The sequence below is a fragment of the Myotis yumanensis genome, unplaced genomic scaffold, assembly GCF_028538775.1.
Source record: "Myotis yumanensis isolate MYYU_CA2020_CCGP unplaced genomic scaffold, mMyoYum1.0.hap1 SCAF_6, whole genome shotgun sequence".
Taxonomy (NCBI): domain Eukaryota; kingdom Metazoa; phylum Chordata; class Mammalia; order Chiroptera; family Vespertilionidae; genus Myotis; species Myotis yumanensis.
In genome coordinates, this window is record NW_027223757.1 from 93,983,321 (window position 1) to 94,050,771 (window position 67,451).

General features: G+C 54.7%; 3 protein-coding genes across 3 annotated transcripts in view; 2 read left to right on the forward strand and 1 right to left on the reverse strand.

Moving 5' to 3' along the window:
* Positions 1-23,037, forward strand: part of COL11A2 (collagen type XI alpha 2 chain) — a 28,950-nt gene extending 5,913 nt beyond the window's left edge. Inside the window, 62 exon segments of the mRNA XM_070418796.1 lie at positions 370-447; positions 1,049-1,111; positions 1,790-1,969; positions 4,337-4,396; positions 4,487-4,528; positions 4,702-4,764; positions 5,099-5,173; positions 6,345-6,431; positions 6,691-6,747; positions 6,912-6,965; positions 7,052-7,105; positions 7,203-7,256; positions 7,413-7,466; positions 7,596-7,649; positions 7,728-7,772; positions 7,921-7,974; positions 8,383-8,427; positions 8,609-8,662; positions 8,852-8,896; positions 9,029-9,082; positions 9,318-9,362; positions 9,562-9,615; positions 9,736-9,780; positions 9,980-10,033; positions 10,351-10,458; positions 11,375-11,428; positions 11,645-11,698; positions 11,785-11,829; positions 11,907-11,960; positions 12,046-12,090; positions 12,205-12,258; positions 12,359-12,412; positions 12,604-12,657; positions 13,483-13,590; positions 13,951-14,040; positions 14,224-14,277; positions 14,520-14,627; positions 14,704-14,811; positions 15,164-15,217; positions 15,314-15,367; positions 15,534-15,614; positions 15,616-15,642; positions 15,794-15,847; positions 16,070-16,123; positions 16,344-16,397; positions 16,526-16,579; positions 16,894-17,001; positions 17,311-17,364; positions 17,513-17,566; positions 17,692-17,745; positions 18,232-18,285; positions 18,532-18,639; positions 18,723-18,776; positions 18,944-18,997; positions 19,215-19,322; positions 19,425-19,478; positions 19,735-19,770; positions 19,931-19,984; positions 20,081-20,348; positions 20,955-21,067; positions 21,435-21,641; positions 21,973-23,037. Of these exon segments, the coding sequence (XP_070274897.1) occupies positions 370-447; positions 1,049-1,111; positions 1,790-1,969; positions 4,337-4,396; positions 4,487-4,528; positions 4,702-4,764; positions 5,099-5,173; positions 6,345-6,431; positions 6,691-6,747; positions 6,912-6,965; positions 7,052-7,105; positions 7,203-7,256; positions 7,413-7,466; positions 7,596-7,649; positions 7,728-7,772; positions 7,921-7,974; positions 8,383-8,427; positions 8,609-8,662; positions 8,852-8,896; positions 9,029-9,082; positions 9,318-9,362; positions 9,562-9,615; positions 9,736-9,780; positions 9,980-10,033; positions 10,351-10,458; positions 11,375-11,428; positions 11,645-11,698; positions 11,785-11,829; positions 11,907-11,960; positions 12,046-12,090; positions 12,205-12,258; positions 12,359-12,412; positions 12,604-12,657; positions 13,483-13,590; positions 13,951-14,040; positions 14,224-14,277; positions 14,520-14,627; positions 14,704-14,811; positions 15,164-15,217; positions 15,314-15,367; positions 15,534-15,614; positions 15,616-15,642; positions 15,794-15,847; positions 16,070-16,123; positions 16,344-16,397; positions 16,526-16,579; positions 16,894-17,001; positions 17,311-17,364; positions 17,513-17,566; positions 17,692-17,745; positions 18,232-18,285; positions 18,532-18,639; positions 18,723-18,776; positions 18,944-18,997; positions 19,215-19,322; positions 19,425-19,478; positions 19,735-19,770; positions 19,931-19,984; positions 20,081-20,348; positions 20,955-21,067; positions 21,435-21,641; positions 21,973-22,113 (4,413 nt within the window). The 3' untranslated portion in view covers positions 22,114-23,037.
* A 6,340-nt stretch (positions 23,038-29,377) lies between these two features.
* Positions 29,378-36,160, reverse strand: LOC139013270 (HLA class II histocompatibility antigen, DP beta 1 chain-like). Its single transcript, XM_070419448.1, has 5 exons — positions 36,061-36,160; positions 31,842-32,105; positions 30,834-31,115; positions 30,223-30,333; positions 29,378-29,455 (listed from the first exon to the last, which is right to left on the reverse strand). Exons 1-5 carry the CDS (start codon positions 36,158-36,160, stop codon positions 29,442-29,444), a joined length of 771 nt encoding a protein of 256 aa, XP_070275549.1. The 3' UTR covers positions 29,378-29,441.
* Positions 36,161-41,090: 4,930 nt separating this feature from the next.
* Positions 41,091-54,573, forward strand: LOC139013271 (RLA class II histocompatibility antigen, DP alpha-1 chain-like). The gene is made up of 5 exons (XM_070419449.1): positions 41,091-41,177; positions 51,678-51,923; positions 52,228-52,509; positions 52,989-53,135; positions 54,384-54,573. The coding sequence occupies exons 1-5, from the start codon at positions 41,114-41,116 to the stop codon at positions 54,443-54,445; spliced, it is 801 nt and encodes a 266-aa protein (XP_070275550.1). The 5' UTR covers positions 41,091-41,113; the 3' UTR covers positions 54,446-54,573.
* The last annotated feature ends 12,878 nt before the right edge of the window (positions 54,574-67,451 follow it).

Consider the following 67,451-nt stretch of genomic DNA (forward strand, 5'->3'; position numbering starts at 1 on the left):
TGGAAGGTGGGGTGGGGCCATCTCTGGCCCCTGCACATGGAGGTGTAGGATAAGGGCTGCCGGGGAGAAGGACAAGAAGACTCTGGTTTGGGTGGAGCTCTGACGGTTCGGGTGACAGGTAGGATCTGGGGTCTGTAGTCTAAAGTTGAAGCATCAATCTCTTAATTATGTCTGCTTCTGTCTCACACGCGGGACCCATCCCCCCTTCCTGCCTCTGCCCATCTCTCTCCTGTCCCCCAACCTCTCTTTTCATCCCCAACTCTGTTTTCCAATTCCTCCCCTACCTCATTTCCCAATCCCATACCATCTCACCTCCCTCGCCCCCCCCACCCCTTCCTGCCTATCCCACTGCCCCTTCCCTAACCCTAGCCCACTGAGTCTCTCCACTATGACTACGAGCCCCTCTATTACGATGAGATGACTGCGGGGACAACCCCTGACTACCAGGTAAACTTGAGGGACCCCTTCCTTTCTCCTGTTCCGCCCACCACATCTATGACACCCAGTTCAAGGGAGAAACCGTGTAGTTAGATTATGGGAGTTTCCTCACTGTCGCCTCCCATGTCTCTGCTGCAGCGGCCTCGGAGCCCCAGCCACAGGGCTCCCTCTTCCCCTAGGGGGCGTCGCACCCCACCCCGAAAGCCTGCCCCACCTGCCAAGAGGTCCGCCGCCCCCTCATCAGGCTGGAGATCCTCTCGAATTGGAGGTTCTGGGCCAGCGCGGGGCCAGCCTTCCCCCTCCCGGCGCCCAGCCCGACGGGCAGCTCCCCCCACTGCCCGGGGCCCCCCCAGGACCAGAGGCAGCAGTTACCGGCAGGTAGAGCCGGGGCATCCAGATCTCTGCCCCCAAATCTTTAGGACCTGGGAGAATCATTCTCCCTCAGCTGTCCTCCCTCCAAAGGGGCTGCAAGATCTGCGATTTCCCCCACCCCCCACACAGACACTGCCCTCAGCCAGGGACACGGCGCTGCTTTGCCTTCCTTCTTGCTAACCGCTCTTCTTCCTTCCACCCCACCCCACGATCCTCTCCCCCCTCCCCTTGGGATTAGTACCCCACCCCAGGAGAAGAGGAAGGAATCCTGGAGTCCAGCCCCTTGCCACCCCCTGAGGAGGTAACTCCATCCCTCCCACCCAGCGGGGGGCAGTGGGTGGCTGTGACCCACCCCTCAGGCCCCCTGTCATCTGGATGAGTCAGCCCCCCTCTGGCCGGAGGGCTCTTTATCATATCCACTTACGCCTTCTGTCTCCTGGTCCTCCCAGACCAGTGGGTCTGCTCGTCTCTCTCAGTACAGCCATTTCCCTTTAGTGTCCTTGTCTCCTTTCATTATTCCTTGATTCTGGAGTAGCCTCCTCTCCTTGTTGGTGTCAAATGTTTTACTTCCTGTGTCATGTTCTGTTCCTAGGAGCCACTTTCTGTCCAGTGCTATCATTTCTTCTCTTCTACCCTTCTTCCCATCCATTTCTTTGGTCATTTCCTGGACTCTATTGTCTATCATTATGTCCATGGACTGTCCACTCTGTGTCCAGCCCTCCGGCCATCCTTCTTGTTGTGCACCACGTCTTCTACCAAGCCCATATTCTGGACATCTCTCCAGATTTCGGGTCTTTGATGGCCACCACCTATCTACACAACTGCTCCCCTTGCTCTTCTTGGGAGAGAAACTCCAGTCCCAATTACCCTCAGCATCCTTTGGGCTAGGAGTTGTCACACCTGGGCTCCAGGGAAAAACTCCTTTCAGCCCTAATGCCCCCGTCTACCCCTCTCCCTCCCCATCCCCATCCCCGGGAAGGAGCAGACAGATCTCCAGGTCCCCTCCACAGCTGACAGGTTCCTGACAGAGGAATATGGGGAGGGTGGCACAGGCCCCCCAGCAGGGCCCTACGATTACACCTATGGCTATGGGGACGATTACCGTGAGGAGACGGAACTTGGCCCTGCCCTCTCTGCGGAGACAGCCCACTCAGGAGCCGTAAGTGCAAGGGGCTCCTCTTCTCTTGACCTCCAGTGGGAGCTACAGAATTGCTTCTTGTTGTTTTTGATTCTTGTCTGTTGGCTCTGAACTGCTTCCCACTGGTGGTTTGCCATTTTCTGTCCACATAAGATGTATATGTTGCTTGAACATACTCCTTCCTTCCTTCCCTTGTGATATATCTTACCCTGTGACTCCTTATGAATCCTTCTGCCCAGGGCAATGGGATTTAAAATATATATTATGGCCACTTCCTGTCTTTTCGGCCACTTCCTGTCTCAATCAAGCTGGATTTCATAAAGCTTTTGGTCAATAAACCCCTACCTTGTGTCCATTTTCAGTCTGTCTCCATCATTTCTTCTTGATCAAAACAATTTTTTTATCCATGTTTCTGCCAAATGATCTAATTTCTTATGTCTCACTTTCTAACCTGTCTGTCCCTTCCTCTCTTCTCTAGCCATGCCATCTGTCTTGGTGACTGTGCCATATTGGACAGAAAGGGACTTATTATTTGTGTTTCGACTCTAGTTGTCATGCTTTCCGTGACAGTTTCCTTTGACAATGAACTACTTCCAGTGTGTCTCAGGTCATCCAAATCATAAAGTGTCCATTGTGGGCCTAGATATTTGTCATGATCACTTCCTGTGTGTACTCACTTTGATGCTTGTGTTTTCTGGAAGAATTCTCTTGCATTGTCATCAGCTCCTATCCAGGAATCACTTTCTGTCTGTTTTGTGAATTTCTTCCACTGGTCATGGTAGCCAGGGTGTCGTTGAAGGTCCACTTCCTGAAGTCTCTTTTCTTGGCTGCTTCCTGTCTATCCAACCACTTCCTGTTTGTTCAGTCCACTTTCTAGCCATTTTGGCCATGTTTAATTTTTCTTGGCCCTGGCATCATTCTTGCTTCCAAGTGTTTGTCCCTTCGTTCTGTCTCCCTTAATTGTTCCCCATGGCTTCAACCACTCCCTCTTAGATGGGATATTTCCTGTCCACTCCACTTCATCTTTTGCCTGTCTTGCAGTTACAGCTGCCTTCTCTACCTTGCTGCATCGTCCCATACCTTTTTTCTCTAACATTGCCACCCTTTAGCCTCTGCTGTCTTTCTTTTATGCTGCTTTCTGGAAATTTGAGGTTGATCTGTAATATGGGAGAGTTTGGAAATTTATCATTACTGTTCGGTCAGGATGGAGGTGGGGGGCATTCTGATGGTCTTTGTTGGGAGAGTTGCGGGTGGTGGTGAATGTCCTCTATTCTCCCTGTCCTTGTCTTGGTTCTGGCCCTAGAGTTGGGGGCGGGGGGCCAGAACCAACTGCTATGCTTGGAGTACAAATGAGCACCAGAGTGAGAGTGTAGTGTCCTTGCTGAGAGAGGAACTGTGAGGACTTGAGGGGGATCTGCTCTGAGGCTTGAGTAACTTGGCCCAAGAGCTGTATTTTTTGTTGTTAATCCTCACCTGAGGATATTTTCCCACTGATTTTTAGGGAGAGTGGAAGAGAGAGGGAAAGACAAAGAGAAACATCGATGTGAGAGAAACACATCGATTGGTTGCCTCCTGCATGAGCCTGACCAGGGCCCGGGCTGGGGAGGAGCCTGCAACCGAGGTATATGCTCTTGACCAGAATCGAGCCTGGTACCCTTTGGTCCACAGGCTGACACTCTATCCACTGAACCAAGCCAGCGAGGACAAGAGCTGTATTTTTTTTAAGAAACCTATTATGGGGTGGAAGTTTTGGATATCAGTGGGGATTGCCCTCCAAATCTACTTGGAGTATGTATGTTTTACCTCCAAGGAGTTTTTAGCTTATGAACTCCTTGAAATTCTAGGGAAAATTCTGTGCATAAGGGCATACATTTTTTTCTGAAGACTATAGATTACATCAGATTCTCATATGGATTCATACTCTCCCCTCAAACTCCAATAAAAATCTATCCATAATCTTGGAGAGATTCTTATTTGGTGGATTGGAGTAAGGGTGAGGAAGTTGATGGTTTCTTAAAGTTTTCAGGATTCCTGGGGTCAGAGAAAGTTTGGGGGATAGGGTGGGGTCCTCCAGAAGAGGCTTTGGGAAGGTTGGGGGGTTTGGATACCCAGGAAACATGTGGGGACCTTCCTGAAAGAAGTTCTCAGGGAGGTGAGGAGGTTGCCTTGCTGAGGTGGGGCTGAGAATTGGGGGGTGGGGAGCCCTGAGGTCTCCTTAGCATGCCTGGAGGACTGTGAAGAGAGTCTTAGGGGAGGGATGGGGTGGGAGGTAGGCTCAAGGAGGCCTCCAGAAGACTTGAGAATAAAGGTGAGAGTTGGGATGGGAGGAGTCCCTGTGTCCTGGCTGCTCACAGGCCCCACTGGGGGTTACATGTGTGTCTCCCTCAGGCTGCCCATGGACCCCGGGGGCTGAAGGGAGAGAAGGGGGAGCCTGCAGTTCTGGAACCTGTAAGTCACTCTGGTCATGGAGCTGAGGGCAGTGGGAAGAAGGGAAGAAGGCAGTGTGTAGCCTCTGACTTTTAATGTTTGACTCTGCAGGGTATGCTAGTGGAGGGGCCGCCTGGCCCAGAAGGCCCTGCGGTGAGTCTGTATACTCTCATCCGTGTCTTCCCCATGTGTGCCCAGGCCTCCTTCTCAGAACCCCAGAGCATTCTTCCATCTGAGCTCCCTCTTCTGTAGAGACCACCCCTCAGCTACATACCCCTTTTCTCTCTGAATGCCCACACCTGACCTTTTACTCTTTTGTTCCTCAGGGATTGACTGGTCCCCCTGGCATCCAGGGCAACCCAGGCCCAGTTGGAGACCCTGGCGAGAGGGTAAGGGAGTGCCTTCTGAATGGGGGGTGGGGGGGCACTGCAGAGGAGCCACTAGATCCTAATGGGGCCACATGCTTAGTAATTTCTCATTAGCTGGCTGGTCAATGAACAAGGGACTGGTGTGCTCCCCAGCACTTGCTAAGTAGGGCAGACTGACTGGGGAGGAGGACAGTAGTCTGGTGTCTTACCCTGATTTTTCTCCAGGGGATTGGGGTGGGGCTCAGGAAAGATCTAGGGAAGTCTGCATTTGTCCTGTTGAGGGGGTTCCCAAAGGACTCTAGGCCTAATATTCCCCTATCTGTCACCTCTCCTTCTCCTTCTCTCCCAACTCCAGGGCCCTCCTGGCCGAGCAGGGCTCCCTGGATCAGATGGGGCCCCTGGCCCTCCCGGCACATCCCTCATGCTCCCAGTGAGTGTCTTCTGGGCTTTGGAATGGGCTGCTGGGGAGGGCAGGGGAATTGTGTTGTCACCAAGAACCAGAAGGCCAGGAAAGCTGAGGAGTCTCTAAAGACCATCAATGCAAAGGAATCGATCTCTTGGTGGAGGTGACTAGGGCCTCATTAGATGACCTAGAGCCAAATATGATCTAAAATCGAACTTGGATCTTCTAGAATGGAGCAGGAAATTCAGGGGGTCTAGAACCAAAGGAGAGTCTTTGGAGGAAGAGGCTAGACATCGGGGGAGGAGGACAGAAGTTGAGTTTCTGAAAACCTCTAAGTCAGTGGTTCTCAATCTTCCTAATGCCGAGACCCTTTAATACAGTTCCTCATGTTGTGGTGACCCCCAACCATAAAATTATTTTCGTTGCTACTTCATAACTGTAATTTTGCTACTGCTATGAATCATAATGTAAATATCTGATATGCAGGATGTATTTTCATTGTTACAAATTGAACATCATTAAAGCATAGTGATTAATCACAAAAACAATATGTAATTATATATGTTTTCCGATGGTCTTAGGCGACCCCTGTGAAAGGGTCGTTCAACCCCCAAAGGGGTCGCGACCCACAGGTTGAGAACAGCTGCTCTAAGTGATTATCTGAAAACCTCCACTGGAAGGTGCTGGAAGAGGGCACGGTGTGTGAGTGTGTGTGTGTGAGTGTGTGTGAGTGTGTGTGTGTGTGAGTGTGTGAGTGTGTGTGTGTGTGTGTGAGAGTGTGTGTGAGTGTGTGTGTGTGTGTGTGTGAGTGTGTGTGTGTGAGTGTGTGTGTGAGTGTGTGTGTGTGAGTGTGTGTGTGTGTGAGTGTGTGTGTGTGTGTGTGTGAGTGTGTGTGAGAGTGTGTGTGAGAGTGTGTGTGAGTGTGTGTGTGTGTGTGTGAGTGTGTGTGTGTGAGTGTGTGAGTGTGTGTGAGTGTGTGTGTGTGTGAGTGTGTGTGTGTGAGTGTGTGAGTGTGTGTGTGTGTGTGAGAGTGTGTGTGAGTGTGTGTGTGTGTGTGTGTGTGAGTGTGTGTGTGTGTGTGTGTGTGTGTGTCCCTGGGCCTGGGAAATGGAGCGGAAACGCTGGAGGACACCTCTGGCTGGGAAGGTCCCGGGGATTTCCTGGAAGAGAACCTGGACCTTCTCTCCTTGCCCATCAGTTCCGGTTTGGCAGTGGTGGGGGCGACAAGGGCCCTGTGGTGGCTGCCCAGGAGGCTCAGGCCCAGGCGATTCTGCAGCAGGCTCGGGTGAGTAGGGCTGGAGAGCGTCTTGGTGGAGGGAGGGGTGGGGTGGGAAAGGGAAGACTCGAGCAGGGGGTGGAAGGGTAGGCTGGAGGGATATAGGGAAGGGAAGGTCTGGGTTGGTTTGAGGCTGAGAGGGAGGTCGGGGAGCACATAAGGCAGTGATACAAGGATCAGAAGTGGAAGGGGGAATGTGGAGGGTGCCCTGGGGGTGGGAGTTTTCCAGCTGCCTCTTCTCAGCTCTGCTGTGTCCCCTGTCCCCTAGCTGGCGCTCCGTGGACCCCCTGGACCCATGGGATACACAGGTCGCCCTGGACCCTTGGTGAGCGAATGGGGTGTGGGGTAGGAGGTTCTTTATTTGTGTGTGGGGGTATGGATAGTTCTGGAAAGGGCCCAAACCCAAAAGTCATTTTGCTGCTTTTGGGGAGGTTTTGAGGTCACTGTTGGGTATGTCCTTCAATAGAGCCAACCTCTCTTCTCTCCCAGGGACAACCTGGGAGCCCTGGTCTGAAGGGAGAATCTGGAGACCTAGGACCTCAGGTGACATCCCCACCCATTTGATTCCCAACCCAGTGCCTCCTCCTCTGTCTATGCCCATAACCCTGACCTCAACTTTCCCTCATCAGGGCCCCAGAGGACCTCAGGGCCTCACAGGCCCTCCCGGCAAGGCTGGGCGAAGGGTGAGTGCCGGAGTGTGGGGGGGGTGTGGTGGGAGATGGGGCACACAGTGTGGAGGACGGTCCCCTGCCTGCTCTGACATTGCCCGTACCTCTGCAGGGCCGAGCGGGTGCTGATGGAGCCCGAGGGATGCCTGGAGAACCCGGAGTAAAGGTGACAGCTCCAGCCCCATCTGAGCTCATTCGTTTTCAGGGTGACTGAGTTCCCTGCGTTCCCTCATGAAGTGGCACCTCCCCCCTCAGGACACAGAGGGAGGGGTGGGGAGGGAAAGGGACTGGGGCTTCACACAGGGTGCCCTCTTTCCCCTAGGGCGACCGAGGCTTTGATGGGCTCCCAGGGCTTCCTGGGGAGAAGGGACACAGGGTGAGTATCAAGGCAAGGGGAGGGGGCCCAGGGTCTTCGCAGGAGCTCAATGGATGAAACTGGTTGGTTAGTTGAAGAGGGTCGGTATCTGTGTGGGGAGCTCTGAAGCCCCTCTTACCTATTTTCCAGGGCGATACTGGTGTCCACGGCCTTCCTGGCCCCCCTGGCGAGGATGGAGAGCGGGTGAGTGTGGCCAGGGCCGGGGCTGGTATGGGGGAGGCCTGGAAGGTGAGGCTACATCACCATGTCCTCCTTCTCCAGGGAGACGATGGGGAGATTGGGCCTCGGGGGCTGCCTGGAGAGTCGGTGAGTGTCCAGGGGGTCAGGTTGCAGGGGGTGGGGGGAAGGAGGGTGGGGGCAAGGAGGGCTCTGGGAATGCCAGAGGGACATAGATATGAAAGAGACACCTTTCCTCTGACTCATGCATCCTTATCCTCTCCTCACCTGAGTGTAGGGACCTCGAGGTCTCCTTGGCCCTAAAGGCCCACCTGGTATCCCTGGACCCCCGGTAAGTGACTGCCCTGACTTCTGACCCTGATCTGACCCCCTGACTTCTCCAAATCTCATCTTCCTAACTGCCCCACCTCCCCTCCAGTTCCCCCTTGCTGCACCCCCAGTCCCGCTTCAACCTCTGCCCCCATGGGCCCTTTTTAGGGCTTATGGTGTGGGGCACCAAAGGCTCTGAGAACAGCCAAAAAAAAAAAAAAAATCCTCAAGAAAAACAAAACAAAAACCCACAAACCCACAGGCCCACAGACCCACGCCCTGCGGGTCTGGGCCGGCTGTGTTTGCTTAGATCTGGGATGAACTGGAGGACTGACCCGTGTTCCTCTGTCCTGTCCCACCCTCACCCTCGGGAACCACAGGGCCTCCCCGTGTGGGCTGCCTTCCTGCTCACACCCCTCTCATGTTTCAGGGCGTCCGAGGCATGGATGGTCCCCATGGTCCCAAAGGGAGCTTGGTAAGTGATGGGCACGGAGACTCCACCCGACCCTTGGCCTGCCAACGTCCTGCTCCGTTTGCCTCACTCTGAGCCCTGCCCCCTCTGGTTCTCGCCCTCTGGATACTCCTGCTGGGACTCAGCTCTTCACCATATGTTTTGCCACCATCTCATCTGACCCTGCCTGGTTGCCTGTTTCTAGGGGCCCCAAGGGGAGCCAGGACCTCCCGGACAGCAGGGAACTCCTGGGACCCAGGTGAGTGGTCTGTCCACCCCGCTCCAACGTTAGCGACTTCCCCTGGGCTTCCCTGTGGGTCAGACCCAAACGGGGACAGGAAATTACGGGTCTCCAGCCTTCACTGCTCATGCTCTGAAGGGGGGTGCTGGCTGGAGGAGAGAGCGCCCCCGCTTCGGGCCCCTGTGACTTCTCTCTCCCTGCGTACAGGGCCTCCCCGGGCCTCAGGGTGCCATTGGCCCTCATGGAGAGAAGGTGAGAGACTAAATGATCTGGGAGCAGGGATGTGCCGGGGCGGGTGCCAGGATGGCCTAATGTCTGGCTGGGACTTGGCCGTGTTCAGACCTGACCCCTTTGGTGACCCTGAACCCCCTCGCCTTCCTGCAGGGCCCTCTGGGGAAACCAGGGCTCCCCGGCATGCCTGGCTCAGACGGACTCCCGGTGAGTGGACCCACTTCTTCTTCCAAATACCCCTGACCTTCCACCCCACCTGGTGGCCTCCAAGGGCCCTCAGTGACTCTCCGTCCGTGTGTCCCTTGCACTGGGAGGTCACGGTGGCACCTGCCCGTGGTCAGTGGCTTCATCGGGTCACAGGGGAGTTTGGGGTGAGGAAGTGTGGAGAGGGGGGCAGGAGGGTGGCAGGGGCCAGTGGTCACATTCTTCTTCCCTCGCCCAGGGTCACCCCGGGAAGGAAGGTCCCCCAGGAACCAAAGGAAACCAGGTGAGGCCTTCCACGCCTCCTCTCAGCTTCCGAGGGCTTCCCCCCAGGCCCTGGGCTTCGAAGTCCTTGGGATGTCCTTGTCTCGTCATTAACGAGGCTCTGACTGTTTTCTTCGAGGTCACTTCCCATTTCCCAACCCCCGAGGCCACCTCGACGACACCCCCGACCCCTTTGTAGACACCTCTCTTTCTTCTTCCAGGGTCCATCCGGACCTCAGGGCCCCCTCGGGTACCCCGGACCCCGAGGTGTCAAGGTAAAGACCCCAGGCCGGGAGATAAAGGGCTGCTTTCGGGGGAGCCAGTCGGGGTCTCGGGAGCTCGGTCCTTCCACCTCCAGCCCCACCCTGACCTCTGTCTCTGTGCCCTGACTTCAGGGTGTGGACGGAATTCGGGGTCTGAAGGGTCATAAGGGTGAAAAGGTGAGCAACGTGCCCCGACTTCCCAACACCCCCTTCTGCCTTCACCAGCCTCCCTGTTACCTTCCCCTCTCCCTCCCCTCCTGCTGCCCCTGCTGCCCTCCAGCTCCTGACACCCACCCTTCCACTCTGTTCTCCGGAACCCTCCATTTTAACCTCCTGACCCTCTGCCATCTGGGGTGTCCTCTCCCAATTTTTTTAGGGCGACGATGGCTTTCCTGGGTTCAAAGGTGACATGGGTGTGAAAGGTGACAGGGTGAGTAGAAACCCCCACACTGCTCCCCAAGTCTGCGTCCTAATGATCCTCCACTTTGGAGCCCCCAGCCGATTCCTTTGATACCCGGAGTCCTGTCTCCAGTGCTCTGCACCCTTTAGGCCTGATCCCAGCAGGTTAACAGCCCCACAGCCTGTGTCCCTCCAACCACAACAGTCTCTCTGCCCCTGTGGCCCCCTGTCCTGCAATAGCGTCTGGGACCCCCGCCAACCCTCGCAGCCTCACTGGGCGCTGCCTCTTCCCTGGGGCCTAGCCCCACCCCAGACCCTGACACTCACTTCTTCAACCCTCTCACTCAGGGCGAGGTCGGAGTCCCTGGTTCCAGAGGAGAGGATGGTCCCGAGGGGCCGAAGGGTCGCACTGGACCCACTGGAGACCCTGGGCCCACTGGGCTCATGGGCGAGAAGGTGACAGGGATGAGGGATCTGTGTCTGCTCTGCAGGGATATGGAGGGGTTGTGGGCTTGGGCCCAGGAATCAGGGTGGACATGGGTTGCCAACAGCTGGAGCAGTGAGTCAATCGAAGACGACCGTGCATTAATTATGCTCCTCCTGTATGTGGCACCTCCTGGACACTGGCGGGTTGAGGGGTGATGGATAAGAAGTCAAGGAAAAGTCCCCGTCCTGAGGAGTTTACAACAGATTGATGGGGACAAGGCATAGAGGCCGCCATAGGGTGGCGTAGGTGCAGGGCAGAGTGCAAATGTCCAGACTCAGCACACAGGAGTTCTGAGAGGAGAGGCAGGAGCTGGTGAGCGGGCTCGCGGGCTCGCGGGCTCGAGGACTCGTCAGAGAAGGGCCCGGGTGAAGGCTGCACTGTCTGGCCTCCCAGAGGCCCCAGGAGGTTAAGATGCTCCCTAGTTGTGCAGCCGGTGAGGCAGAGCAGGGTGTGAGCCCACGCAGCCAGGTTGCAGAGTCCCTGCTCCCAAGCGCAGCCCACAGCTGCCTCCTGACAGCCCTGCAGCATCGGGAGGCAGGGGTGCACTGGAGTGAGGTGGGGGTGCAGAGCAGGAGCCGAGGGCAGAGCTGTCCCCAGTCGTGTGGAGGCCAGCACCGGGCAGGGGCAGGCGAGTGTGCTGGGGAAGGTGGAGCCGAGGTTGACAGGCAGGGACTAGGTCACAGCCCCAGACACTGGCAGGCAAGACCCCAGCCCGCTGGGGAGGAGAGCTTACCAGGCCGCAGCCCTGGGCGGAGATGAGGGGCTGGGACCTGATGGGCGTGTTGCTGGGTGGGGCTGGCTCCCGCCTCTGAGGGTTGGAGTCTCCAGGGATGGAGGGGTGTCTGTGGCTCCTCCAGCTCCTGATTGCTCCCCGTCCCTCCGCAGGGCAAGCTGGGTGTTCCTGGTCTGCCTGGCTATCCCGGACGCCAGGGTCCCAAGGTGACGTGATGCCCCACTCGTTCCCCCTTCCTGTCCCTCCCAGGACACAGGCTGACAGAGCAGAGGGGTCCCACGGGGGAGGGAGCAGGCCCGAGAGCAGCAGGGGTTGCCGCAGAGCCAGGCCTCACTCCACGCCCCCACCACCTCTCCTGACCCTCGGCCCTTCCTGGGCTCCTTTTCCTGACTTTGATGTTTTTCCTTCTCCATCTTCACCAGGGGTCCCTAGGATTTCCTGGTTTTCCTGGAGCCGGCGGAGAGAAGGGAGCCCGGGTAGGCGGGGAAGAGGGAGCGGAGGGAAGGGCTGCTCTGTGGGGAGCCAGGCCCTGCGTGATGTGCTCTCTGCTTCCTTCTGCCAGGGCCTGTCCGGGAAGTCAGGGCCTCGGGGCGAGCGGGGCCCCACGGTGAGTGTCGGGGAGACGTGTGGCTCAGGATCCAGAGCGGTGCCTTGGTTTTCTGACAACGCCTCTCCCTCTTCTAGGGTCCACGGGGTCAGCGGGGGCCCCGAGGCGCCACTGGAAAGTCAGGAGCTAAGGTGAGTGGCCCGGCCCGGCAGGGCTCCGTCGGTGGCCTGCCCCTTGGCCCAGCCCCCGCAGCCCCTCTAACTCTGTTTCCCCCAGGGAACATCGGGTGGCGACGGCCCCCACGGCCCCCCCGGAGAAAGGGTGAGTGGCTGGCGTGCCCGGGCCCCGTACTCCCCGGGGAGCCTGAGCGGAGCAGCTCCCTGTCAGCCCAGCATCCCACCCCACCCTCCGGACTCAACCCAGCTCTGTCTCTAGGGTCTCCCTGGGCCTCAGGGCCCCAACGGATTTCCTGGCCCCAAAGGCCCTCCGGTAAGCTGACCTCTGACCTCTGGCCGACCTTGGTTCTCGGAATCCTTCTTCCCCATCCCCTTCCCTGCCGAGAATTCACCAGCATCTGCATCCCTTCCAGGGCCCCTCTGGGAAGGACGGGCTGCCGGGACACCCGGGCCAGAGAGGAGAAGTGGTAAGTGATGCCCTGGCCCTGCGGGCCCTTGAACTCCAGAGCCATGGGGAGGGCCCGCCCGGGGTTCTCCTGACAGCGGAGAGCATCTGGGTACTTGACTCCGACTGCCGGCAAGGACGACGGTGACCCTGCCTTCCTCTGGGGAGGGCCTGCCTGTGTTCTGACGGCTCTCTCGTCTCCTCTTCTCTCAGGGTTTCCAAGGGAAGACTGGCCCACCTGGTCCCCCAGGGGTGGTGGGGCCTCAGGTATGTCTGCCTCTGGAGAGGGACCCCGACCTGGAGCCAGTGCCCCGTCCTCCTCCCTTTCCTGGCCTGGGGGCTGGGCATGTGGGGGGCTGGGGGCTGCGCACGTGGGGGCCTGGGGCTGGGCACATGGGGGGCTGGGGGCTGGGCACCTGGGGGCCTGGGGGCTGGGCATGTGTGGGCTGGGGGCTGGCACGTGGGGGCCTGGGGGCCGGGCACGTGGGGGGCTGGGGGCCGGGCACGTGGGGGCCTGGGGCTGGGCACATGGGGGCCTGGGGACTGGGCACGTGGGGGGCTGGGGGCCGGGCATGTGGGGGCTGGGGACTGGGCACGTGGGGGCCTGGGGCTGGGCACATGGGGGCCTGGGGACTGGGCACGTGGGGGGCTGGGGCTGGGCACATGGGGGCCTGGGGACTGGGCACGTGGGGGGCTGGGGGCCGGGCATGTGGGGGGTTGGGGGCTGGGCACGTGGGGGGCTGGGGGCCGGGCATGTGGGGGGTTGGGGGCTGGGCACATGGGGGGTTGGGGCCGGGCACGTGGGGGCCTGGGGCTGGGCATGTGGGGGCTGGGGCTGGAGCTCTGGTGCTGAACTTCGTGTGTTTCCTGGGCCGGTTCTCATCTTCTTGGCTCAGAGGAGAGGCGGGTCCCCAATGGGACGCAAGGTGGTGCTGGTGCTCCTCACAGGGCCTGCACTGGGCAGGCCGGGAGACCCCGCAGCTTTGGGCAGGGGTGCAGGGGTCCGGGGGGTAGTTTAGGGTGGGCAGGGGGGCTGCTTTGGGCCCAGTGGAATGAAAGGCTGAGGTTGGAGTCTCTCGGCCCCTTTCCCAGGGAGCAGCAGGAGAAACCGGGCCCATGGGGGAGAGAGGTCACCCAGGCCCCCCAGGGCCCCCTGGAGAGCAGGGACTGACGGGAACAGCTGGAAAAGAAGGCACGAAGGTCAGTATGGGTGCTGGTTCCGGCAGCGCACCAGCTAGAGTGGGACCCACGGAGCCCCGCACGGCCCCTGCGCGAGGACGACATGCACATTCGTGAAGCTCCCTAACTGTGGGCAAAGCAGGGGAAATGGGGCGAGAGGCACACGATGCCGTGTGCAGACACTGTTTTATTGAGTTTACACTTAAAACCTGTATGGTTTTTCGAGCCAATGTCACCCCAATAAATTCAATTTAAAAAAGGTGTAGTAGAGGCTGGGCAGAGGGGAACTTGGGGACCAGGTTGGGGATGTGAGGGGGTCAGAGATCGCTCTGCATGATTTGGGGGCGTGGCTGTGGCTCACCACCTCTCCTTCCCTCCTAGGGAGACCCGGGCCCTCCTGGGGCCCCAGGGAAGGATGGTCCCGCTGGGCTGAGGGGCTTCCCAGGAGAGAGAGGCCTCCCCGGCACTGCTGTGAGTGACCCCAGCGACCGCCTGTAACGAGTCCCCGTGAGCCCTGGCGCCCAGAACCCCCACTCCCTTCCCTCGGAGCCCGTCCCACCCCTAACCCTGCCCCACCCCTAACCCTGCGTGGGCCCGCCCCGTGATGTCCCACTTCCTGTCTCTCATCTGTTGCTCCGAATCTCTGGTTCATAGGGCGGAGCCGGTTTGAAGGGAAATGAAGGTCCGGCCGGCCCCCCTGGTCCTGCGGTGAGTCTGGGGTCCCTGGGGGCAATGGAGGACCAGGAAGGGGTGGGTGAGGAAGAGTGAGGAGCGGCATCTGCACCTAGGTGGCCGGGGCAGGCACAGCACGAACGGCAGGGCCAGCCTAATGCATTCGATTCGATTCGGGGCTCTTTCCTGGGAACCATGGTGGGGGGGGGGGGGGGCGTGTCCTCTGGTGTGTAAGCTGTGGTCTCCTCCTTGGGGTCTGACTGCATTTCCTCTCTTAGGGCTCCCCTGGGGAACGTGGTGCAGCGGGATCCGGGGGACCCATTGGCCCCCCTGGGCGCCCAGGACCTCAGGGTCCCCCGGGAGCAGCAGGAGAGAAAGGTGTCCCGGTGAGTGTGGCTGGGGGTCTGTGCAGCGCTGTGCAAGGGGCCGTCCATGCCGTGACTCCTCTCTCCACTTCCACAGGGTGAGAAGGGCCCCATTGGCCCCACTGGCCGCGATGGGGTGCAGGGCCCCGTGGGGCTTCCCGGGCCTGCTGGGCCCCCAGGCGGGGCAGGAGAAGACGGGGACAAGGTGAGGGAACCACAGCCCCTGGACCCAGGCTCTTTCCAGATGACACTGCAGATCTGGACACATCCCCCACTGTCCCCCCTCCCCGCCTCCCACTGTCCCCCCTCCCCACCTCCCACTGTCCCCCCTCCCCGCCTCCCACTGTTCCCCCTCCCTGCCTCCCACTGTCCCCCCTCCCTGCCTCCCACTGTTCCCCCTCCCTGCCTCCCACTGTCCCCCCTCCCCGCCTCCCACTGTCCCCCCTCCCCACCTCCCACTGTCCCCCCTCCCTGCCTCCCACTGTCCCCCCTCCCCGCCTCCCACTCTCCACCCCCCCCCCCCCCCCCCCCTAACGTCTCACCTGCCTCTCCTCCAGGGTGAGGTGGGCGACCCTGGACAGAAGGGCACTAAAGGGAACAAAGGTGAACATGTGAGTGTCCGTGAGCTTTGAGTTCTGGCCTCTGGCCTTCAGCCTCATTCCCGCCGGGCCTGCCCTGTCTGGGTGTCTGACTCTCCTCTCTCCCAGGGCCCTCCTGGACCCCCTGGACCCATCGGGCCTGTGGGGCAGCCCGGAGCCGCGGTGAGTGATGCTGCCCGCCTGCTCCCGCCAGAGCCTGCAGCCCTGCCTTTGGGGTTGGGGTGGGAGGAGGGACTCCGGGCCTGCTGCCTCCTTGGGGTGCGTTTGTGGATGGAGAACACCTGACCGTGGTCATCGGTGTCCTTGTCCCTGCCTCCCCCCACTTCAGGGAGCAGATGGGGAGCCCGGGGCCCGGGGACCTCAGGGACACTTTGGAGCCAAAGGTGATGAAGGAACGAGAGGATTCAATGGGCCCCCCCGGACCCATTGGCCTGCAGGTGAGCTGGGGGGTGGAGACGGGCTGAGAGTTGGGGTCAGGAGCCCATTCTGGGAGGAAAGGGAGGTGGGGTGAGGACTGGGGCTCGGCCTGTGGGGTCTGAGGGAGGGAACTGGGCCTGGGGCGGGGTGCTCATCCCGGTCTGTGCTCAGGGCTTGCCAGGCCCCTCGGGGGAGAAGGGAGAAACCGGAGACGTGGGCCCCATGGTGAGTGTGACCCCACTGATGGTGTGTGACCCCAGCTGGCCCCAGCCCCACCTCTGGTCACCCCCCCATCCAGCCCACCCCGGCACCCTGATCCCTGGCCTGCCCCTCCTCCTCTTCTCTGCCCGGGGTCTCTGCCCTGCCCACCCCCCACATTCCTGGGCACCACCCCCACGCTGTGTCCCCCGCTCCCCTGCTACCTCTGGTGCATCTGTTTCTCCCCAGGGACCACCTGGCCCCCCAGGACCTCGAGGCCCCGCTGGACCCAATGGAGCTGATGTGAGTTCTCTCAGCCTCTGGTCCCTTCAGATCAGTGTAGCTGGGCCTCTGCCTCCCTTTCACGGATAAACTCTGGTCTCACCTCAGGCGCCACCTCCGGGAAGGCCTCCCACTGTCTCGCTGCTGAGACCTTGGGTGGGGGGAGGGCCCTCATCCTGGCCCCGCCCTGGAATGGCACCTCCTCCCATGAGCTCTGACCCCTATTTCTGTTCTCTTCCAGGGTCCTCAAGGTCCCCCAGGAGGTGTTGGGAACCTGGGTCCCCCTGGAGAGAAGGTAACTCGGAAGGGCGAATGGCCTGGGCCTGGAGTCGGCCAACTTTGGTTGGGGCTCAGAAGCGAGGGAGGTGTGGGGACTGTCGGGTTTTGGGGGGAAGGAGGATTTTGACCCCAGTCTCCTTGCAGGGGGAGCCAGGAGATTCAGGATCTCCCGGGGTCCAGGGAGAGCCAGGCGCCAAGGTGAGTGATGGTTTTGAGGTATCGCTCCGTCCCCTTTCACCCCCTCAGCCCACCCCACTTTTCCCATGACCTGCTCTGCTGCCCAGCAGTCCCTGCCCCAGCCTTCTCGATGGGGCCCTGTCCCTGTGTCTTTGCGAGCCCTGCCCCGCTTTCCTGGAAGGGCAGGGCGGGGGACCACCATGGGCTTGCCTTTCTGTGTGCATCCTTCCGTCACGGAGGGCCTGGGGGAGGCTGAAGGGGTCTTGGAAGCAGGGCTGCATCCTTGACCTTGAAGATCCCCTTGGGACCATCTGTACCTGCCCCTCATCCTCTAGGGCCCACGCGGGGAGCGTGGGGAGAAAGGAGAGTCCGGGCAGCCGGGAGAGGCGGGACCACCAGGGCCTAAAGGCCCCACCGGGGATGACGGCCCCAAAGGGAACCCTGTGAGTTGGGGGAGGGGCTGAGAGGAGGGTCCTGCGACTGGGAGGCCTGGGAATGTGTGTGAGGGTCGGAGTGTGGGGAGCCCAAGTGTGGGGGTACCTGGGAGGAAGACTCTGGGAATAAGGTCTCCTGGGGAGGTTGTGGGGTCTAGAGCGAGAGAACATGCGAACAGGCCTCCAGTTAATCCTGGGAAGCGGGAGGGAGGTGCGGTGGGCACTGCCTGCAGAGGGAGTGGCTGTGCCCCGGGGTCTGCTTTGGCTCTGGGTGGGCTAGGCGGTGCGAGCCTGCCTTTTGTCCTTCCTCTGCGTTAGGGCCCCGTTGGCTTTCCTGGCGACCCTGGCCCTCCTGGAGAAGGTGGCCCTCGCGTGAGTCTTGGCCAGTGCGGGGACGGGCAAAGGCCTCTGTGGCTGCTGGGCTGGGGGTGTGGCCGGGCGGCTGGAAGGAGGGAGGGTCAGCAGCGCTCAGGTGATCCCAGCCAGGCTGGGCCCCTCTGACCTTGCTCCATCCCTGCAGGGCCAGGATGGTGCGAAGGGTGACCGTGGAGAGGACGGCGAGCCCGGGCAGCCTGTGAGTGACCAGTGCCCCCCACCTCTGCGCCCAGCCTTCAGACCACTGCTCCTCTTCTGTGCCCCATTCCTGGGGGTCCCTGGCTGGAAGCTAAACCCTTACCCACCCTATTCCTCCCTCCTTAGGGATCCCCTGGTCCCACTGGGGAGAATGGACCCCCTGGGCCACTTGGAAAGCGGGTAAGTGAGGTGGACACCTGGGGCCTTCCGGGGCGCCCCTGGGTGGTGGGCGGAGGACAGGGTGATGGCAGGGGCCTGGGAGGGAGATGTCTGTGTCTGGGTTGTCCTGGGGGTGTGTCTATGTGCTTGAGCACGTGTGTTTGTAAGTGCTGTGCGTAAGTCTGGGTGTGTTTGTTTCTGGGGTTTCGTATGAAAGTTCTTGCCAAGGGTGTGGTGTGTACCCACCAATTGGAATAGACGGGGAAGGGCTGGCTTCCTGGCCCCTGCTGGGCCAGGCTCATCCTTCAGTTGCTGGGGCAGGAGGTGGGCATACGTGGCTCTTCACCAGATGCTCAGGGCCACTCGGTACTTTCACACCCGGCGCAGCTGCGCTGGCCTCTCCCGTGATGGGCCTCCTCCCCGCGATGGGCCTCCTCCCTGTGGTGGGCCTCCTCCCCGCGATGGGCCTCTGTGCCCTCATCCGCGCCTTCCTGCCTCCACCTGCAGGGTCCTGCCGGCACACCTGGTCCTGAGGGGCGACAAGGAGAGAAGGGAGCCAAGGTGGGGAGGCCGCCCTGGATGCTGGAACCTTCCCTCCATCTTCCCGCCTCCTTGGCTCCTCAGAGTCCTCTGTCCCCCTCCACCCCCCCGCCCCCCAGCTGAGCCCCTTGTGGGAAGGGGGTTCCCTCTACCTGCTCCTGCCCCCGGGGCTCCTGGGGCTCAGACCTATTTCCTGCATCGCCCTATCTACCTTGGACTCCCTGCCCCCTTCCTCCCCTTAGAAAACGTTCCTCGTGTGCGTTTCAGGGGGATCCTGGTGCTGTGGGTGCCCCGGGAAAGACAGGCCCAGTGGGTCCCGCAGGCCCAGCAGGAAAACCTGGTCCCGATGGTCTGAGGGGCCTCCCGGGCTCAGTGGTGAGTCTGGAGGGCGAGGCTGGGCTGGGGGTGCCATGGGAGGGGACACTCTGCCTGACCTCTGGGGTCTCCTCAATCTGCAGGGCCAGCAAGGTCGTCCTGGGGCCACAGGTCAGGCCGGGCCCCCAGGTCCTGTGGTGAGTGACTGGCGGGGGGGTGGGGGGTGGGGTGGGGTGGAGGGGATGAGTGGGGGCGGGGGCGCCTGGGGCAGTGGGCAGGAGCTGAAACCCTGGAGGAAGCGGGAAGTGGTGGGGGGCTTGGTTTCACCTCTCCCTGGAAAGAGTGACTTTCTCTCTCCCCACAGGGACCCCCAGGGCTCCCTGGCCTCCGTGGTGATGCTGGGGCCAAGGGAGAGAAGGTGAGTGACAGACACGTGGCCAGATGTCTCCCACCTCCCCCCACACCAGCCCTCACCCCAGACGGTGGGACCTGCGCTCCCTGCTCTGCTCTGGCCTCCAGCACCTGCCCTTTGGGCCTTAGTGAGGGTTCCTCACAGCCCTGGCTTCTGGGCTCGGAGCGTGGTCCCCAGCTCCCGCGTCTCCTCTGCTTCTCCTGACACCCGTCCTCTTCTCCAGGGCCACCCAGGTCTCATCGGGCTGATCGGGCCCCCGGGGGAGCAGGGAGAGAAGGGAGACCGGGGGCTTCCTGGCCCTCAGGGCTCCGCTGGACAGAAGGGGGAGACGGTGAGGAGAGGCGCGTCCTGGTGGGAGGAGGTGGAGATTCCCGTGGGGGGTGGGCTGGGGGCGCGGGGAGGACCCAGTTGAACGAGGCCCTCCCTTTCCTAGGGCATCCCCGGAGCCTCTGGCCCCATTGGTCCTGGAGGGCCCCCTGGCCTCACTGTGAGTACCATCTGTTCCCCCATGAAACCCTAACCCCCGGCTTCCATGGCAACGCCAGCCTAGCAGGCACAGGCCTCAGTTTCCCCCGTGTGTCCTCACACCGCAGTGTCTCCTCCCCCTTCCCAGGTTTCCTGCCCCCATGTCTCCTCATGCCCCCTGTAATCCCACTGCCCGGTGGACGCCTGGCCTTGCCTCTCCATTCCTGCGTCCTGACCTTCCCTGTGTGACTGTCTCTTTCTTGTTTCTCATTTCACAGGGACCTGCTGGCCCCAAGGGAGCCAAGGGAGCCACAGTGAGTGACCCCGGCCCTGGCCTGCCCGCCCCACGCTGGACTGGGCACTGTCTCTCCAGAGCAGTGCTCCCCCCAGGGCGCCCCTCACTCCTGGCCTGGATACTGAGTTGACCCCACTGTGACCTTGACCCCTCCATGACCTTGTTTGCTCCTTTGGCAGGGCCCAGCGGGACCCAAGGGAGAGAAGGGCGTCCAGGGCCCTCCAGGACACCCGGTGAGTTAGGAGGCCTGGCCCGCTTCCCTGGCATCCCTCCCTGTCCTGCACCTTCTCGGCTTCACCCCCACCCTCTCCATCTGTCCCTCCACCCAGGGCCCCCCAGGCGAGGTGATCCAGCCCCTGCCCATCCAGATGCCCAAGAAGACTCGGCGCTCAGTGGACGGAAGCCGCCTGATGCAGGAAGATGAGGCCGCGCCGACCAGGGGCGCCCCGGGCAGTGCTGGGGGGCTGGAGGAGGTCTTTGGCTCGCTGGACTCTCTGCGGGAGGAGATCGAGCAGATGAGGCGGCCGACAGGGACCCAGGACAGCCCTGGGCGCACCTGCCAGGACCTGAAGCTCTGCCACCCAGAGCTGCCCGATGGTCAGTGCCAGCCTCAGGGCACACAGCAAGACCAACAGCCGCGTGGGCGGGACGAGCAGAGTGGTGTTGCCGGAGTCGGGGACGGTGTTGGGTGGGGGTGAGGGGACTGGAACAGTGGCTCCTACCAGTACTAGAAACCGACGTGGTCCGACCAGTGTGCAGCAGCCGCTGCCAGCCCGCCGTCTGCAGGAATAGATAGCATACACGTGTGCACAGGGCCTGCGTTCACACAGACGGACACGCGTGCAAACCTACAGCCACATGTGTGCAAACCTATAGCTACATATGTGTGCAAACCTACAGCCACATGTGTACAAACCTACAGCCACATGTGTGCAAACCTACAGCCACACATGTGTGCAAACCTACAGCCACACATGTGTGCAAATCTACAGCCACACACTCATCGTGATCAGGGCCTGGGGATGCTGCTGGCGGGTGTCAGGGAAGGGGGTGGGTGTGAGGGAAACGGAAGTGCGGGACTGTGCTAGGGGCTCTGGTGGGAGGGCAGGGGCTGGAGGCTGGGAGCGTTGTAGGCAGGGCTGGGGTGTGGGGATGTGGTACAAAGAGCATCTTGGGTATGAGCCCCCCGCCCCTCCCCCACAGGAGAGTACTGGGTGGACCCCAACCAGGGCTGCGCCCGCGATGCCTTCCGGGTGTTCTGCAACTTCACGGCCGGTGGGGAGACCTGCGTGCAGCCCCGGGACGATGTCACACAGGTGCTGGCCCGGCACCCAGCCTGTGTGTGTGTGTGTGTGTGTGTGTGTGTGTGTGTGTGTCGGGGACGGGGGTGGTGGTTCTGGGTTTACGTGACAGTCAAGTTCCCGGCGGCATCGCCCCTGCAGAGGCGTTACCCCTGCAGACAACTGGCCCTTCTCCATTCCTGCGCCCTCTTCCTTCCTCCTCACCAGCCCCCGTGCTCACCACCCCTGCAACTCAAGGCAGACATTCGCCTGTCCTGTACCCCAGGCTCCTGGCTCCCACTCAGGCATTTCTCCCAGCACCCCCCCCTCCCCCGCCCATTCCCTGCCCATGCCCCGGCCCAGCCACCCTCTTCTGGCCTTGACCGCAGCCCCTCTCCTCCAGTTCTCCTACGTGGACTCAGAGGGCTCCCCGGTAGGCGTGGTCCAGCTCACCTTCCTGCGGCTGCTCAGCGTCTCCGCCCACCAGGACGTCTCCTACCCCTGCTCTGGGCTGGCCCGGGACGGCCCCCTGAAGCTCAGGGGGGCCAATGAGGATGAGCTGAGCCCTGACACCAGCCCCTACGTCAAGGAATTCAGAGCCGGCTGTCAGGTGGGAAGGGAGGCGGGAAGAGCTCAGGTGGGGGTGCGGGGGTGGGGAGGATGGAAATGGGTTCACCTGTGTGCAGACAGCAGCATCACCAAGTACACACGTTTACACAGGTGGCCCAGCAGAGGCACAGGGTCACACAGGCACATCCACATGTGAATCACGCCAGCTAATATCACACAGCCCCCCCCCACACACACACACACAGGCACATACACCTCCCTGCCTTTCCCGTCATGGGACGCGTTGGGGGAATCACGTCTCACGGTGCTCAGAGGAGAGGCCAGCCCGGGCTGTGCCCTCCACCCAGCTCACCCCTCCTGTCTCCCCTCAGACGCAGCAAGGCCGGACGGTGCTGGAGGTGCGGACCCCTGTGCTGGAGCAGCTGCCAGTGCTGGACGCCTCCTTCTCAGACCTGGGGGCGCCCCCGAGGCGGGGCGGGGTGCTGCTGGGGCCTGTCTGCTTCATGGGCTAGGATTCTTCTCTGTCCGACCCTGTCAGTGGAAACCAGGCCCCTGCAGCCCACCGCATCGGCTCCGGGCCACCTCCCAGGAGGGCTCCTCACCAGCCGGGGCCCTGGGTCAGGGCACGGAGAGCCCCATCAGGGGCGGACCAGGGAGGGGGAGCGGTGCCAGGCCAGCCCGGGGAGGGGTGGCACCTGGGGCTCCGGGCCCCCCACCTGGAGCCTGTGACCTGTTAGACAGCTGACACACTTATTTAAAATTCACCTCCCAATCACCCCAAACAAGAGGAAGAGAAGAGAAAGGACACTGTGTATTTTGTATTTAAAAGTAATTATATTAATTATTTAAAGAGTGGAAAACTGAGTAACAACAAAGAGAGAAATGCCAACCAGATCAGCGGACCTGGGACAGGGCTCTGCAGGGATGACCCTGGTCCCGTCCTTGGTCCTTGCCTCAGGGCTTCCCCAGGGACCGAACCCCAGCTCCTGCCCGGCCCCCGGAGCGTAGCACCCACTGTGAACATTGGAATACACGGCTCTTGCCTCAGGGCTCTCTCATCTCCACTTGCTGGGTGTTTGGCTCCGACCCACACACTTGCTCTCCTTCACCTGGCCTGGGCCTCGGGGGCTGGGCTTGGGGACCAGGCCCCTGCCCTGGGGGGAACGGGATAGTGAGGGGCGTGCAGGGCCTGGATGCACGGACTGCTGAAGCATCAGATCGACATCAGCTGGGCGGTCACCAGGCCCCGAGCCCCGAGGACCCCCATGGCCATCCTGGCCCGTCCAGTCCCTCCCCTGGGCACCCTCCCTTCCCTGACCCTGCAGTTGAAGGGCTAACGTGCGGCCATGGATGGAAGGGCCCCCCAGGGCCTTGTCTAGCCCTAGACCCAGCCTCCGCTCTGACTGATGGTTAAACAATGTGATTGTTTCCTCGGGTGTGTGTGTGATGCTGTGTTACTTCCATCCCCACAGACCCCTACCCAACCCCCATGCCTCCGGGCGGAGCTGTAGCCAGAAGTGGACGGCTTACTCCCTGTTCCCTGGGGGCCTGCCCAGCTGGGTGTCACAGTGGGTCCCGGTTCCATCTGACACCCGCGCTGGCCCGGCTCTGGGGAAGGTGTGCCTCCAACTCCCCGGCCCCGTCTTTAGGGACTTCAGGCCCGGAAGGAGCCTTCGGTGCCCACGCGAGACCGAGGCTCGTCTCCATAACAACGTTCCCGCACCTGTAGCTCTGGGCCTCCCTCCCTTCTACGCCCCCGCGCCCCCGCCCTCAGGCTCGCACCTCCGGCTGTGCCGGTGTCAGGACGCGCAGTCCCCGCCTCCCGCGGCCCCTCCTCGGGCTCTCCCTGCAGGGAGCTCGGCGCGGTCCGGTCCAGGACCGGGTCGGTCCCTCTAGCGGGCCTCCCGCCTCCCACGGGGCTTCCCACCGAGCCCGCGCTTCCTGGCCCCGCCCACCTGGCGGGGGATCCCAGCTATTCCGGGACCTCGGCCCAGCCCGCCCTTCCGCGCCGGAGCCTGGCCGCGGGGCTGGAGGGAACGGGGTGCGCGGGTGGGTTCTGGGTTCGCGTCTACACCTAGAGGGGCCCCCCTCGGCCCACGCACACATCCCCACTTCCTCCTCCCGCGGACCTCCGACGGCACCGCCCGGATCGTCCTGATCCCAGGGACTAAACCGCAAACCCCGGAGCGTAGGAGCAAACTCCTCCGAGCAAAGCTCTCCGGGGGGAGGGGTGGTCGGTGGGGGGAGGGGTGGTCGGTGGCGGGTGGGGGATGGGGGGTGTGTGTGTCTAGAAACCTGCGCAGGAAAACCCCTCCGCGCCCGCCCTCGGGTGCCGCGTCTCTCCACCTCTGCTGCCCCCTGGCGCCCAGACCTTCGCCCGCTAACGGGCCCCCAAGAAACCCTCCCTCCTTCGCCACCACGGATCCCTCACCCGACTCCGCCCAACCTAGGAGGGGACGGCCGGGAGGGAAGCCCCGATCTCAGCGACGGACGGGGTTTCTGGGGCTCCCCACGCCCTCCATCTCAATCTCCAATCCCGAGGACCTCAGGCACCCACCTTCCTTCCCTCCTTCCTTCCCAGGCTTCCGCTGAAGCAATGATGCGACCTAAGTAGACGCTCCCCACCTCCTCGCCTGCCCTCCCCCCGCCTCCCCGCGCGCCCTGCAGAGCGGAGGCTTCTCAGCTTCTCCCTGCGATCGGAGCCAAACCCACGGAGGTCGTCCCTGGAGCGCAAAGGGGCGCGTCCCCAAGGTCACTCTCGTCTGGCGCTCTGAGCTCAGAGCGCTTTTCTCCGCGGACACAGTGCCACACAGTCGCTCACATAACCGTTATCCCGGGCGTCAGGTCCCCTGGCCCATCCACAAACGCCCAGTTTAGGAGCGACTCCATGCCGGGAGCCGTGGAGGGTGCCGGGACCACAGCCCACTCCTTCTCCCAGGGCCAAGCTGGGGCGCCCCAGGCAAAGATGAGGAGGGTAAGGGGCTTGGCCATGTGCGACTGGCAGTGGCTCTAGTCACCAGAGTCTAGTGGCTTCTGGGGACATAAAGGAGAGAGAGGCCGGGACCTTGAGGATTTGCGGTTTGATTGGGTCAGAATAGAAACTCCTGAGGAGGGCCTGGGTTCCTGACTGCCCTTAAAGGAGTTAGGCTTGAACGCGACAAGGAAGAGGGAGTCCTCGATGGTGTTGGAAAAGGTGAGCGAGCTGATGGAGCTGGGTGCTGCCCAGGCCCCACTCAGGGTGGAGGAGGGCGGAGGACTGGAGGAAGCCACAGAGCCAGCGGGCGGGTGGGTCCTCTAGCCCAGTGGTCGGCAAACTCATTAGTCAACAGAGCCAAATATCAACAGTACAACGATTGAAATTTCTTTTGAGAGCCAAATTTTTTAAACTTAAACTATATAGGTAGGTACAATGTTATTAACTTAATTAGGGTACTCCTAAACTGGCCTTTGCTAAAAACGTCCTCAATCTGATTGAGGTACGTTCGCTGAGGTCGACCCCTTCCAACTCTCCCATCCACACTCGTCTTGCACACTTGTTCCGTCTATCTCCTTTCGTTCATCCTCTCTGTATGTCCAAACCATCTCAACATACCTTTCTCCATCCTCCACACTACATCTTCTTTCACTCCACAACGTTCCCTGAAGTATTTTGTGGAAGAGCCACACTCAAGGGGCCAAACGTGGTATTTTGTGGAAGAGCCACACTCCAGAGGCCAAAGAGCCGCATGTGGCTCTCGAGCCGCGGTTTGCCGACCACTGCTCTAGCCTGTGGCGCCCTTGGAGCTACTTCTCAGACTTGGGCCGATCCTTTTGGCCTCTGTGACTTATGGCCAAAAACAACTTGTAAAATTTGGGCCACTTAGATCTCGGTACCTGGGAACACTGCATATCCCAGAAGGCCCTGGGCTCCCTATCCCTCCTCCCCTCCTTTGGCCACGCCTTTGCTGGATTTGCAGTTATGAATGGTCAGGTCAGGTGTGGGGTGGAGATGAGACGGGGAACGGAGGGGGTCAAAGCAGGGCTCTAGCTGCCTCAGAAAGAAGTTCCTGCGTGGAAGGGGTGGCGACCCAGTTTGGGGTTTGCTGCCCTCTTCCTGCCCGTTCGGTGTGGCCAGCAGGCAGTGTCGGGCCCAGCCGAGCCGCTCCCTGGCCAGTGCGCAGTTCACGGGGCGTGAGCATGTTCCCCATTCAAACCCGCTGGAGTGGGCAGCCGCCCTGGGCGCTTGCACTGATCTCCCGGGCAGTTTCGTGGGAACTGGCATTGCCAGCAGAGTGCCAGCTCAATGGTGAAGACCTGTCCCCCTAGCCCTTGAATGAAGACCAGGGACACCTATGGGGCGCCTCCTTTAGGGCTACCCCCAAACAGCCAGGATGCATCAGCCCCGGAGAGCGCCGGCCACCGCACCATTTCCCCTCAGTTGGCTGGACCACAGCGTTCCATTTTGTTCACTGTTCTGGCCTCTCTTTCTGTTAGCAACATCTTGCTTTCGCGCTGAAGTATTTTGATTCCAAGGAAAAATGGGCGGTTTTCCAAAGCATAAAGGTAAAAGCCACGCTGGACACTGTGGCAGCCGGAGCAAGTGTTCCGTTCCAGGTCTCACCGCTGCATCTGGTAGAGCTGGGATTCCACAGAGATTCGGGCCAAAGTATGTGGCTCATGGCTCTCCATCCCTGTGTGTGCGCGTCTCCGCAGGCCCTGGGCGACGTTGCTGGAGCGGGTTAATCCTTCTCACTGAATGAGGTAGACCTCTTATTACTAGTGCTGCTAGAGAGTTCTTATAACTGCAGCTTTCCACGTGCGGTTATTTTTTATCAATACCTCAAGATTTTCCTTACTTTTCAAAATTAAAAATCTGTAGAAACAAATACAAACTAAAAACTAAGAAACATGTTTCGGAGATATTAGGGTTCGGGAGAAGGTGGGAGGCGGTGCCATGTTTAATTGGAGCCCTGGCAGTCAGACAGCAAAGCCTGCAGAGGCAGACGGCCTGGCTGAGCAGCCATGGGGCTGACGGTGGGTCTGGCGGTGGCGCGGACAGCGGCTGGCAGGAGACCTCTCTGTATTCCTCGTAAGGGCTTCTCCCTCATTTAGCTTCCAGTGGTGCTCTGCTCCTGACTGGGCTGCTGAATCTGAGCATCAGTTTTCTCATCTGTAGAATATAAGGGACTAATTCCCGCTAATGACACCTTTGCCCCGGAAAGGCAAGGGAGGGAACCGCCAGGCTGCCCCGGTTACTGCGACACTGGCGCCTGGCCCAGAGCTCCCCTTACCTCCTGATCTCTGTGCTGCCAAAACCCCATGCTTTTTGAGTTTTTGTTACAAACAGCTGTTTGTAATCCATTTTGTTACAGATTTTTCTTACAAAAATCTGATTCAGAACAGTTTAAGTTCCAAGGGAATGTATTATGAAATATTGGGGTACTCAGGATTTGGAGGAAGGGTTGGCTCTACTGGGAAAAGCAAAGACAGTTCTGGGACCTCATGGCTTCTTTATCGACTTTTCCCTGGAGCAGGGCCAGGACCACCACCGGCTGATCTGCTCTCAATCTCTGTGGCTCTGGGCGCCAAGGCTCAGATTGCTGGAGGCCCAATCTGGTTGGTTTAGCTGTTGGGTCAGCTGTTTCCCTGAGAACCCACAAACCCACTTTCCGTGGTTGGGGGCCCAGTGAGATACCTGTACATATACAGGATATACGAAGCATGGGGGAGGGTAGAGAAGTGTTGGGGGCGTAAGGTGGGATTGCTGAGATACACCAAGAGGCGTCTGCGTCTATCCCCTCTATGCATTGACCAGCAGCCTCTTCATGACCACACGTGCACTCCCCCCCCCCCCCCAGGGGGCGGCCCAAAGTCATGTCCAGCTGTTGTAACCACGATGTCATGAGCTCTCTATCCCTGAAGCCCAGCACCTCTACTAGCTTGTCACTTGCTGCTTTGCTCTTCAGTACATAAATGTTCATGACCCTCATATCCAGGGATGCATTCTGACTTCTGTGGACCCTAAGCATTTTTGTCTTTTCTGGACACGTTCCTAAAAAATTCAAAAGTATATTTTATGACTATGTTGGTTATAGGTAGTATATTAATATTATAAATTAATTTTTTTCAACCTTAAAGTTTCTTTTAAAAGAAATGTAAACATTTTTATGAACCCAAAAAATATTGTGGGTCCTATGCACGGTGTCTACTATGCCTAATAGATAAGTGGACCCTGATTGTGTCTTTGTGGAAGGTTTTGTTTTTATTGATAAAAACCCCCTTTTCTGTTTACTGGATTTGTCTTGATCAGCGATTTTCAACTGGTGTGCCACAAGAACTTTTAAAACATGCAGCACCTGACTATACAGGGGCACTGACCTCTTTTCCCTTAAGTTGTCAAGTAAAAAAAATGACAGCAGCCAACACAACAATAGCCGTCCAATGGGAATGAACCAACATGATATCGGTGGCGTGGAGCTGCCACAGCCACCACATCTGGCCACATCTGCTTTGACCATGTCCTTGTGCCTGCCTACCTGTTACTCTAACCCTTTCACTAAGAGTGTTGGAGTATTCCCAGTGTTGACAAGTTCCCTTCTGGTCTGTTCCAAGTCCAGATTCCACTGTCGGCCTCTAGGTGGAGATAGGACCTATTTAATACTCTCCCGTTTTAAAGAGCGTTGTAGCCGTAGTTCTGTGGTTGAGCATCGACCTATGAACCAGGATGTCGCAGTTCGATGAAATGACAGAAGCAAATATGACTTCTTTCTTGGTCTGAAATATTCATTAAAGTGATTAGCAAAAACCCTGATGACTGTACTCTAAACCAGGCCTATGTCTGAAAAACTGATATACACGTATCTTTGACCTTTTGAAGCCGGAGATGTACTTCCCCCTGACTGACTCAGAAGGAGTGTAAGGTGATCCGATGAACATAGACTTATGGGACGTCTGCTCCCATAAGCTGATGCAAATCACAATATAAAAAATAACTATAATATGTTATTCTCTTATGCCTGTTATTTATCATCCTGATCAATGGTGATTGTTAAACTTGGAAAACATTCTCAGGGATTGACATGCTTTGTCCTGTATGAATTTCAGTAGCAGATTCAGGCTCAGCCCTGGCTGGTGTGGCTCAGTTCGTTGAGCGGCCTCCTGTGCACCAAAAGGTCGCCAGTTTGATTCCCCGTCAGGGCACGTGCCCGGGTTGCGGTTTCCATCCTTGGTTGGGGTTTATATGGGAGGCAACTGATCAATGTATCTCTCTCACGTCGACATTTCTCTCTCTCTCTCTCTCTCTCTTTCTTCCTTTCCCTCTCTCTAAAAATATCAATAAAAGATATTTTAAAAAAATTCAGGCTCAGTCCCACCAGGGATTACTAGGAGTAATGGTTCCATGCCTCCCTGGTAAGAGTACAATATGAACTTGGGTACAACAATGAAATAAAGCAAATTTCAGGAGGTCTGCTATCAGTTGCCTTCCTATTCAATAAGAAGAATTTATTACCACCAAGAAACTTATTTCCCCATGCCTGGGAAAAGACAGTGACATCCCAGGCTCTTCACTGGACGCAATGGTCACCAAGCCCTTGAGGCATAAACATGGCCACATGACCAGGCCTTCCTGGCAAGAAGAAAGGAGGACGATGATGATGGATTTAGGCGGTTTATGTTCCCCAGGAAAGGGCACCCGGTAGACTGGGGAACTTGAGAAAGAGGCAGCACATTGAAGTACGGTGCAGGGACTCGGAGACTGGCGTCAGGGGCACGATTCCGTCGTGATGTCCTTTTGGAGTGGGAGGTTTCTGGGCATCAGAAGCATCAGAAATCCTGTCCCAAGGCTACAGGATGCTTGAGATCAGCTCTGCAGCCCTGGGAAGAAGGAGAGGAATTAAAGACAACCGAGCTCAGGGCTACATCCCTTTCCCTTCAGAGTCCCAGGACAGAAAAAAATCCAGAGAGTCTGAGTGTTGGTCTGGTGAGCAATGGAAGGGAGTCTCTGACGTTTCCTTCAGCACTGGGGCAAAGCTCAGTGCTCACACCCGCCCACAGGTGGACATGGACCAGGAGTTGCAGGCAACTGGCTCAACTTGAGAAGCAGGGACAGCCTCTGAGAGTTCCTCCCAGGCCAAGGGCACTTCCTAGGACACACCCTGAACAAAGATGCTCATTAAATGCTCCCAAACTCATGTGCAATGAAATGGATTGCACCCCAAGAAGGAGGAAGGGAGCAGAAATACCACCTATTGGCTGAGGTCTTCGTCGTCCTTAAATGAATGAAAGGGAAGTTGAATGTAATAATTGAGAAAGTAAAGAGCAATACCATCTTAGAAAGGTATACAAACATTTGCATCCTACGCCCACATCACTGGGAATGAAAGCAGGGCCCAATTTGTAGACTGAAGCTGACCCCAGGCTTAAAGGAACAGCCTGCAGGATAGGGCAACAGTCAGCAGCCTCAGGCGTGCTGCTGGGCCGAGATCTCAATCAAGGCATCTTCCTGTCTGCACGGCGGTCATCGCCTGACCAGATTCTGATTTCAGTGGCCTCATTCGCTGTCAGTTTGCTTTTCTGCCTCAACTTCATCACCGGATGAGATAGTGGAAGGGCAATATCTACCACTTTCCAGAGGTTCTTACCTCGCTGGCCTCTGAAATGGAGAGTGACGCTCACCGCGAGGGCAAGGAGCCCCAGCACAAAGCCCCCGACTCCAGTCAGCATCTTGCTCTGGGCGGAATCTGACTGAGCCTCTGGGAAGGACAGACCCAGGGTCAATCTCCCCTCCACCTGCTGCAACGCCCCCAACACCTGGAGCCTGATCTAGAGCGCCCTGGAGGGAAGCGGGAGGACAGGCAGAGCTTGGAGCCACCGTGGGGAAGGAGTACATGTGGAAAACACCCCAAAGTTCTGGGTCTCATACTGGTGACGTCCACAGGAGGCAAATGCTGGTTTCAGGTCAACCCGTGAAGTCCAAGCAAAAGGGACTGAAGGGGGACAGAGGGAGAGGCCAGGTCCCAGGCTGAGGGCCGGACGTGAAGGTGATTGCTTTCCTGACAAGGACAGGCTCTTTAGGACCCACCCCCACCCCACCCCCGCCCCTGGGCAGGGATAAATGCAGCCAGATCCCTGCTGCTCCCAGCCTAGACTACAGTTAGGGGGTTGGTGAGGACACACGGGGTGGTGTGACCCCGGTGGGTAGTGAGTGGCTCCCAGAGCCTGGAGCCCAGAGGGTCATCAGGGAGTAACTCACTCCACTCCACAGTGACAGCACTGTCCAGGCTGGGGTGCTCCACGCGGCAGGTGTAGACATCCCCCTGCTGGGGGGTCATTTCCAGCATCACCAGGATCTGGAAGGTCCAGTCCCCGTTATGGATCAGGTTGGTGGACACCACCCCCGCCGTTTCCTCCTGTCCATTCAGGAACCAGCGGACTTGAACGTGGCCGGGGTAGAAATCGGTCACGTGGCAGACAAGCAGGTCGGGGTGCTGCAGGGGCCCCTTCTTGGAGGGGGACACGTTCACTTTAGGCTGGACTGGGAGCGGGAAAAAGAATCTTGTTGTGACAGCGGAGACAGTTAACGCAGTGCATTTAGCAAATTTCTCGCAAACTGACTTCTAGAGGTTAAAGTAAATATGTCATCTGTTACGCTATTTGGAGGCAGAAGACGGGGAACTGTGCAGGAAAAACAATAACACATTGCAATGTTCCAAGGACGACCTTGTCATCCACGATAAAGAAAGAGCAGAGAACAGGAGAGAGTCACATTTGGCACTTCCTCCAGGAACAGAGGACGTTGTAACTAATGTTTTCAATAGAAAAGTTGAACCAGCTATGAAACTACCTCAATTTACATTTTCCCATCTTGTTCAAAAGGATGGACACTCCTTCCAGATATTACCTTGGAATCAGAATATATCCAGTCAGCAGCATTTCTTTGATCTATCAGTCTGGTGTCCTCATTAAAAAGAGGTGAGGAATGGAAGTACCTTGACTTGTTTTTCCTTTAACCTCTATGTCTCCTGGCCATCTCAGCCAAGGGAAGTTTCCAGCAAGATCCACAAACCCATGTTCTCAGCTCTTTCGTGTTGCATTAACGGGGAGCCTGCCCTTCCCCATGTGGTGTGGCCCCCACACCCGGTTAAGCCCTCTGGGATCTGGCCACCTAGCCTGGGACGGCTGGGCTTGGAGATGGGAAAGCGAGCACCCCCTTCTCCGCCCCAAGCCCACCCTGCCGGCCTCCCCTTCCCCGCCCGCCCACCTCTGCGCTCCAGGGTGAAGGCCCTGTCCAGCTCATAGTTGTGTCTGCACACGGCGTCCACGGCGCCCCGCCGCAGCTCCAGGAACTCCCTCTGGATGTTCCAGTTCCTGGCGGTCGTGCGCCCGAGCTCGGTCACAGCCACAAACACGCCCACGGTGCTGTCGAACTGCACGAACACGTCTCTGTTGTAAACATATCGCTCCAGGAAGCGGTGTGTCCCGTTGGACTCGTAGCAGTCGCTCCTCCTCTGATACACGTGGACCGCTGAGAGCGAGAAGGACCAGGTGGGCTGAGCAGGCTGCCCGGTGCCGCCAGACACGCTGCCTACTCGGCTGCTCAGTCCCCAGTAGGGGGTGTGCAGAAGGCAGCTAATCAATGATTCTCTCTCATCATTGATGTTTCTATCACCCTTTCTAAAAAAATAAAATAAAGAAAGAAATCCTACATAATCACAAAGTTTACCAATAGTGATCTGAAACCAAATAGAGGCTCAGAGTTTATGAGCATATGGGATTTAATACACAACAAAGGGAGTCCCTCAGCAGATGGGGTTGAGGAAACTGGCTTAGATAAGAAGGGAAAAAAATCTAGATCTGCATTTAACATAAAAACTTGGACCCCAGAAGGATTAAAAATCTAAACATAAATAGTAAACCCTACGGTAAATATAAGAAGGTACAGGAGAATACAATTATGAAAATGGGGTGAGGAAGCATTTCTTAAGCAAATATAAGAACACTAGAGGCCCAGTGCATGAAATTCATGCACGGGGCCCGGGGGGGGGGGGGTGTTCCTTAGCCCCACCTGCGCCCTCTCACAGTGCGGGAGCCCTCGGGAATGTCAGCCATCCTTAGTGCTGCCACAGAGGCAGGAGAGGCTCCTGCCACCACTGCTGCACCCTCCAGCCATGAGCCCGGCTTCCGGCTGAGCAGAGCTCCCCCTGTAGAGGCACACTGACCAGTCATTCCACTGTTCAGTCAATTTGCATATTAGCCATTTATTATATAGAATAAGGGGAAATATAATAAAATGCTTTACATTAAAATTTAATACTTCTGTTAAGCAGAGGGTATCACTAATAAGTTAGTAGACAGGGAATAGAAATAGACTCACAATATCTAAAATGGAGATAGCGTCATATCCAAAAATCATTGCCCAGACCAATGTCAAGAAGCTTTAACTCTATGTTTTCTTCTAGGAGTTTTATGGTTTCAGATCTGACATTTAGGTCTTTAGCCCATTATGAGTTGATGTTTGCATATGGTGAGAGGTAAGGGATCATTTCATGTTTTTCTGCGTGGATACAGAGACTGTCATTTCCCCACTCTGTGTTCTTGGCTCTTGTTGATATCAACTGACTGTAGATGTGTAGATTATTTCTGGGTTCTCCATTTCTTTCTATGGGTCTATATGTCTGTTTTTGTGCTGGTACCATACTGTTTTGGTTATTGTAGCTTTGTGATATATTTTGAAATCGGAAGTGTGATACCTCCATCTTTGCTCTTCTTGCTCATGCCTTGGCCAGACAACTGATTATAAATGGCTGGCTGCCTGCAGTCCAATTGGGGGATGTCTACTGAAGGAGTCTTAGGGTACAGCTTCTCTATATGACTTAAAATGTATCAGAAGTGGAAACTGCAGGTGGATTTTATCACAGAACTTCCCAGGCCACAGAAATGAGGGTGATGCCACCCAGAGGCGGAAGGAAAGACTCAGAAGAGTATGCCAACCCGAGGCTCACCACGTCAGGTCAGGGCTGAGCTCAGGGAGCCCAGGCTCCAGGTGGTGCTCCTCTGCCTGCTCTTCCTGTGGCTCAGGAGCCTCCCCAAGTGGCTGTCAAGGAACCTTGAGGTTCCAGGAGCAGCAGGAGGAGGGTGTGAGGGGCCCTCCATTGTCTCTGTGACTGCAGAGCTGGCCAGGGTTGATCTGGGTGATCTGGTCAGCGTCCCTGTCTTTCCCAGTGTTCCCCGCGCCCCAACTTGAAGCTGGGGTCCGGAGCCACCACACCAGCCTCTGGGACACCTCGACTGTTAGCCCACGGGGTTCCAGCTGCGCTCATTCCTCTCTGACCTCCCGAGCCTGCCTCCTTGCCCAGTGCTTGCCCTCAGCCTCTGAGTTCCGGGCCCATCCAGGGTGGGGTCTCTGTGGCATGTCTTCACCTGGCTCCCTGCTCCACTCCCGCGTCTAACTCCGTTTCCTGTCCCACTGATAGGGCTCCCACCTGGTTTCCAATCAGGGCACATTTCTGTTGGTCCTGGGTAGTGGTTTGAATTTTTATTTATTTATTTATATTTTATTGATTTTTTACAGAGAGGAAGGGAGAGAGAGAGAGAGTTAGAAACATCGATGAGAGAGAAACATCGATCAGCTGCCTCCTGCACACTCCCTACTGGGGATGTGCCCACAACCCAGGTACATGCCCTTGACCGGAATCGAACCTGGGACCTTTCAGTCCGCAGGCCGACGCTCTATCCACTGAGCCAAATGGGTTTCGGCTGGTTTGAATTTTTTTCTTTTTAAAAGCAATTGACTTTTCTCTCCCTCATGAAATCTAATTTGCAAAGCAGAGAACTGTCACACAAGGGTCTCTCAAAACTGCTTTTTTGTGTGTATGTGAAACATATCAGAGTTTGTGAAACTCTTGGAAACATCTGAACTTTCTAGAGTAAAGCCTGACAACTTCTGTAAGGTAAGCCGTCTTTTCGGAACGGGCCATATTAAGAACCTGTGATGACGCTGGGGTCTGAGGAAGGCAGCACAGCGAGGGTGCCGCGGCCAGCTGTGTGCCCGGGACAATGGAGTCCCAACCTGTTCACCCCAAAAGGAATGTTCTATCTATTGGTTTATCTGGAAGGACTACAACTAAAATGACATCAGAGGATGTTGAGGAAGCCTAGAGCACAGTGTCTGTCCCCTTGCTGGAGGCCAGCCCTTCCCCCTTCCAGCTGTGATGTCTGTGGAGACAAGAGAAACCTCGCGTGTTCAGAATGACTCAAAGGGCTGCCCTCGGGGCCCAGCCTGAGCGCTCACAAAGGAGCGTTATTAACTTGATGCTGATGTCTCTGTTTCACCTCCTCTTTCCTTGCTCTCGGGGAAGGTGCAGACACCCCGTGGTCGGAGGGAGAAGGAAACGGAGGGCTCTGTCCAGCCCACTGGAGCCTGGCACCTGGACCCCACATTTCACCGGCAGCAATTTCCTCAGCATCGATTGGTGCGGAGAGCTCTGGATCCCGTCGCCTCCCCCCGCGACTCTCACACGGCGAACACTCATCTCATGCCTCTCACTGATTGGAACCCCTTGGCCTTCCACCTCTCCCCCCCACACTGCTCACTGCTCACCCCAAAGAAGCCCCACCCTGACTGCAATGCACTCATCGATGCCCCGCTGTCCCAGCTCCTGGAGACCTCTGTGCCTCCTGCACGCCTCCCCTCTCACCTCCTGCCGACACTGTCCCATCTCCCAGCCGCTCCCATGGCCCCTGCTCTCTGACTCACGCCTCCATTCTCCTCTCGCCTGCAGCACAGCCCCACAGCTGAGCCGCCCCGTCCAGTTCTCTGCCCCCTGAGTGGTGAGTGTCAGAAATCTCCTTCCTCCTGAGACATGGGTGCAACGGGATGGGGTTTGAGCAGATGGCCTTGGGAGTTTTAAATGCTATTAACCCTAGAAGCTGGGAAAGACGCTGGAGGGAACCTGAGTCTCAGAGAGAAGTGGGACTGGCTTTCTGGGCGGAGATGGAGAGGTTGGGGAATTCTAACATAAACGACTTCGACTTCACGGTCTGTTCCCTGTTCTGCATGCCTGGGCTTGGGGGGAAAAGGGAACGAAAGGGGCCATTTCCTGCTTCCCACTTCCTCTCTGGCCTGGGTCGCCTGGCTCTGTGGAAGGGCCTCCGCCTGGGGCACGGTTGGCTGTGGGACCCTGGATCCCAGACACTGCAGAGTAAGTGTGGTTCCGGTCTCCGATGCTGGAACGTCATCCTGACCCCTCCGTGAGAGCCTTGTCCCCCCAAAGCCATTCCTGGCCACCAGGCGCGTTGTGTCCCGCAGGCACACATCCTGGTCTCTTCTGTCTCTGGTGGGAAATGTGGCCCTGGGTGATGTCGGCCCTCAGAGCCTCTCTGTGGGTTGGGTCCACATGGGATATCCCCCCCCCCCCCCCCCCCCCCCCGCCGTCATTGCCCTGAGCCAGGTCCGCCAAGAGCAGTGGCTCTGCACTTACCTGGGGTGTCTCTGCCCTGAGCCCAAGGGGAGCTCAGCATCACCAAGGGCATCAGCAGAGCGGCCATGCAGGGGGCCCCAGCAGTCTGCGGGGCCACCATCCTGGTTCCCGGGGTGGGGGTGGTGGTGGTGGTGGTGGGGGAGGCCTGGCCGAGAGATTCGCAGAAGGAGCAGCGTGCACTTCGTGGGCCTCTCTCCTCAACTACTAGAGTCATGAGCAGGACAGCCCCTGATCCCTGGGTGTGGCCGGTTCCAGAAAGGGAACCAATGGGTAGGACTTGTCCCTCCAGGCAGAGGGCGGGGTGAAGCACATGAGCCTTCAAGGGGTAAGAGCCACTGAGGACAGTGAGGAAAGGGGTCCTCGTGTGAGGAACTGGGTGGGCCACAGGCTTGTTTCTGTGCTTCCCTTGCTCGGGTGCAGACACCAGCTTGCCGGTCCCGCTCTGCTCCAGGGTGAGCGCCACCCCCCATGACGAGTTCTGGGAGTGGGCAGCCCTGAGCTGTCACAGTCCGGGGGCCGGACTGTCCCGCAGAGCTCGGGCACAGCCATGGGAGTGCGGTCTCCTCCCCGCGAGGCCTGCCTGGCCTCCCGGCACAGGGCAGGGGAGGGGCCCCTGACCTGGCACCACGGCAGGCGTGCAGGTAAGCGTGCAGCTCTGGGCAGCACTTCTTGTCCTTCCTGGGCCAGTTTCTTCATGTTTGAAGTGGGGATGGTAGTGCCTCCTCCGTAACTCTGTGTGGGTGAGTGAGAGCAGACATGTAAACTGCCTGAGACACGTGAAGATCTGAGAGGGTTTGAATAGACCAATGACGTCACAAGGACCGTCCTTTTCTTGCAATTCAGTATATTTTTGGGGTTAACGTTTTAATCCAAATAATCCCCAACAAACCAATTTACATATAGTTCTTATAGTGAGGTGACTACATCCCCCTGCACACAAATGTCAGAGAGAAAATGACAAAAGAATCTAATTCCCCACCAGCTTATTAAGGACCTAAATAAAATGCCAACAATGAGTGAAAGCACATCTGGGAATTGGGGGTAGGTTTGCTGCTGGGACCAGGATGTTCCGGTGAAGCGGTCAGACTCGGTCAGACTCAGGGCTGTGGGAGACCTCCCAGCTGGGAAGCCCTCCCTGCTGCTGCCCGCCTCTGGCCGAAGCCAGGGCCAAGCTGTTGAGCCACCTGTGACTCGGTTCCTCTCACGTAGGATGGAGATCACTGTGGCGCCTATGCCGCTGGTTTATTGGGAGAAGTAATTGGGATCCTCTCTAAACAGAGCCTTGGGCAGGGAAGGTATCAAGCTATGCTAATTATTACAATGCTAGGCTAGTTCAGAGCACCACAAACTCTTTATTCAGTACATTATTTAATCCAATAATAGAAACTCTATTATCTATATTCGTATATAAAAAGCCAGCGACTGTAACACCATAACAACCGGTCGCTATGATGCCCTCTGCGGCCAGCCAACCCACCTGATGGGGGATGGGGCCGGCCAGCCAACCTCCCTTGGCCCCTCCCCCTGAGCTGGCCCTGATCAGCCTTTCCCACTCTAATCAAGGGCGGGGTGCTGGCCACCCCCTCCTCTACCCCTCTCCTGGTCAGCTGTGCCCCTGATTGCCCCCCCTACCCCAATAGGGGGTGGGCTGGCTGGCCAATGGCATGCGGTGCCTCCCCCCAGCTGGCCCCCACCACACCAATCGGACCACGGCCCCTCCCCCCAGCCAGTTCTGCCCCTTATCACCCCTCCCCCACACCAATTGGGGGTGGGGCTGGCCGGCCAACCTCCCACGGCCCCTCCCCTGGCTGCTGACCCCATATCGGTGCTCCCACCCCATTTGGTTAGGACCTGTTGGCCCACTGCCCCTTCTTAAGGCCGGCCCCGCCCCAATCGACTACCCACCCCCATCGGCGGTGGTGGTGGGGCCCCCCCAGCCAATCACCCTTGACCCCTCCCTCCAGCTGGCCTGGCCCTGATCCACCTGGGGCAGCCAGCTGGCCAACCTCCTGCCCCAATCTGTCCCAATTGGGGCCGGGCTGGCCGGACCCCACCCGTGCACAATTTCGTGCACTGAGCCTCTAGTTTTACAATAAATACCAGAGAAACCACTCCCCTTTATTATAGTTTCAAATTTCTCTGTAATAAAACAGAGGATATAAAGGAAAGATATACCATTAGACTTAGTGTGAAATGATTAGAGAAACTATTCTTAAAAATAAGATTTTAAAAAGGTGACTTATACCATCACAGTATTGTATGAAGAAGAAATGAAAGATAATAATTAGAAATTAAACAAAAAAATACTGGCTTTCTCTTTATATATCTGGAATAATCAAAGAATTCTAGAATTATCAAGGGTAAAAAATGATAAAAATAATATCATTTTATAATAATCAAATTAATTTCTACATGATATTAATTTCAATGTGAAATTCTGAAGAAAAATTATCCATTCAGAAAAATCAAAAAATCACTACAGATAAAAAATACTCATGGTAAACTTCAATGACATATTTTCAGGCATCCCCATCAAAAGGAAGGTGATCACACCCTGGCTGGTTTGGTAAGTGGTTAGAGCATCGGCCTACACACTGAAGGGTCAAGGGTTGGATTCCCCATGAAGGGCATGTACCTGGTGCGGGAGGCAACAAATCAATGTGTCTCTCTCATATTGATGTTTCTTTCTTTCTTTCTTTCTTTCTTTCTTTCTTTCTTTCTTTCTCTCTCTCTCTCTCTCTCTCTCTCTCTCTCTCTCTCTCTTTCTCTCTCTTCCCCTCCTTCTCTCTCTCCCATTCTCTCTTAAAAAATCAATGTGGAGGGAGAACCAAGATGGCGGCATAGGTTAACGCCGGAGCTTGCTGCCTCGAACAACCATTTCAAAAATACAACTAAAAGACGGAACGGACATCATCCAGAACCACAGGAAGGCTGGCTGAGTGGTAGTTCTACAACTAGGAGGAAAGAGGAAACCATATGAGACTCAGAGGAGGCGCAGTGCTGAAGTGAAATACTAAGGTGCGGAGTGCATGTGGATCGGGCCAGCGGCGGAGGGCGCGGTTGTTGTTTTCAATCGGGAGGGAGTTTCAGACTCTGAGCTCCCGATCTGGGTGAGTCTCTAGGGACCCAGACTCAAATGGGAGAAGCGAGAAGCAGGAAGGCAGCTTTCTCTCCTAGGTTTGCAGCGGTTGCAGAGCCGCTGGGGACGGAACTCAGAGCAGCCATAACTGCTCGCTCCGCCTGCCCTGTAGATCCCCTGGGACCCACCCCGCCCAAGCCCTGCACGGAGGCATTTGCCGGATAGCCTCAGGCAAAGGCTAGATTAGCACCGCCCTAGAGATTCAGCACAGAAGCTCTCCCACTGCAGACACAGCTGACTCTCATAGCCAGTTAGCCTGGAGGTCAATTCACCACCCCCGTATTGCCGACAACAATCAAGGCTTAACTACAACAAGACTGCGCACAAGGACCACAAGGGGGTGCACCAAGAAAGCATAAAAAATGTGGAGACAAAAAAACATGACAGAAATGGAGGGTATAGAGCTAAAAAACGCACTTTTAAGGGCTTTCAATAATTTGCTAGAAACTGCCGATAAACTTGATGAGAGCCTCAAGAAATCTAATGAGACCCTCAATGTTGTGTTAAAGAACCAACTAGAAATTAAGCATACACTGACTGAAATAAAGAACATTATACAGACACCCAATAGCAGACCAGAGGAGCGCAAGAATCAAGTCAAAGATTTGAAATACGAAGAAGCAAAAAACACCCAACCAGAAAAGCAAAATGAAAAAGAATCCGAAAATACGAAGATAGTGTAAGGAGCCTCTGGGACAGCTTCAAGCGTACAAACATCAGAATTATAGGGGTGCTAGAAGATGAGAGACAGCAAGATATTGAAAACCTATTTGAAGAAATAATGACAGAAAACTTCCCCCACCTGGTGAAAGAAATGGACTTTCAGGTCCAAGAAGCACAGAGAACCCCAAACAAAAGGAATCCAAAGAGGACCACACCAAGACACATCATCATTAAAATGCCAAGAGCAAAAGACAAAGAGAAAATCTTAAAAGCAGCAAGAGAAAGAGACTCAATTACCTACAAGGGAATACCCATACAACTGTCAGCTGATTTCTCAACAGAAACTTTGCAGGTCAGAAGGGAGTGGCAAGAAATATTCAAAGTGATGAATAGCAAGAACCTACAACCAAGATTACTTTATCCAGCAAAGCTATCATTCAGAATTGAAGGTCAGATAAAGAGCTTCACAGATAAGGAAAAGCTAAAGGAGTTCATCACCACCAAACCAGTATTATATGAAATGCTGAAAGGTATCCTTTAAGAAGAGGAAGAGGAAGAAAAAGGTAAAGATACAAATTATGAACAACAAACATGCATCTATCAACAAGTGAATCTAAGAATCAAGTGAATAAATAATATGATGAACAGAATAAACTGGTAAATAGAATAGAATCAGGGACATAGAAAGGGAATGGACTGACTATTCTTGGGGGGGAAAGGGGTGTGGGAGATGGGGGAAGAGACTGGACAAAAATCGTGCACCTATGGATGAGGACAGTGGGTGGGGAGTGAGGGCGGAGGGTGGGGCGGGAACTGAGAGGAGGGGAGTTATGGGGGGAAAAAGAGAAACAAATGTAATAATCTGAACAATAAAGATTTAATTAAAAAAAATCAATGGGGAAAATATCCTCAGGTGAGGATTAACAACAACAAACCAATTACAAAAATAAAAGGAAGGTGAGCATGTCTCCTTTTAGCAGTCCTCCTCTTAGCCCCAACCCCACATGCCGGTCCTGACAGCTCTCCCACCTCCTCCCCCAGTGGGGCCTGCGTCTCCCTTCCCCTTCCCATGTGGTCTGGTTGGCTGAGCCCCTTCAAGCTGCCACCCTGCCCCGCCCGCTTCTCCCTCGCAGGGGGCGGGGAGTAAGCGCAGGAGCCAGCCCTCCTGCCCCTCCCCGCCTCCTTCTCCCCCTGTCTGGCCCAGGTGGCCACTGCAGATGCACCTGGACACAGAGGAGCCAGACCAGAGCCATGCTCCTGCCAGCTGTCGCCCTGGCTGTCCTGCTGAGCCCCTGTGGGACGGGGGCCATCAGGGGTGAGTGCTCAGTGGGCCAGAGCGGGTGGGGCTCCTGGAAGCTTTGCAGCTGCATCCGAGCCTCTTCTCTCTTCTTTCTCCTCTTCTGTGAGGTCATCTTTCTTGCTCTCGTTCTAACAACAGTAATAACCACCGTCTATGAGCACCTACCAGGTGCCAAATCTCATTTCATTTTCACAGCAACCTTTCCAGGAAGGTGCTTATTATTCTCATTTTGGAAAGACGGAGGCTCAAAGAGATTAATAAATGTCTCATGAGCCCCATGTCACAGCACTGATGACTGAGGAGCCACAGTTCTGCATCCTCCTCAGGACAGCCTGTCTGTCTCCATCTCCGTCTGTCTCTCTGACATTTCCAAGGCAAACCTCTTAAAACAGGAGTCTGCAGTGTGTGCCCACTGCCTGCCCCTTTGCCTCCCCATCTCTGGTGGCCTCTGAACAACAAACCAGCACCCCTGTCCGTGCGTCTTACATGTGTGATTAGTCATATCTGCAGTGCGACCACTTCCACCTTCCTGGAACCTTTCTCTTGTTCCCTCTTATGAGCACACTTCTCCTTGTTTTCTTCCTACTCCTTAAGCCTGTCCTTTTCAGCCTTTAAAAATGTCCATGTTGCCAGGACACGGGACTGCACACTCAGACCCTGCTGTTAGGACTTCCCATACTTTTCTTGGGTGACCCAACCCAACCTTATAACTTCACCTGCCAGACGACTCCTAGCCCATGTCTAGCGCAGTCTAGCTCAAGGTCCATCCACTTATTTCAACCTCCCTCAAATCCACTCCACGTTGTCCCCTGGGATTCAAACCCAGCCTGTCCCAAACAGAACATGTTCTCTTCCCTCAATCACGTCCTTACCCCTCATTACCGCTTCAGATGCCAGTTCTCCACTGCCTGCCTCTTCCTATCCCTCCTCTCATCCCATCATTTACTGATTCCCGTGGCTTCTCATCTCCTATTGCCCTTCAGCGCATCTGCTCGTCTCCTTCCCCTGTGTTCCTGCCCCACCACGCCTGTCACTTCTCACCTGATTGTCTGAGAGTCCTACTGGTCTTGCTTTCACACTGTGGCCACCGCCAAGTACAAATCTGACCACGTCACGCTCTTGATTGAGAGCCTTCCATCACTTCTAGAGGCTGTGGGATCAAGTCCAAACACCTGCTCAGCACACAGGCCAGGTCACCATGCGCCCCGAACCCTAACACCGACCACTGCACTTCTCCAGGCACTTTCTCTCGACTCCACTCCTGAGCTCTGTCTCCTGCTGGCAATGCCCTTCCCTGTTCTCTGTTTCCCTGAGCCCGAGCCCCCCCGCCCCCCCCCCCCTGCCTCCGCCCTGCCCCGGCAGCCCCGCTCAGATCTCATTTGACGCAGATGCTCTCCATTGGCTCCCAGCAGCACCTGTGTCCCGGTGTCGCTCAGCACTGATTGGTGTACCCAGCGATCCTCTTTCTTTGTCTTTCTCATCCTTTGGATTCCAAGCAGCAGAGGACAAGGACCATGTCTTCTGGGTTATCTCCTTAGTCCCTGGAGAGTGAAGCTTCACAATAATGTTGTGGGGCTTTTTTTTTTTTTTTTACTGAATGAAAATTAACATGTTTGCTTTAAAACGCACAGACCCTCAGCTTTAAGAATTTGTGAAAATGATAAAGATGAAACATCCTAAGGTGGACAGACTCATTCATTCAGCCAAGTCTGTACTGTTTCTCTCTCTTCTCCTCCAGCTTCTTCTCCGTAGGTGAGCAATTCTCTAGCCATGAAATTCAGTGAATCATTCATTGACAATGAATCCTGCCACTAGAAGCATCGAAAGAGAGAATTGTTTCCCACGTGTTGGCGCTGTGAGCGGGAATCTTTAATGAGGGAGTTAGACCATTGAACCCTGCAGTGTCATTTCCCCTGAGTTCCTCTGTCTTTCTCAACCCAAACTCTGTCACTTTTATTGTTTTACTGTAAGACTAATAGATTTTTCTGTTGCCAGCCGTTTGTTGCTTCTTACACATCAGTTAAAATTAAGATACTATCCCATAGATATTTTAAATGCAACAATTTTTATTTCCAATGGAAAATATACATAAAAACATAAATTCAACAAGAAAATTTGTGAATGTTGTATGAATATTAATACTTTTAACTTTTTTAGGTGTTAGATGTCATCTTTTTTAAAAAATTAAATCTTTATTGTTCAGATTATTACAGTTGTTCCTCTTTTTCCCCCCATAGCTTCCCTCCACCAGGTTCTCACCCCACCCTCTACCCTTACCTTCCCACTGTCCTCATCCATAGGTGTACGATTTTTTTACAGTCTCTTCCCCCACCCGCCACACCCCTTTCCCCCTGAGAATTGTCAGTCCACTCCCTTTCTATGCTCCTGATTCTATTCTATTTACCAGTTTATTCTGTTCATCAGATTATTTATTCACTTGATTCTTAGATTCACTTGTTGATAGATATATATCTGTTGTTCATAATTTTTATCTTTACCTTTTTCTTCTTCTTCCTCTTCTTAAAGAATACCTTTCAGCATTTCATATAATACTGGTTTAGTGGTGATGAACTCCTTTAGCTTTTTCTTATCTGTGAAGCTCTTTATCTGACCTTCAATTCTGAATGATAGCTTTGCTGGATAAAGTAATCTTGGTTGTAGGTTCTTGGTATTCATCGCTTTGAATATTTCTTGCCACTCCCTTCTGGCCTGCAAAGTTTCTGTTGAGAAATCAGCTGACAGTCGTATGGGTACTCCCTTGTAGGTAACTGACTGTTTTTCTCTTGCTGCTTTTAAGATTCTCTCTTTGTCTTTTGCTCTTGGCATTTTAATTATGATGTGTCTTGGTGTGGTCCTCTTTGGATTCCTTTTGTTTGGGGTTCTCTGTGCATCCTGGACTTGTAAGTCTATCTCTTTCACCAGGTAGGGGAAGTTTTCTGCCATTATTTCTTCAAATAGGTTTTCAATATCTTGCTCTCTCTCTTTTTCTGGCACCCCTATAATTCGGATGTTGGTATGCTTAAAGTTGTCCCAGAGGCTCCTTACACTATCTTGATATTTTTGGATTCTTTTTTCTTTTTGCTTTTCCGGTTGGGTATTTTTTGCTTCTTCGTATTTCCAATCTTTGACTTGATTCTTGGGATCCTCTTGTCTGCTGTTGGATCTCTGTATATTGTTCTTTATTTCAGTCAGTGTATGCTTAATTTCTAGTTGGAGCTTTTTCATATCCTTGAGGGTCTCACTAAATTTATCAGCGGTTTCTAGAAAATTCTTGAAAAGCCTTATAACTGAGGTTTTGAACTCTATATCCTGTAGTTTGCTTTCCTCCATTTCTGTCATTTGTGACCTGTTTCTTTGAATCCGCATTTTTAATGCTTCCCTGTGTTGATAGAGTGGCTTTGTGTGCTAGGTGTCCTATAGGGCCCAGTGGCTCAGCCTCCCCAATTACCTGAGGTGGACACTCTTGGTGCACCCCTTTGTGGGCTGTGTGCACAGTCTTGTTGTAGTTAAGCCTTGATTGTTGTTGGTATCACTGGGAGGAATTGACCTCCAGGCCAATTGGCTGTGAAAATCAGCTGTGTCTACAGTGGGAGAACTTCTGTGCTGGAGACACCCTTCTCAGGCAAGACTTGCTTCAGTGGGGCTTTGGTGCTCACTGAGTCTGCCCCCTGAGTGTGTCCCTTATGGATCTGAGGAGTTGTAATCTGGATGGTCCCACTCTGACCACTGGGTACACTGGCTCTTGGATCTCTAAGGAGGTGCTAATTTAGCCTCTGCTCGAGGCTACCCAGCAGGAGCTATGGAGAGATCTGGAGATTACTCTTCCTTGTTTGGGGTTTGGAGGTGCCCAGATGAGGCCCAGCTGTGAAGCAGTGCAAGCTGCTGTGGAGCATTGAGCCTTCTTTTGGATGTTCTGGGTCTGTCTGACCCAGCTGCAGTTTGTTAGGCAATTTTAGATCTTAAGGGGCCAGCCCATTCATATACAAAAGCCTCTGCTCGCAGCTTGGGTGGGGTGGGGTCTCAGGAAATCAACAGGGTGGAGCAAATAGCTATGGCTGATCCTCAGTCCTGCCCTAAGAGGCCCCAGGGTCTCAGTGTCCCAAGGTAATCGAGGTAATCACTGCAAGCACCTCTGAGAGAAAGCCGCCCTCGAGTTCTGACTAATGCCAGATAGTTCAGTTTCTCCCCATACGAGTCTGGGTCCCCAGAGACTCACCCAGAACTGGAATTCAGAGCCATCGGGAGCTTGTGTCTGCTTCCCGATTGAAAAAGACACCGGTGTCCTCTTTTGCCAACCCTTTCCGTGTGCGCGTGCCTCCGTACCTCTGCACTTTACTTCCGCACTTTCTCTGAGTCTCAGTGTGTTTTTCTCTTTCCTTCTAGTTGTAGAATTTCCACTCAGCCAGCCTTCCTGTGGTTCTGGATGATGTCCGTTCTCTCCTTTAGTTGTATTTTTGAAGTGGTTGTGCGAGGCAGCAATTTCCGGTGTTTACCTATGGCGCCATCTTGGTTTCTCCAATACTTTTAATTTTAATATGCCTAAAATAAAAGTGTTTTTGTTACTGAACAAGGCCTGGGCCCAAAAAGGGTCTGCCTCAGATGGGGGTGTGGTGTGTGGGTTCTTTTTTTATTTAAAATATATTTTTATTGATTTCAGAGAGGAAGGGAGAGGGAAAGAGAGATAGAAACATCAATGATGAGAGAGAATCATTAATTGGCTGCCTCTTACATGCCCACACTGGGGATTGATCCCACAACCCGGGCATGTGCCCCGATTGGGAATTGAACCATGACCTCCTAGTTCATGGGTTGATGCTGAACCACTGAGCTATGTCAGCTTTTTGTGTGTGGGTTCTTGACTTCGGGCAGGAAAGATTTCACAATACGAGTCCAGGTGATATAGAGAGTATGTTTATTAATGCTGGGAACAAAGGGAGGAGTTAGGGTAGAAGAAGCAACGGGAGAGAGCCGAGGCTGGGCTGTTTTGGTTCTCTAGAAATGTTACAGGAAGGAAGTGAGCCGAGGAGTGGCTGCTGTCAGCTCACTGGAAAGTAACAGTCACAGTGAAAGAGCTAAGTCAAGGTGGGGCTGCTGTTAGCTCCTTGGAAAATCAGAGAGGAGAACCAAGATGGTGTCATAGGTAAACGCCTGTACTCACCACCTCCCACAAGTACATCAAAATTGTAACTAAAATACAGAACAACCATCATTCAGAACCGCCTGAAAGCTGGAAGTCCTACAACTAGAGAACGAAAGAAGAAAGCACACTGAGGCTGGCAGGAGGGGTGGAGCTGCAGAACGGGCTTGTCCAACACTCACTTGCAGCAGGTTTTTTTAATCAGGAGGGATATCTCCAAGGCTTCTCAGGAGAAGCAGGGGGTCCCAGCCCCACACCAGACCACCAGCCCAAGGTTCCAGAGCTTGGAAGAGAAGTTCCCATAACTCTAGACTGTAAAAACTGGTGGGGATTATGGCTGAGTAACATAGAGGCTGCTGAAGTCCCAGGTGTTCCTCTTAAGGGGCCCACACACAAACTTACACAGTCTCGCTTCCTCTGAGCCCCATAGCCTGGTGGCACCTTTGGGGGAATGTAGGAGCATACGGGGAGGAACTGGACTGTCTGGCATTGGGGCAGAAACTTGGGGGTGGCTTTCTCCCAGACAGGAGTGCTCACAGGAGTCATTGTTCCTGTGCTGGGACCTCCCCCATCACAGAGCTGACTGGCAGCCATATCTGAGTTTCCATCAGCTTGGCCCACACTGTTTTCTCTGCCCTGGTGACTCCCTGAGACCCCACCCCATCCAATTTGCAGCCCCACCCAAGCTGTTTGCAGCAGCTTTTCCATATGAATGGCCTGTTCTGGCTCAGGCTTCAGACTTTCCTAAAATCTCTTAAACAAACAGCAGCTGGAGTCAGCATGCCCCAAACCTATCAATAAAAGGCCCAAGACCTGATACCATCCTTGCTTCATAGCTGGGTCTCCCTTGGGCACTTCCTAGCCCAATGCAAGTAGCAGCCATCTGCAGATCTCTCTGTAGCTCCTGCCAGGTGCCCCCAGGCATTGGTTGACTTTGCACCTCCCTGGAGACCCAAGAGCCAGTGCACCCAGTGAACAGCTTCAGACCATACCAGATTACAGCTCTACACATTCACAAGCAACACACACAAGGGGCATACTCAGTGAGCTCCAAAGACCCATTGAAGCAAGTCCTGCTCCATAGGGGTGTCTCCTGCACAGCAGCTCTTTCACTGTAGCCACAGCTGGTCCTCACAGCCAATTGACCAGGAGGTCAATTCCTCCCAGTGATGCCAACAACAATCAAGACTCAACTATGCCCTAGTTGGTTTGGCTCAGTGGGTAGAGCATCAGCCTGTGGACTGAAGGATCCCAGGCTTGATTCCAGTCAAGGGCACATGCCTGGGTTGCAGGCTTCATTCCTAGTAGGGGTTGGGCAGAAGGCAGCCAATCAATTATTCTCTCATCTTTGATGTTTCTAGCTCTCTCTTCCTCTCCCTTCCTTTCTGAAATCAATAAAAATACATTTAAAAAAGAAGACTCAACTACAAGACTGTGCACATAGCCCACACAGGGGCACACCTAGAGTGCCAGCTCAGGTGACTAGGGAGGCTGAGCCACTGGGCTCTATAGGACACCTACTGCACAAGGCCACTCTACTAACTCCAGGAGAAATAACAGCTCTACATAGAATACATAGAAATAAATACAGGGAAGCAGTCAGAATGCAGAGACAAAGAAACATGTCACAAATTAAAGAAATGGAAGAAATCTCCAGAAAAAGAACTAAATGAAATGGAAGCAAGAAAACTATAGATACAGAGTTCAAAACAATGTTTAAAAGGTTACTCAAGGATCTTAATGAAAGTTTCAAGGAACTTAATGAGAGCTTCAAGAGAATTAATGAGAGCAGGACTTAGACTTTCATAATCTTAGTGAGAATGTCAAAGACATGGAAAAGAACCAGTCAGAATTAAACACACACTAACTGAAAGAAAGAATAATTTACAGGGATACAACAGTAGGGTAGAGGATTCTGAGGATCAAATCAACAATTTGAAATATGAAGAAGCAAAAAACACCCAATCAGAAGAGCAAAAAGAATCCCAAAAAGAATCCAAAAACATGAAGATAGTGTAAAGAGCCTCTGGGACAACTTCAAGCATACCAACATTTGCATTATGAGGGTGCCAGAAAGAGAAGAGAGAGAGCAAGATATTGAAAACTTATTTGAAGAAATAATGACAGAAAACTTCCCCTACCTGGTGAAAGAAATAGACTTACAAGTCCAGGAAGCACAGAGAGTCCTAAACAAGAGGAACCTAAAGAGGACCACACCAAGACACATCATAATTACAATACTAAGGGTTAAAGACAAAGAGAGAATCTTAAAAGCAGCAAAAGGGAAGGTGTTAGTTACTTCAAGAGAGCACCCATAGGACATCTGCTGATTTAGCAATAGAAACTTGGGAATGGGAAAAAATAGTCAAAGTGATGAATAGCAAGGGCCTACAACCAAGATTACTCTACCCACCAAAGCTATCATTTAGAATTGACGGTCAGATAAAGAGCTTCACAGACAAGAAAAAGCTAAAGGATTTCACCACCACCAAACCAGTATTATAAGAAATGTTGAAGAGTATTCTTTAAGAAGAGGAAGAGCCCTAGTTGCCTTGGCTCAGTGGATAGAGCGTCAGCATGTGGACTGAAGGGTCCTGGATTCAATTCCAGTCAAGGGCACATACCTGTGTTGCAGGCTCCTTCACAGCCTGGACCCTGGTCAGAGAGAGTGCAGGAGGCAACCAATTGATGGGTTTCTCTCACATTGATGTTTCTCTCTGTCTTTCCCTCTTTCTTCCACCCTCCCTAAAAGTCAATGGGAAAATATCCTCGGTGAGGATTAACAACAACAAAAAATAAACAAATGAAAATACTCCACTGGATTCTTTGCCTTAGAATGTGTGGCTGTGAGTCAAATTCTCTTTTAAAAAAAAAGGAGGAAGAGAAGAAGAAAAAAATATGAACAATAAAATGGCAATAAATACATATCTATGAATTGAATCTAAGAATCAAAATAACGAACAAGAAATCTAGTAAACAAAATAAATGATGAATAAAATAGAATCAGAGGCTTGGAAACATGGAACAGACTGATGAATCTCAGAGGGAAGAGGGGTTGGGGTGGGTGGGAAGAGATTAACCAAAGGTCTTATATGCATATATGCATTACCTATGGGCACAGAGAATAGGGTCATGAAGGTCTGGGGTGGGGTGGGAACCAGGTGGAGGGGGGCAATGGGATGAAAAAAGGGGGACATCTGTAATACTCTCAACAATAAAGATTTAAAAATAATTAATTAATTAAAAATAAAATCAGAGAAATGGGGCCTTGGAGAGAGGATCAAGGGGTTAGCCCAGGACAAGCTGCTGCTGCCGCCCATTTCTCCCTGGTTGCAAGTCTCCTGGGGACCCTTAGATTTTAGGAGAAAGAAAGTAAAGAGTTCATGCCCAAGAAGGGCCATGGACATGCTCTGGGCATCCATTGTCTTGAGGGTTTCCTCTCTCTTCTGCGGGTGAGAATCTAAGGGAGGGCTCCAGCAGAATATTCATCAGCTTTCCACATGCGTTTTTAATACGCTGATGTATTAAATTAGCTGCTAGGGATTCTGGGATTATTCTTTGGTTTGCTTTACTGTTTTACTTTTATCTTGGGTCTGTCTGGCTCTAATCAGGCTTTTGTTATTTGTTCCCCTGACTTCATCTGTCCTCGGGTTTGGCTGGCACAAATGGCATTACGCAGGTCTCCCTCCTCTCTCTCCATGACCATGGTGATGGAAGCTATGCATTCTCTGGTTAGGGAGGAGAGGTATACACCATTTTCTCTCAAGTGTCCTTGGTTGGGGAAGATAAGGTCTTGCGATTCACTAGCTGCTATAAGTTGTTCAAATTGTTTGATCTCATTTAATTATCTTATCTCAGTTTCCTCATTCCATTTGCCTGAGAATTTTTCTAGCTTCTTACTATCCTGGCTTATTATGAACAAAATTACATAACCTACCTTTTGAAATTTTCTTTTTATTTTAAAAAATCTTTATTGTTGAGAGCATTACAGATGTCCCTCCCCCTCCCCCCCTCCCCCCCAATTGCCTCCCTCCACCTGGTTCCTGTTTGCCCCAGGTCTTCTCAGCCCTATTGTCTGTGTCCATAGCTAATGCACATATGCATATAAGATCTTTGTTTACTCTCTTCCCGCCACCCCCCTCACCACCCTCTTTCACTCTGAGAATTGTCAGTCTGTTCCATTTCCATGCCTCTGATTCTATTTTATTCACCAACGTATTCTGTTCATTAGATTTATTATTAATTTTTTAAATTTTAGATTCAATTGTTGATAGATATGTATTTATTGCCATTTTATTGTTCATATTTTTCTTCTTCTTCTTCTTCTTCCTCTCCCTCTTCCTCTTATTAAAGAATACCCTTTGACATTTCATGTAATACTGGTTTGGTGGTGATGAACTCCTTTAGCTTTTTCTTGTCTGTGAAGTTCTTTATCTGACCTTCAATTCTAGATAATAGCTTTGCTGGGTAGAGTAATCTTGGTTATAGATCCTTGCTATTCATTGCTTTGAATATTTCCTGCCACTCCCCCCATAATGTGAATGTTGGTACCCTTGAAGTTGTCCCAGAGGCTCCTTACACTATCTCCATATTTTTGGATTCTTTTTTCTTTTTGCTCTTTTGATTGGGTGTTTTTTTTGCTTCCTCATATTTCAAATTGTTGATTTGATTCTCAGAACCCTCTACTGTTGAATCCCTGTAAATTATTCTTTATTTCAGTTAGTGTATGCTTAATTTCTGACTGGTCCTTTTCCATGTCTTTGGCATTCTCAGTAAGATCCTGAAAGTCTCACTAAGTCCCTTGATGCTCTCATTAGTTTTCTTGAAGCTCACATTAAGTCCCTTAAAACTCCCATGAAGATCCTCAAGTAACCTTATAACCATTGTTTTGAACTCTGTATCCAGTAGTTTGCTTGCTTCCATTTCTTTCATTTGTGACTTGTTTCTTTGTCTTCACATTTTGGCTGCCTCCCTGTGTTTGTTTCTATGTATTGGGTAGAGTTGCTATGCCCTTTTGAGTTGGTAGAGTGGCTTGTGTATTGGGTGTCCTGTAGCGAGAGAGAAAAACATCGATCAGCTGCCTCCTACATGTCCACTACCAGGGATCAACTCCACACCCGGGGCATGTGCCCTGACTGGGAATCGAACTGGCAACCAGGAATGACAGATGCTTAAGTCTTCAGGAACAAGAGAAACATCCTGAATTTTAAACAGTAATTTCTCTCATTGTTTTCCCCAGTTCTTTTCTTTCATTTTGCATTTCTCATGCTCTGTGTTATTCCTTCATGTTCCCAATAACCTTCCTTTATCTACTGGCTCTCTGTGTTCTGTTTATTTTTCCTACTTATTTACCTGTTCTCCAACCTCCCTCCTTGCAGCCGACCATGTGTCAACGTATGCAGAGTTTGTGCAGACGCACAGCCCCTCTGGGGAGTATATGTTCCAGTTTGATGGGGACGAGCAGTTCTACGTGGACCTGGATAAGAAGGAGACTGTCTGGCGGCTGCCGGAGTTTATTCACACCTTTGACTATGATGCTCGGAGGGGGATTGCTGACATCGTCATGGCAAGAAAGAACTTGGACACCCTGGTCCAGCGGTCCAACCACACCAGGGCCACGAATGGTACTGCTTACCCTTTTTCGTCCCTCAGCCCAGGGGCAGGGTGGGGAGCCCAGAGCCCACTCGTGGTGGCCCCGTGAGGGGGCAGTATCCTGAGGGTCAGAGGAGGCATTGCCTTCTTATTTGAGGAAGAGGTTGGGCTGAGGGAGGCCAGGTCAGGGGCACAAGAAGCCGTGACTCTGACCTGGGAGCCCTGGGGGCGAAGGGTGGGCCTGAGACAGTTATTCTATGACTGGAGAATATTGGGCCCGAGTGGACCCCTGAGAGGCAGCCGGAGGCCTAGACTCACCAGCTGCTGTTCCTTCAGAGCCCCCGGAGGTGACTGTGTTTCCCAAGGAGCCGGTGGAGCTGGGTCAGCCCAACACCCTCATCTGCCACGTGGACAAGTTCTTCCCACCCGTGCTCAACGTCACCTGGCTGCGCAACGGGCGGGCGGTGACGGAAGGCGTGGCTGAGACCATCTTCCTGCCCAGCACAGAGTTCAGGTTCCACAAGTTCCACTACCTGACCTTCGTGCCCTCGGCCGAGGACGTCTACGACTGCCGGGTGGAGCACTGGGGCCTGGCCGGCCCGCTCCTCGGGCACTGGGGTACGAAGCCGCGCCCTCAGCAACACCATCCTGACACTGTCTCTAGTCCAGGACCCTCTCTCCTCGGCGCCTGCTCTCATCGTCCTGAAGAGCAGGCGACTCTTAATTCTGTGGCATATTGTTACTCTACCCAATGTCACCATCTCCTGGTTTCTAACTTTTTTTTTTTTTTTTAATTTTCACATGAGGATATTTTTTCCATTGCTTTTCAGAGAGCATGGAAGGGAGGGGGAGAGAGAAACATTGATGTGAGATAGGCACAGACACTGGTGGCCTCCTGCATGCACCCGACTGGGGGTGGCAGGGAATGAAGCCGCCACCCAGGTATGTGCCAGTGACCAGGAACCGAACCTGAGACGCTTTGGTGCACCGGACGGCACTCTTACCACTGAGCACACCAGCCAGGGCCCCTGAAAGCCCACAGCCAAGGCCAGCTCCTGCTCCTACACTTCTGACTTCATCTTTCCTTTGTGCTCCAGAGGCCCAGGAGCCGATCCAGGTGCCCGAGACAACGGAGACGGTGGTCTGTGCCCTGGGCCTGCTGGTGGGCCTGGCGGGGATCATTGCTGGCACCATCGTCCTGAAGAGCAGGCGACCCGACAGCGTCCCTGGGTGCAGGGGCCCCTGTGAGTCCTCGGGCATGGGTAGGAGGGGCACAGTGGAAAGGAGTGGCCAGCGCTATGGGCGGGGATGTGTTACTGCACGAGGGCCTGCTGCCCAGGCACGTCGGCGCCAACACTGTGGCACCGGCTTTGGGGAGGAGAAAAGGCCTGTACCTGTGAGGCGCCGGCCGGGAACTGCAGCAGAGGCTCCAGCCTGTCTCCCGGGCTGGGTGGGTGTGAGGGGCAGCAGTTAAGGGCTCACAGGTGTTGCTCGTGAATGGAGTTTCCCAAGGGTTCCTGGTGATGGATCCACTTTGGTTCTGGGTGTTGTTAGACATGTAAGAAACACACACGACGTTAATGTGCACCGTGAATATCAGCAGGAAGCAGAAGCTCCTTTTACCCATAATGCACAGTTCCTGGCACACAGTGGGTCCTCAGCACATGTCTCTATCAGTGAGTAATTCTTACTTATGTAATATGTACTCATTGAATACTTTCTACCTCCAAAGACTGCAACTCATTTGGAGCTAGGTGCAGCCACGCGGTTTGCTTGGAACGATGAAATGTAGGAAGTGATGTGATTTCCAGGGGGACCACTCAGAGGCGGTGTGCGATTCGCTAGGTCCCGTCCATCCCCTTAGGGTGCTGGGCGCAGGTGCTGAGAAAAGGTCTGTCTGTGGCGCCCAGCAGCCCTGATCAGCAGCTGCCCGCTGGCGGCTGGACACGCGGCAGGAACAGACGCTGGGCGCCAGGGATGTGCTACTCAGAGGGCTCACCTCACTGCGCAAGGGTGGAGCTCAGGGAGCAGAGAGGCAGGAGGTTAGAAAGGTTTCATCGCAGAAGCCAAAGGAGCGGGGATTTCGGAAGGAGGCAGCGGTTACTCGTGTCAGCTGTCAGCAGCGAAGTACTCAAAGTGCTCAGCGTCGTTGGAGATGGTGCTTGGAGCCCCTTAGAGAGCGGCCTCTCACAGTGTCCAGCCCTTAGCCCTCCCCCGCCCCCCGCCCCCTCGCGCCTCGGTCCACTTGTCTCACTGCTGGGCCTCGCTGTCTTGGAGCTCAGAGCAGCTGCGCTGGGGAGAGCTGGGGAAAGTGAAGGGACATCTCCCTGGGCGCCCTGGCTTCTCACCCACCTGCTGGGCGGCAGCAACACCTGCTGGGACACCTCCCCCCCAACCCCCAGGCCTGGGAGGAGGCAGGGGAGGGAGGCGGGAGAGGGACGAGGGTCAGTGCCCCACTGGGTGTCCTAACCCTGCTGTTTGTCCTTCTGCAGGCGACAAGCTGTCCGTGACAGAAGAGGACGGAGGGGAGACACCAGGGTCAGGTCTACTTTGAAGCTCGAGGTCCTTTGAGTCTCTGTATTCAGCATCAGTGACTGAGGTCCCCAAGGACCCCTCACCTCCGGCCTGTCTGTGACCTTTCTCGCACTTAGCAACCTGCAAAGCCTCGCCTGTAGAAGCCAATAAATGATGAGATTTGAAGTGTGGTGACACCGCATGGTCTCCGAGCCCCCGTCTCCCCTGGGAATTCTCCCCACCAGGCTCCGGCCTGAGACCCCCCCAGACCAACACACCTGCCTGTCAGGGCTGGTTGCGCCTCCAGGGCCTTTTCTGGGCTCTACGCCTGCAGCTCCCCCGGGGCACACATCCTGGGCCTGGGACTGGTGCCATGTGGCACTTTGTGGCCCTGCCGGGGTGGGGGGAGGGGGTAGGTCTAGAGCACGTTGGCCCCGCCCCGGGCACTTCCCCAGCATCAGTGCGGGGCACAGGGAGCAAGCAGGTCGGTGCTCAAGATGCTCATGGTGGGGCTGGCTCCCTCAGAATGATTCCTCACATCCTCTCTGTGCCGCTGCTCACCTCCTTAGCCGCTCTCTCTTATTTCACCTGGAACCAGACCCCTTCTGGCCTCTGACCTCTGGGCCCCCTCCTCTCTGGGCAGCAGAAAAGACTCATCTCCACCAGATCCACTATTTCTCCACAGCGAGGCTGCTAAGCCCTTAGTGTGTCAGTGTCTTCTCTCAGGGCACAGCCCCTCCCAGAGTGCAGACGGTTGGCTCTGGGGCTGGGCCAGGAGGACAGGCACGGTGTCGGTGTCATCTGTACTGTGCCCCCTGCTGCCCCCACCCCACACTTCCAGCCTCATTTCTCCCCCCATTTTCTTTCAAGGGCATCCGCACCCACCTGTGGAGGTCCCCAGTGTGCTAGCTGGTTTATTCATGTCTAAGCCCCAATGTGGTTAAGGTCCTAGCTCTCCCCCACTCTCTTCCCCCCCCCCCCCCGCACCCCTCCCCCAGCAAAGTATGGGAATGAGTAGAGTTTCAATGGGGGAATTCGAACATAAACTACCTCACTGTTCTACTCTGCATGATCTTGGGGTGAACTGGAACCAGAAGTAAGGGGTGCGATGAGGAGTTGATACAGGAGCCTAGTTTTGCAGAAGGGGCAGGTTGGGGAGGAGGCATCTCCCGTTCCTCACTCCCGCTCTGGCCGGGCCCTAAGGTGCTGGACAGGGGGATGCAGCAGGTGCTCATGGGCCTGACTTCAGCTAGTCCTCGCTGCCCATCACTGGCCTCGGGGTGGGGTCGCCCTGGTTCTGGGACAGGGCCTGAGCCTGGAGCACGGGTTGTACTGCGTGACCCTGGGACCCAGGCTCTGCAGGGTCACCATGGTTTCCCCTTTCGGATCTTTGATGTTGAAATGGTGGTGCTTTTTTTTTTGTTTTTTTGTTTGTTTTTTTTTTTTTTTTTGCATTTGTTTGTGCTTGTTCTTTTTTTTCTTTTGAGGTTTAATTGACATACAGCATTATATTAATTTCAGGTATTGCTAAGAGAGTAAGTCTCAAAAGTTCTCATTACAAGAAAAATGTCTGTAACTATGTATGGTGAAGGCTGTTAACTACTTACGAATGTGATCATTTTACAATATATGCAAATATCGAATCATTATGCTGTACGCCCGGAACGTCACCCTGACCTCCGTGAGAGCCTTGTCCCCCCAAAGCCACTCCTGGCCGCCAGGCGCATTGTGTCCCGCAGGCACACACCCTGCTCTCTTCTGTCTCTGGTGGGAAATGTGGCCCCTGGGTGATGTCGGCCCTCAGAGCCTCTCTGTGGGTTGGGCCCACATGGGATGCTCCCCCCGCCATCATTCCCCTGAGCCAGGCCCCCCAAGAGCAGCGGCTCTGCACTTACCTGGGGTGTCTGTCCTGAGCCCAAGGGGAGCTCAACATCACCAAGGGCATCAGCAGAGCGGCCATGCAGGGGGCCCCAGCGGCCTGCGGGGCCACCATCCTGGATCCTGGGCGGGGGGTTGGTGGGAGGCCTGGCCGAGAGATTCGCAGAAGGAGCAGTGGCACTCCGTGGGCCTCCCTCCTCAACTATTAGAGTCATGAGCCAGGACAGCCCCTGATCCCTGGGTGTGGCCGGTTCCAGAAAGGGAACCAATGGGTAGGACTTGTCCCTCCAGGTAGAGGGCGGGGACAGCCGCCAGCCTGCGGCCCAGATCACGGGGGTGGGGTGGGGGGCGCCAGCAGGAGGCGGCCGGCCTGTGTGCGGTAGATGGTGAGGACAAGTGGTTTACAAGTGGTTTACATTGTGAGCATGTATACGCTAATTCAGGAGTCCCCACATCCTCCAGGCGGCTCAACTGCTCGCTATGACGTGCACTGACCACAGGGGGCAGACAGCCAAGGCAGCGGAGTTGCACCGGGACCACAGGGAGGGCGGTGCGCGCGTGGCTCCGCTTCACCCCGAGAAGGGGAAGGAGAAGAAGTCGCTGCAGCGCAGGTACATGGGGCCGCGGGGCCTCCTCCCTTCCCCTCGGGCTGGGGCTCGCACACACCAGGAGGCAGGAAAGGTGACCAGGGTCAGAACACCCGCTTCTTGGGGTCAGGAGACTGAGTCCACCTGGATTTTCAGATCCGGAACCCAGAGAGTGAGTTGCCCAGAGAGCTCACCCTTCTCTCCGGACGGTTAGGGTGCAGTCTCTCACTCGTTAATGTTTCTATCTCTCTATCCCTCTCCTTTTCTTCCTCTAAAAACAAACAAACATACATATTTAAAAAATACAAGCACAGCACTAGAGTCCCACTCAGTCATTAGCAATGAGTCCAGCCCATCATCCTATTGAGGACGTTTACATGGCCCATAACTTTATGAAAATTGCTCAACATTTTTAGTCAGGAAATTCACATTAAGCCAGGAGGTGATGTCACTGCACCTCTCCCAGAACGGCGAAATGAAAAACTCAGACAAAACCAATTGTTGGCAAGACTTTGGACTAATTCTATGTCATGTATTGTTGGTGCGAGAGTAAGTTGATGCAAATACTTTGACAAATGCTTAGACAGTGCTCTCTACACCCAAACATTTGCTCTCAGCAATCCTCTCAGTTATATACGCAGCAGCCATGCCTGCACCTGTGTGCCAACATATGTGAAGGGATTATTCACAGCAGCGTGACTTGTAAAATCCGGGTACAACACACATGCCCGTGAGCAGTAGAGGGCCAGGAGTGTGGTTGTTCGCATGTGGGACCCCCTGCAGCCATGGCAGTGAATAAGCTACGGCCACACACAGCCACAGGAATGAGGCCCCGACAACAGTGAGTGAGAGCCAGGGTCAGAGGGGTGCCCCTGGAATATCTCACCTCAGAATCTGACAGAACTCATCTCTGGTGTTAGACACGAAGGGAGTGGTTACTGGGGTGGGGGCAGTGTGTGACCAAATAAGATCCGAGGGCCCTGGGGTGCTGGGAGCGCCGTGGGCGGTGTCCATCCTGACATTCGCTCTGTGGAAGCCACTGGACACCACGCTTTGTCCACCCTCTCTGTGGGTGTGGTCCTTCATGAAAGTAGACTTTTCTGGATTTTTGAAATAATTCTCTTAAAGCCAACCTGGAATTATTCTCACTAATGCTTTTGGAAATGCGTCTGGGGTGTGGACGGTGGCAGGTGGCCACTCGCCTTCCTCGGTCCTGCGCCCCAGTCCTGCGCCCCGGCGGGTCCCCTCGCTCCTGTCGCAGAGGCCGTTCCCTGCTGACCCGCACTCACCCTTCCAGGCCTTGGTCAGGGCCAGGGCCCCGAGAGCAGCAGGAGGAGGGTTTGGGACCTGGGGGCTCGCATCCTGGGGGTCTGGGGAGACTTGGCGCCGATTGGCTTCTTTAGAAACCGGACCGGGCTGGGCCCTGAGTATCCAGGAAGGAGGACCCCACAGAGGTTGTGAGAGGGAGAAGTGAAACCCCAGGGAGATGGGGACTCCCCGACTCTGAGCTTCCCCCTTAGACTGCGCCCTCGGGCTGAGCCCCTGAGAGCCAGGCCTGGGCTGCCGATACTACATTGCCAGACCCGATCCGTCATCGCACCGGTTTCCAGAGCTTAGGCCGCCCTGCGGGGATGCCGGGGAGGTGGTGGCCGAGCGTGGGAGCGGGAAATGCCGGCGGTGGAAGGGCGGGCTGTTGGCAATGACAAGGGCGAGGGTCGGCAAGGGAGTGGGCCCGGGAGAGCCGAGTGAAGGTCAGGGAGGAGCGGAGCTCGGGGCGTGAGCGGCCGGCTGAGAGCACCGTTTCCGCTGGACGTGCCCTGTCCCTGTTGTAAAATCACCGCCAACCGAGTGGCTTTACGCGCGGCCATTCATTATCTCGCGGCTGCAGGCTACACAGCCCCGGCCCTCACGGGGCCAGAACCAGGCGCGACAGGTCCCTGCTCCTCACGGGGCTCTGGAGGCACCACTGCCCAGCCCGGCGCTTGGTTGTCTGAATGCAGATTCCTGCGGAGCAGGGCTGAGGTCCCCTTCCTTGCTGGCTGTCAGCTGGAGCCCCCTGAGCTCCTAGGGGACGACTTGGGCCCTGGAACGTGGCCCTGGCGGCACCGATCCTTCCCCCGTGGAACCTCCCTGACCTCCTGGCCCGCATCTCTCCTGCAGCGTCTCCCACTCCAGCCGGAGAAACTGCTCTGCCGGCCCACTCACCCAGCGCTCCCTGTCCAAGGTCCTGAACCGCAATGCACCACCCAAGTCTCTGCGTGTAAGGACACTGCCCACCGGCTCCAAGGATTGGGCTAGATGTCTGTTCAGCCTTCCACGTCTGCTTGTGCTGAAAGCACCGAGGATCAAGGAGGGAGCACCCTGGGGAGAGTGGCAGCGAGCGGAGCTAAAAGGAGTGGGGGTCCCTGCGATGAGGGGGTGGGGGCTCCAATCTGACGATGGATTAGGGGGTGTTAGGGAAGAGGGAGGGTCAAACCAGCTGAGGAGCAAGCACCCCACCCACCACAGGCCCCGAGGCACAAGGTCAGAGGGAGAGGAGACCCCATGGGAGTGTGGACTCAGGGTACCTCCTTTATGTTTCGGGTTATAATCCAGCATGTTGTTGCTCGCACTGTCCCAGCTGCATTCATAGCCAGCGGTGCTGGGGCTCGGGGAGCCCAGCCATGCACTCCACCTTGGGGAGGTACATTCCCCTTCCCACATTCCAAGGTGTTCCCGGCTCACCTTGTATTTGTTTATGTCTTACCCAGGAATCAGCTACTTTTCTGAAGAGCTCTGGGTCCTTTTATTGGAGGATGATATTTTGAGCCCTGCCGTGACCTGCAGGGTGGGTTTCAGGATGACCTATAGGAGGGCTGATGCACAATGAAGATACTACATATGAAAAATGAATTTTTAAGGCATGGGAGGCCAGGTGGAGCCTCTTGCAAGAAGAGGAACCACAAGTCTGGGTCCTGACTGCTTTTATTCATTTTGGTTACACATTTGCCCTTTAGCAATGCATGCAGGCAGAGCAGATAGAATCAAAGGTCAGTAAAGCTCAGTAAAGTTTAGTAAACAACGTAAAGATTATCGATCAGGAAGTCCCCTCGAGCCGTTGCCATCACTGCAGGAGCGATCTATCCTGAAATCAGCCCAGCTGAGATTGAGGCCCATCGGCCTTCCAGTGTCTTTCTTGCACTTTCGTGCTAATGCTGCTACGGGTGGTTTCCGGCAGAGACCAGGCCTGTACTCATTTCACTTTCCAAAGAGGACACAGATCCCGAGGGCTGCCCGTGCTCCCCTGGCCGGCAGGCGGCTCTCAGCGCTTGCTGGGGCAGCCTTGCGTGGCCAGCACTCTGGGCCAGCCCTCCACGCGCACCTTTATTTCTTAAAGCTTCTCTTGTTCCACTCTGCAGGGCTCACACATTCATAATTATATTCCCTAATATTTGGAGATTTTCCTAAAAACACTAATTTTAAGTTTCAGTAACAAGTTTCACTTATAAAATTGACCAGAATAGGCAAGAGGGAGAGGGAGGAATCCCTCACGTTTTCTCTTCAGGTGGGATATTCCTCAGTTCCTGCTGCTCCTTCCGTGGGCCCGGGCCTGGGGGAAGGATGGCTCCCTTGGACCATGAGAGAAAAATGATGATGTGAGGACACCTTCTCCATCACCTCCCCACCCCTTGGCTTTCCCTCCAGCCGGCCGTGCCCATTCTCCCTCCCCACCCCCGCCCAGGAGCCTTTCCCTCTCTCTCCTCTGCTATTGCCCAGCCTCTGCTGAGAGAGAGAGTCCCTGCCCAGTGGGAGGTGAGCCGGTCTTTCCAGTGAAGGGCAGAGAGGAGAGAGGTCAGAGTGTTATGGGTTGGCTCGACAAGATAGACCACCGACTCAGAATTTTTTTAAAAATATATTTTATTGATTTCTTACAGAGAAGAAGGGAGAGAGATAGAGAGTCAGAAACATCGATGAGAGAGAAACATCGATCAGCCGCCTCCTGCACACCCCCTACTGGGGATGTGCCCGAAACCAAGGTACATGCCCTTGACTGGAATCGAACCTGGGACCTTCCAGTCCGCAGGCCAATGCTCTATCCACTGAGCCAAACCAGTCAGGGCCAGAATTTAAATTTGAAAGGCTTTTATTAAGCTGGCCAGCTGACCACAGCCCGTACCTTCCCCCTGTGGGAAGCCTTGTGGCATGTGGCAGAGACCAAGGGTGCAGTATGATCCTTTATAGCAAAACAGTGTTAAAAGAATACAGAGCATTTCATTAGAAGTTCACAAAAAGTTCATGAGAACGGAGGGGAGGTAAACAGAGTCACACCTGACTGGTCTAAGACAATCCAGCAATTTTTCTTCCATGGTTCCTAACCCTGCAACACCCCTCCATACGCCAGTCCCTCCTCCCAGCACATACACAATCCTTCTTCATATCCTGGCAACACAATTCTTCCTCATACATCCCCCTCCCTCCGAGCACATTCAATTTCTCATGTCTTATTTCCTCCCCTTAGCACATTCTGTAACCTTCTGTAACCCTTCCATGCCGCAGTCCCTCACCCTAGCACATTCCCTACTGGTCTTATGCCCGAATCAAATCTTTGATTCAGCGCCCTCCTCTACAATATGAAATTGAGGAGGCATTTGGCGATGTATGGTGAAGGATTGGCCAGGGTCTCGGCCACTGACAGAGTCTTAGTTCTCATGTCTTTCTCCTTCCCATTGGTCAGTTCACCAGGCGAGAGGCATGAGGAGGACGGGGTTACAGTTTCCAGTGCCTCTTTCCTGCGACTTTGATGGCGATTGGAGTGCTCAGCACCACCTGGTAGGGTCCATCCCATCTAGGTTCTAGGCTGCCAGGGTCGTGACGTTTCACCCAGACGAGGTCACCCAGAGAGAAGGCAGGCTGCGTTGGACTGGTTCTCGGTGCGTCCTCCTCCCGTAGGACTCTCACCACCCGTCGTGCTGACGTGGCGCTGCTCTGCAAAGCCTGTAAGGACTTAAGCAAATTTTGGGTAGAGAGACGGGCGACTTCCTCCTCCCTCAACCTGGGCACCAATGGCAGCGGTTGCCCAAACATTATCTCAAAAAGGAGTTAGCTCTTGGATGCATGGGGTGCACCTAGCTCTGAGGAGAGCAAAAGGAAGGAGACTTACCCAGTTTTCGCCAGTCTCTAATTTTAACTTAGTTAATGTTTCCTTTAAGATCCAATTTATCCTCTCTACCTGTCCAGAACTCTGTGGTCTATAAACATAATGCAATTTTCAAGTAACTCTCAGGGCCTTAACTATGGATTGTAACTTTGGCGATAAACACCAGGCCATCGTCGGACCCCATATATAGTGGCAGGCTAAACCGGGGGACAATTTCAGTGAGGAATTTTCTAACTACTACCTGTGCTGTCTCTGCCTTGGTTGGGTATGCCTCAGGCCAGCCAGAGAAGGTATCAATTAAAACCAGCAAGTATTTATACCCTCCTTGTCCTCCTGGTATCTCGGTGAAGTCCACTTCCCAGTGTTCTCCGGGGTTCTGACTTCAGAATCGCTGTCCCTGTGCGGCCACAACAGGGGGCCCTTGATTCACCCGGGCACACACTTGGCACCTTCTAGCCAACTCTTGAGATATTTTCTGGAGCCCTGGGATGTAAAATTCTTTTCCCAGTAGTTCTGATAGCTTCATTCCCCCAGGTGGGTGCTCTGGTGGGTCTGGGAAGCGATGGTCCGCCCCAGGGCTTCTGGCATTATAGGCCTCCCATCTGGCAGAATTAGCCATCCAGCCTCTCCTTCCTGGGCCCTTAGTTTCTCAGCTAGCCTCTGCTCCTCTGGCAGATGAGTAGGCTTCTCTGGGAGCCTCCGTGCTGGCAGGGCTACGAGAACTTCTAGGGGCCCTACTGGTCTTTTAGTCAATTCCTTGGCCCCTATATGGCTGCCAGGTGGTTAAGTATCTCAGGAGCTTTTTCCTTTCCTCCTGAGGTCAGGAGACTTCTTTAAGGTGGCTCCCGTGTCCTCCTGTAAGGGCAGTGTGAGGAGATATATCCCTGTAGTCCCTGGGTAGGTCTGGCAGGGCCAGTGCCGGGGCGCTTACCAGGGCTTCTTAGATCTCCCCTGGCTCCTCCTCATGTGCCCCCCGCTACCGGGTACCTTCCTCTACGAAGCTGCTCCCATCCGTGTAGAGGGACTCATCCGGATTCTGCAGGGCTGGTCCACAAGGTCCTCAGGGAGGGAAGTGAGGGTAGTCAGTGTCTCCTCGCAGTCAGGCAAAGGGGCCTCTGCCTTCTCGTCAGGGAGGAGTGTGGCAGGGTTCAAGGCAGCTGTTTTCAGGAAGCTGAAATGTTTACTCTTTTTCCCTTTCCCTACCAGAGGGCCTGAGTGAGTGCTATGAGTTCCACAAGGAAGTCCACCTTTTGCCCCCCCCCCCCCCCCACTGTCAGGGTTATTCTGGGCTCCTGGGGACCAGCTGAGCCCCGACAAACCCAATCCACCTCCTCCACCAGCATGGGAGGGAGTCGGTTCCCCCGCACGTTCAGGGCACTCCCTTTTCCAATGTCCTTCCTTTCTGCAAAATGCACATTGATTTTTCCCAAGCCTGGGTTGGACTCCTTTTCTCCTGCGAGGCTTTTCTTGGCCCTTGTTGTCTCTCCTCATTTAGGGCCAGGAGGACCCTGGCCATCCGGGTGTTTAAACCTGCTGTCGGGTCCTCCCAATTGTCAAAAACCTTCTGGGCCACCTCAACCAACTTAGAGATTGATTTCCCCTCAAAGCCTTCTAACTTCTGTCATTTTTCCTAATATTTGGGGCCGACTTGGAAACAAATGCAACATTGACAGCCCTCCGACTTTCCAGGGCATCAGGGTTAGGCCCCTGGACTGTCTCTGTCACCTTAGAGAGGTTTGTGGGTCTCCAAGCAGCAGCTCGGATGCCCCCTAATAGAGTCTGGCGAAACCGATCGAGAGCCTCCTTTCCCCTCTCACTATTGGGGTTCCAGTTGGGTTGCCTGGAGGGAAACACAGCCTTTAATCTGTCTTTTATTTGTTCTTTCAGAATGGACTAAAGGAGCTTTATTTCCCTACAGGGTCTTATATGTCACAGGACCTCACAGGGTCTGAAATTCCTGTAACAGAGGGCTAGTATTCACCACTTTATTAACGCCCTCTGTTCTAGACAGGCCTTCCCCAGTTTCCTACAGTTGAGGTTTTGTGCCACTCCTGACATGAGCATGGTCACACAGGCCTGTAAGACAGTATACAGGTTGCTAACTGTCAACTGTCTCTTAATAGAGACCAAAATTTAATGGGTATTCTTCTTTGCCCACCTGGGCAACTGCCCTCTTGGCAGCTAGACACCCTTTACTTTTTGGGTTCATTCCACATAGCTTTTTTCCAGGACAGTTTACACATAGGCCAATTCTTCTTTCTAACCACAAATACAGTTTGCCCAATTTCCTTAAAATGTATTCTGGCACCGGAGAAAGTTGTTTTGCTGTACATAGGTAGCTTAATCCCTATACAACTGGGCTTGGACCTCTGCCTAGCAAATTGCAGTCTATAAGTTCAATATGCAGCCTCCAGTCCTCCTAACCCAATGAGGTTTCGGCTAGTCTCTGAGTCAGACTTCTCCTCTCTTAGAGAATTTCAAAGTCTTGATGGCTCCCAGGTCCAGGGAGAGTGCCCTTTTCTTAACTCTGTTTATAGTTACAGGGCCCTGCTTTCCTTGTCTTCCTACCAGTCCTCTTTATGGCAGAGCAGCGACCAGGCCTCTTTGAAGGGAGTGTACTGGAAGGGGATATCAGCCCCTCCTCTTCCAGCAGCAACAGGTACTAAACCCTTTCAGTACATTTGCAAGCAGGGAGCTTTTACTAACTCTATCTGCAGCTTTCATAGATCTCAGGCTTGCTACTCTATTTCTGGGGCTGTCGGAAGACTAGTACCAATCACTGGCTTCTGGCTTAACTGCTGTAGCCTGCAAGCCAAAAGCCCAAGTACTTTCTCGCTGCTGCTGCTGCTTCTTTTTTTAGGGCGACTGCAGGCAGCTGAGGCATCCAGCACCCCTTCTTTGATCATTCACTCCCTCATCTGGTCTGGAGCTGGGAATAGCGCCTTGGTCTGCCTTGCTTCCCCAGAGAGCTGCCTGTCTAGCCCCAGATCTAGAGGGCCGGCCTGCCGTAGTGGCAACATAGGAACTGCAGGACTGGTGGATGTCGTGAGGTCCCGCAGGTTCTCCCCCCTCTCTCCCTGAAGGACCGGGGGAGCCTTTCCCTTCTGGGGCCTGGCCAAAAGAATTGTTGTCTCTGTCCCAATTTTCTCCTCGGGAGGCAAGCTCTCATTTACCAGGGTTTCTTGGACAATATGTCAACCTAAACTTGAATATAAGGAATTTGATTAGGATGCCCTGGGCGGCTGTGTATGACATAATGGACCTGGTAGGCAGTGGTCAGATCAAAAGACCCTGCATTCGGCCACCCTTCCTGGAAAGTGGGCCACTCCCATTCACAGAATCGCTGTAAATCAAAAGCGTTAACATTATAACTTTTAAATCTACCCCAGAACTTCAGTTTAATACAGTAAATTATAACCTAGGTAAGAGCAGCTGATAGACAGAAATCTTTATTAACTAAGTGGGCTAATTCTCCTTAACAGTGAGCAAAAGACTCTGAGAAAAATAATTCTTGAAGCTGCCGAGAGACTATTTGCAGACTGCCAAGGGGCCAGCCCAAACGTTCAGCCAAGAGTATCAACAGAAAGCAGAATAAATCAAAGTAGTTTTTACTTCATACAGACCAGTAATGATTTACACTTTCTTAATAGACCAGCCCAGGCTGGAGCTGTATCCAGTCTCCCTTCTCTGTAGTAATTTGGCCAGTCCCACACAAACCAACTTTGTCCCGACCCCATGATGATCGGTGGCGAGAGACAGACAAGGGAGGGGGTGACCTGTTTTTACACCCTTGGGAGCTTAGATTCATCTAGCTAAGGTGCACCCGTATAAACCCCGGGCCTGGTCACCTCCACATGGGGGTGAGTCACCGTTATGCCATATGATGAATCTCAGAACCGCAGGTTGGGGCCCACTCGGACTCCGTAACCGAAGTCGTGGAGCCACATAAAGGAGAGGAGAGGGCAGGCCCCCTCCCTCCACACTCACACACTTTCACCAGACATTCACACAGAGTTTAAACAATCCACCCATTCCTAACAATTTCCCAATTCCTGAGGGAGCTCTATAGCTTCCCGGGAGGTGATCAAGCTCCCCTTCCACTCACCCAGAGTGGGCCTGACTGATAGGGGGTCGACGAAGATGACTGACCCTATCCCATTTGACAAAGACAAAGACAACAAAGAACAAAGACAAAATAAATCAGCCAAATGCAACCTAAGGTTGCCCAGAACCTGCAGCTTGCTCCTTGAAGTCCTGAAAATTTTCAAAAAACATTGCAGCAGGGTGTACACAGAAGCAGACAACTTTTTGACAACAAATACCAAGACAAACAAATACCAGACAGACAAACCCAGTGCAGCCTACAGCCGCACAAACCAGGGCCCCTGGCCACCGTCGTGGCCGCGGGTCAGGACCAGGAGTACCGCTGCATCCAGCCCTCTGTATAGGTCCTTCCGTGGGACGTCCCAATTCCAGTTTAACGACCGGTTCCTTACCTCTCTCGAGAGTCCAGGTGGCTCGGTTTCTGAATTGAAAGTTTTGGGTGGACTGGAGGCCTCCTTGGTAGTCGTTCTCCACAGGTATGGGGTATCTCCCTGAGTGCCCGGCGACAAGTGGGGGAGAGCCTCCTGCCTTGAATAGGGGGTCCCTCTCCTCCCTGCTGGGGGAGAGCCTCCAGCCCTAAATAAGGGGTCCTTCTCATCCCTGCCGGGTATCTTGCTGCGGGCCTCCAAATGTTATGGGTTGGCTCAACGAGATAGACCACCAACTCAGAATTTAAATTTGAAAGCCTTTTATTAAGCTGGCCAGCTGACCACAGCCCGTACCTTCCCCCTCTGGGAAGCCTCGCGGCATGTGGCAGAGACCAAGGGTGCAGTATGATCCTTTATAGCAAAACAGTGTTAAAAGAATACAAAGCATTTCATTAGAAGTTCACAAAAAGTTCATGAGAACGGAGGGGAGGTAAACAGAGTCACACCTGACTGGTCTAAGACAATCCAGCAATTTTTCTTCCATGGTTCCTAACCCTGCACCCCCCCTCCATACGCCAGTCCCTCCTCCCAGCACATACACAATCCTTCTTCATATCCTGGCAACACAATTCTTCCTCATACATCCCCCTCCCTCTGAGCACATTCAATTTCTCATGTCTTATTTCCTCCCCTTAGCACATTCTGTAACATTCTGTAACCCTTCCATGCCGCAGTCCCTCACCCTAGCACAAGAGCCAGGGAAGGAAGGACGTGAGAGCAGGAAGGACTTGGGAATGAGGGAGAGGTGCGAGGGATCAGAGTGGCTGAGTTTACTCCCGGCCTCTGTTTAGGAGGGAATGGAGGGGCCTTGGGTGCAGGGGCAGAGAGCGTGGGCAGAGCATGGATGAGATCCACCCTCACCTTCACCCCTGGCTCTGACAGCACCTCACCCCAGGTCACATTGAGGGCCCT

What these genes read in the sequence shown, in the direction of transcription:
- LOC139013271 (XM_070419449.1), top strand. Translation starts at nt 41,114, where the DNA reads ATGCTCCTGCCAGCTGTCGCCCTGGCTGTCCTGCTGAGCCCCTGTGGG. An exon ending in CCCGCTCCTCGGGCACTGGG is followed by an intron (nt 52,510 to 52,988) that starts GTACGAAGCCGC and finishes TTTGTGCTCCAG; the next exon opens with AGGCCCAGGAGCCGATCCAG. An exon ending in CCCTGGGTGCAGGGGCCCCT is followed by an intron (nt 53,136 to 54,383) that starts GTGAGTCCTCGG and finishes GTCCTTCTGCAG; the next exon opens with GCGACAAGCTGTCCGTGACA.
- LOC139013270 (XM_070419448.1), bottom strand. Translation starts at nt 36,160, where the DNA reads ATGGTGGCCCCGCAGACTGCTGGGGCCCCCTGCATGGCCGCTCTGCTG. An exon ending in TCAGGGCAGAGACACCCCAG is followed by an intron (nt 32,106 to 36,060) that starts GTAAGTGCAGAG and finishes TCTCGCTCTCAG; the next exon opens with CGGTCCACGTGTATCAGAGG. An exon ending in CTTCACCCTGGAGCGCAGAG is followed by an intron (nt 31,116 to 31,841) that starts GTGGGCGGGCGG and finishes TCCCGCTCCCAG; the next exon opens with TCCAGCCTAAAGTGAACGTG.